The sequence below is a fragment of the Charadrius vociferus genome, unplaced genomic scaffold (genome assembly GCF_000708025.1).
Source record: "Charadrius vociferus isolate BGI_N301 unplaced genomic scaffold, ASM70802v2 scaffold321, whole genome shotgun sequence".
Lineage (NCBI taxonomy): Eukaryota > Metazoa > Chordata > Aves > Charadriiformes > Charadriidae > Charadrius > Charadrius vociferus.
The window spans coordinates 1,073,212-1,135,722 of record NW_009646934.1 but is presented as its reverse complement, the minus strand read 5'-3'; the positions used below and the strand labels follow the sequence as shown (position 1 = coordinate 1,135,722).

At 46.0% G+C, this 62,511-nt stretch overlaps 2 protein-coding genes across 2 annotated transcripts; both read right to left on the bottom strand.

The window, feature by feature from the left end:
• Positions 1–1,876: 1,876 nt before the first annotated feature.
• Positions 1,877–29,832, bottom strand: LOC104295090 (ATP-binding cassette sub-family A member 9-like). Its single transcript, XM_009894795.1, is given in 40 exon segments — positions 1,877–1,966; positions 2,092–2,147; positions 2,240–2,319; positions 2,491–2,631; positions 2,936–3,055; positions 3,664–3,758; positions 4,499–4,574; positions 5,316–5,494; positions 6,225–6,316; positions 6,578–6,695; positions 7,031–7,151; positions 8,142–8,233; positions 8,800–8,868; positions 9,474–9,584; positions 9,756–9,869; positions 10,032–10,202; positions 10,623–10,727; positions 11,264–11,407; positions 11,837–11,964; positions 12,378–12,544; positions 12,845–13,004; positions 13,552–13,671; positions 14,142–14,281; positions 14,881–14,971; positions 15,520–15,548; positions 15,550–15,650; positions 16,003–16,122; positions 16,441–16,616; positions 17,119–17,229; positions 18,200–18,258; positions 18,977–19,151; positions 19,810–19,942; positions 20,407–20,592; positions 21,101–21,239; positions 22,054–22,280; positions 22,656–22,756; positions 23,722–23,880; positions 24,119–24,329; positions 24,849–24,961; positions 29,739–29,832. Coding segments are annotated over 40 exon segments (4,914 nt in total).
• Positions 29,833–33,637: 3,805 nt separating this feature from the next.
• On the bottom strand, positions 33,638–60,792 carry ABCA5 (ATP-binding cassette, sub-family A (ABC1), member 5). Its single transcript, XM_009894766.1, has 38 exons — positions 60,688–60,792; positions 59,760–59,964; positions 58,384–58,542; positions 58,067–58,164; positions 57,204–57,433; positions 55,557–55,698; positions 54,623–54,811; positions 54,095–54,242; positions 53,081–53,249; positions 51,436–51,494; positions 50,801–50,911; positions 50,403–50,578; positions 49,836–49,955; positions 48,903–49,041; positions 48,628–48,718; positions 48,260–48,399; positions 46,643–46,762; positions 45,444–45,645; positions 45,021–45,190; positions 44,081–44,214; positions 43,000–43,137; positions 42,464–42,577; positions 41,659–41,829; positions 40,502–40,615; positions 40,110–40,247; positions 39,537–39,611; positions 38,909–39,000; positions 38,221–38,347; positions 38,008–38,125; positions 37,808–37,899; positions 37,477–37,652; positions 36,879–36,954; positions 36,701–36,795; positions 36,181–36,300; positions 35,831–35,980; positions 34,764–34,843; positions 34,453–34,508; positions 33,638–33,745 (listed from the first exon to the last, which is right to left on the bottom strand). Exons 1-38 carry the CDS (start codon positions 60,790–60,792, stop codon positions 33,638–33,640), a joined length of 4,947 nt encoding a protein of 1,648 aa, XP_009893068.1.
• Between the last annotated feature and the right edge of the window lie 1,719 nt (positions 60,793–62,511).

Sequence of the window (62,511 nt, the reverse complement as noted above, 5' to 3'; positions counted from 1 at the left end):
CAAATGTTTTATAAACATGAAAATAAACTTCTCTTGACTATCTCTGTGCTTCTAAAGGGAATGGGTTTGATTTCATCCCCAGGCTGAGAGCACGGCTGTAGAGCACGCCCGCCCGTCCATCACCCACCGCAGCATCCCTTACCTCAGCAAGGATGAGGAACCGACGGTGCAAGGAACCATCTGTGACAGAGGCTGGGCTTGCGAATGCGGAGGAGCTGGTTCTGCTTCCCTTTGCTCTGCCTAGTGGAAAAAACCCCACCCCTAATATTTAAATAAAATTCAGATGTTTTAGAGCCAGGCAGACTCCAGAGGAGTAGTAAGTCAGGACACAGAATGAAGTTAAGACCTGTCCTCAGTACACCTCCCAGGTGTACAAACCTTCTCCTCCCCTTTCAGTCCCTCCTCACAAAGGGAAAAGGACCCCAAACCCAAGCTGAAGCAGAGAAGTGGACATGCCAGGTCCCAGCCAGTGAATCTCAAGCAAAGACACCTCACTGCCGACCTCCATGACAGAGGCGCTGCTGTTTGGAGATGCATACAGAAAGCAGCTCTCTGGGTGTGGGGGGTGGCTGTTTTGAGAGCTTTTCCTGGCAGGAGCAGCCCATCACTGACCCACGGCAGCCACCTGCTGGTACCTGCCTGCCCGCATCCCTGCCTGCATTGCCCACACACACATCTGCGCCTGCATCATCCACCTGCATCATCCCTGCCTGCATTGCCCATACGTGCACCTTCTGCACCTGCATGGCCACCACCATCCACATGAACCGGGGGAGATGGTGGCATGGGTGAGGGTCTTGCTGCTGTGTCTGTCCCACGGGATGGCACTGCGCCTGTACTCTGGCCTTTCCCAGAGACTGGGGGTGCTGGGGGACAGGGTGGTGGGGCACCAGGTGAAACATCTGGCTGCCTGAATGTAAAGAGTTTCTGGTTTTATTTTTTTTATTTATTTATCATTTAAAGCTGGCCCTGGCAGGTGGATGTCTAAGAAGAGTAGGTTATCTGCTCAGACAGGGTCAGGGTGCTGGTGCTTGCCCCCACCTCCCCACCAGTGCCCCCATCCCTCCCAAGCACCCACAGAGAGTGGGCGTTAGCAAGGAGCCCACCCCGTCTTCCTGACCACCAAAGCAAGTCAGACACACGTCCTGTGGCCAGAAGACCTTTTCAGCCTACTGTTCTGCTCCAGCTTTACTGTGCATCAAAACACATCTTATTGTGACTCCAGGTAATACTTTTTTTTTTAAAGATGCTGATCTAAGAGCTGCTAGTTTTCATTACACTTTTCCAGGGACTGCTGAGTCCTTTCTCTGTCTCCCCAGTGGTAGGGAAAAGAGACAGGCCAAGGTGACCAAAGCTGGAACACACAGCAATAGAAGCTTTTTGGGTCAAAACACAGCCCCATGCCCATCCACCAGAAATCACCACCTTTGTTGGCCACCTTATGCCAGCCAGAAGGATGCTTCCCAGGACTGAGCAAGCCAAAGCCCTGCTGTCCTCCTGCCATGGATGAGTGAGGGTTTCAGATCCTCCTCTGAGTTTGCACATGATTCTCTCCAACAACCGAGTCCCTGTGCACAGCCACGGTGCCCACCTTGCTGCCTTGGGACCACCAATTCATCCCGGCAGGGTTATTCCTCAGCACAGCAAATCTTTGTAAGTCAGTCTGAGCAGAGGTACAGAATGGCAGGCATCAATTTGTCAACGGATAAAGGCTTTATTTATTAAAATAATACTTTTTTTTTCTTTGTGAGGCAGAAAACCTGCTAAGTGGTATGTGTTGTGACATGGGTAACCAAGTCCCAGGGCTGCATCCCATCACACATATCAGTAACACTGATGAAATATGTTGAATATTTTCCTTTGTGGCTCCAAGGGCTCAGAGGTGAAGCGGTCTCCGCTCCACAGCCCCGTCGGATGCCGCATCCAGGTCGTGCTCCTCCAGGTCCCGGGTGAGGTCTACAAACACCTGCAAGGCACCACAGCAGAAACGACCCTGTTATTGCCAAGGTCTGATGGTACCTACACTGGTCACAGGCTATTTCTTCTTTTTATACAGGCAGTTTCTAACCTGTAACTTCTACATCAACATACCTGTTGCAAAGTGTGCAATGACAAGCTGTACTCCTCGAACCTGAAATTCTGTTTAGCTGCGGAGGGATGGAGAAGACATCCTTAAAACACAAATCCATGTGAACAATTTGAAAGCAGTCTTCACATTTAATTGATTGTTTCCTTTTACCTGCTTCTAGCTTGGAGAAAGACTGGGACAGAGGTAGTGCATCTTCCATTGGTATCTTGTAGGTGAGCAAAGAAGTCGTCCTGCAAAAATAATAAAAAAAATGAATTCATCATTTCGTGACTCAGCACCAAGATTTGGGGGTGCTTGTGGGGTTATTGTACTCCCAGGTGAATTATTGAGCAAGGTCAGTAGGAGCAACGGAGCATTCCAGCACGAGCCCGGGCTGGGTGTGTAGCCCACAGGGTAGTGACCTTTCTTGACGAGCCGCATGGGGGAAGAGGCGTAGAATTTCAGCGTGGAGAGCATCGCTTTGCCCCGTGTCCGTCATTTTGACTTCTAAGTGGTAACTTGTGCCAAACTTACTTTTCACATCCTCAAGGGAACCGATGTACCTGCAGAGGGGGGAAAACAGTGCTCAAACCATCACAATCAGCAAATACAGCAATTGCTGGATATGAGCAGCAGATATACATACATCCTCTTATTCATCAACTGTTTATATTGTGCTGCTAAAACAACCTACCTCCTCACAAAACCGTATTCATTACACACTTGGGATAAACCAAACACACATTTTCTATTAGATGAAGAAGAAAAAAAAAAAAGAACAAAACACACCCAACAAAAAAAACCACCACCCCACCCAGACTAAAAATCTGGTGGCATCCTGGAGAGCGATGCAACCCCGGTGCCCACCGTAGCTGCCCCGACACCAGGATGGCCACCCGGTCACACATCGCCGCCACCTCCTCCAGGTACTGCGTGCTGAGGATGGCTGCCCGCTCCTTGCCTTTCACGGCGGTCTGAATCACTTTCCTGGGAACAGAGGGATGGAAGTTACTCCCAGAAACAGCCAAAGAAAATCTCCTGTTTTGTGTCTCCCTCCCCAAAAAAACAACTGAAGTTATAAAACCATTAAAAAATGGATGGTTATTTAAAAGATGAGTTGTCTTGCTTGAAGATAACATGTGGATGTGAATACTACATTGCAGTTTGTCATGTCAGCATCCCTCCAAATTTTACACTTTCTGTGTAAACCATTGATGAAAAGCTGGAGCGAGCACTAGGGCTGAGCGATGAGAGGAAGAACTACCTATAGTTTTTTCTCATGCTCTGAAGAAACTGGAATTTGTGTCTTTTGTACCAAATGCATGGGTTCTGCTGGAATCTACTCATATTTTTTTGGTGCACTACCATTAAGATTACATCTGATGGTTTGCAAGGGTTTACTGCCTGCTGTGTAAGGAGTTTAGTGAGTGGTACCTCATCCCCTGTGCATCAGGAAAAAGAGAAAACACAGATATACTCTGCTGCCGAGCCAGAGCCTCTTTGCCTGCCCGACAGCTACCACAAGACAGAGGGTAAGACTCATCCTCTTAAATCTGTTATACGCTTCTCAGTTCTGCTAAAACAGGGCTGCTCACCACATACAGCGCTGCCCTTTCAGGTCCATGCTCACCGACGGCTCATCCCAAAGCATCACCGTCGGATCTCCCAGGACGCTCAGCACAAAACACAGCTGGAATGGGAAACACACCCAGGTCAGGTCGGGTCTGCTTTTACTTTACCTGCAAAACTGGTGAGTTGTCATGCTATACCTTAATCCCCGCGAATCTTTCAGAAGCTGAAGCTCTTGATTCCAAAATGCAGGAGGAACAGGGAGGTGAAAAAACCCACCTCAGGTGTTCTCATTTAACATTTTAATCTTTCCAAATCAGCCTTCCCCCAAACTCCCAAGCCTGGCAAAGATCTAAAGGTGTTTTCCATCCCATTTACTGGCAGATGCACATGGTGGGGCACAAGGTGATTACCTTGTAAATCCAATTTGTGCTGAGCATTTATTAAACACACAATGGAGGAGAGTGGGGAAAGAGGAGGCAGTGAGGGGATCCTGCCAGGCTGGATTCAAAAGCTATTGATGAAATCAAATCATGCCAGGGACCCACTCTGCTGTTTGTGCTTCTGTGTTAGGAGGAAGTAACTCCCTTTGAAACCATAAGGTTCTTTCATAACAACATCAAATTTGCAGAAATTTTTATTTGACTTGAATTTCAGGCTTTGCTCCAAGAAGAAAATTTCTGCTTTGTGAGAGAAAAAAATTGAAACTTTTACAACAACAAGGACCATATTCTGCTCTCACTGACACCAGGGCAAGGAGCCCAACACATCCTCAAGCTTGAATGAAGGTTTTCTGTGCACCACGTTCAAGGACGAAAGAGCAGGATTTGCTCAAGTACCAAACACAAACACAACACGTACCTTTCTGGCTTCTCCAGCAGATAACCTCCTAGCTGGGGTTTTTAAAAGCTTCTGGAGATCCATGGCCTTTGCTATGCTGTGGGGAATGGAAAGGAAAAATACTGAAAGGACCATCTCTGTGTGCTAACGCTGCGGTCAGGGGTATGAGGAACCAGAGACAGTTCTGGCATCGCTTTGCGTTACTTGGTGACTTTACTTCTAGCTCAGACAGTACATTAAGGAATTTTGACAGAAATTCAAGATTGTAAGCACAGCTAGTGAGAGGAGTTATGTATGTAATACTGATAGGATGAGGGGCAATGGCTTCAAACTGGAAGAGGGGAGGTTTAGATTAGATATCAGGAAGAAATTTTTCACTCTGAGGGTGGTGAGACATCGGTCCAGGTTGCCCCGAGAAGCTGTGGCTGCCCCATCCCTGGAGGGGTTCAAGGCCAGGTTGGACGGGACTTGGAGCAACCTGGGCTGGGGGGAGGTGGCCCTGCCCAGAGCAGGGGGTGGCACTGGATGGTCTTTAAGGTCCCTTCCAACCTAAGCCATTCTACGATTCTATGTAACTGGCCATGAAATGGAGCAAGTTTAATGTTTTTTCTGAGGTTTTCTAGATGAACTAGGGTTAAAATCTTCACAGACAAGGGATTGAGAACAGTGTAAGGTAGCAGATCTCATCTGAAGGAGATCCAGTTTCTCCAATGTGAAGACGCACCGAAGGTGCTGTCTCTCATTCGCACTACCCAGGTTTGTTAGCAGAAAAACCTTCCCCTCTCCTATACCTCTGGAGAAAGGAAGACCTGACAGCTAGAACCATTTGGCTTTGTACCGGCTGATGGTAACAGCTGCGTCTTCTTTCCTCATCCCCCTGATGGCGGTGTAGGTCTCCAGATGCTGGTGCACCGTGAGGTCCGGCCAGAGCGGGTCCTGCTGCGGGCAGCAGCCCAGGCACCCCGGGCTGCCCAGCCCCGGCGGGGAGGCAGCTGCATCGCGGCCCTTGAGCAGCACCTGCACAAACACACACGCCTCCCTCGCTGTAGCGTGTTATTCTGGGGTGAATCAGTGAAAACCTTGGAAAGGCAGTAATGTTTTCTCCCCGTGTTGTGAGGAACCTCAATAGCGCATGGGAAAGGAAGTCCAGCATCACTGGAGCCATCATCTCCACCTACCGCAACTTCTGCTCGCCTGAAACCCAGACAGTGTTTTCACAAAACCAAACAGGATTTTCTACCATAAAACCAACATAGTACCAACATGAGGCTATCTTTTCCTAGTAATACTTTTCTATTTCAAACATTCAGTCCCAAATCTGTAACAGCAATGGTATTTCCCCTCCCCCAGCACATGTCATTAATCATCCTGCGCATAATTAAGTGATGGATTGTTACTGGCCCAACCCTGTTCACATTCGTTTTTAATTTCCTGGTTTTGCAAGGCTGTTTATGAAGAGTGTTAATTTTTTCTTAGATGTCAACACTTCTTACAGGTCTGGTGACATTTCACGGTGGGTTTCAAATGCACACCAAAGATTTTGCGTAGCTCAAACCCTTAAATCTGTACCATTGACTTTGATGAAAACTAGAATGTGCTTTGAGTAAAATCAACACTTTCTTCTTACTTCTGTAACTACCCAGGGTTGCATGTATGTAGATTCCCTGACTGAAGGGCCGCATTGCCACATCCTTCATTTATAAAGGTACCAAGATCAACCTCCAAACGCTCCAAAGGAATCACCTACCTCCCCAGCAGTCACCGCTATGTCTCCAGAAATCATGTTTATAGTTGTGCTTTTTCCAGCTCCGTTGGGTCCTATCAGACCTAATACTTCTCCTAGAACAAATATGCAAGAGCTGTTAATACTAATTATTTTTAACAAGACCTTCTTCCTTGTGTGGTTGGCAATATCTAAAAGTACTGTAGGAGAAAGGGCTGTTCATTAACTTATCCCCATAAATCAAAAGTGCGAATGCAGGAGCACAGGGGTGTTGGGTCTGGTTGCACACAAGAAAGTTCTAACAAAAACATGGTCTCCAAATGTGACCTTCACATTAATTTTCAGAGACTTATGGGGGTGCAGCAAAATACTTGAACCTTTTTTAACACTAAAAGAGAGGTTTTTGACAGCGATTTTCTTCTTTTTCTTAAAGATGGAACTGGCTTTCTTGTCTTCATATTCCTTGCGCAAACTGTTGACAATGATAACCGAGTCCTGTGAAGAGATGAAGCGGGAAATAAAAACTCTTCGTCTATCCCCATGAGACAGGTCATCTGTTCTTACCATTAAGTATGACTCTTTAAAAAGAAAATTTCTAAATTAAAAGTCCAGGAAACAGAGCAACAGGAAAAAAAAAAAAAAAAGCAGAATGGGAATAAAAATCCAGTGCCAGCTAAACTCCTTCCAGTGCCAGGGCGACCGCGGGCTGGATGGCAAGATGTGCACTTGGACATCAGATCCGTAAATAATACATGCATGAGCTGAGAAAGCAGAGCCAGAGCCCGAAGGTGGAGAGTGAAAAAGAAAACAAGGCAGAAGGCTGCCTTCACCTCCTCCTGCTGCAGCGAGGCCATCGCGCTCCTCACCCTCTCCCTCTCCGCCTGCACCTCTGGGGACTCCTCCCCGGGGGGATCCCTGTTCTGGTGGGCGACCACTCTCCTCTGCTGGATCCTACGAGCGGAGGAGGAGAGATGGTGTCACCGGGAATCACTTCCAAAAAGGCTCAGGTTTACGAGTTCGTTCCCAAGGCAGAGCCAATGCAGCACCCCACACAATTTGTTTGAATTCAGGGAGCTGTTCCACAGGCAGCGTTTGCTCAAATATTTATTTGAGGGAGAAAGAAAAAAAGAAATATCCCACTGGCATGCATGAGAAAATGAAGGCCAGCTATAGCTTTTCTTTCATCACTAAGTATTGACTGGTCCCCAGCTCGATACACGCCAACGATCTGTTCAAGGAGAGTTAAAATACACGGGGCGGGTTTTCAAAGCTATTTGGGCACCTAACTCCTAGCTGAGACACATTTGTTGATGTTTGACAATTTACTACTTTTTACAAATCTTCTCCCACTTGACTTCGGCGGTCAGTGACATGCTGTGGGACACAGATAAGCAGAGAGCAGGTAGCAGACGACCTCAGCCTGATGAAGCTTTAGGGGAAGTCTCCGTCCTGCAGAGAGCAATACTGACACATTTGAAAGGGAGTTAAAATGTTGGAGTTCACTTTGTAGCTATTAATTTAGCCAGTTGTAGTGAAATTTCCTGAAACCTCAGCTATGAAGATTCGTAAAAAAAAAAAAAGCTTAAATCACACGTATTATTCTCTCTAGGACATTGTAGTTCAACTGACCTTCTATTGCAACACACTGGGTGGGAATTTGCCTCCAGACACATTCAGGAAAACTCCAGTAAGTAAAGTTGGAAACTGCAATGACCCAAAGGAATAAAAAAAATCCCTCCCTTTGTTCTCAGTTTCCTCCTCTCCAGATAAGCTGGTTAAAACTAAAAATATGGAATTATCCACACTTTGCAGCATGTTTTTCAGCTCCCTCAGGGGTGAGCCAGGAGGGTCCTGCTTGGCCCCGCAGCCCCGAGCGCCCCCCGCAGCCCGGGATCACCGTGGCTGGCAGGGCCCCCCGGCCCCCGCCTGCCCGGGACACACCTGAAGATGGGATCAAGTCTCGTAACTGCTTCTCCGTATCTCATCTCCAAACAGCGCAGGAGGAAAGCAAGTATCACACAATGGATGTAAGGCTAAAAAGCAATAATGAATTAGGTTTGTAAGGAGACAAGGTAACAACACGCAGTTAATTTTAATTATAAGGGGATGCAGGGATCTGTCTCATTTACTTCAGCTATTGAAAAGACAGTCATGTAGCTCCAAAAGGGGAAGAAATTAAATTGCTCCTTCACATACATTTCCATCTTAAATGCAGATCATTTGCAAAAGCCTTGACTTCATGCTGCAGCTTTAGCTCAGACAATCTGCACCCCAACAGACATCCCACAGGTTCAGAGATGACACCGTTCTCTTGTAGAAGCATCATTAGACTGATTAGTCGATTAATAATATCTCTGCCTTATACACGAGCCCCACTTAATCCCCCACCATTTTCCCACATATGGTACAGCAGCCAGGGGTCACATGAGACATGGGTCTGTGATTACTGGGATGACCCTCCCCTGCCAACATTTAACGGGAAATTTTGGCCACATAACCCACGCTTTATTTATAGGGAGAGTTACACAAGCCCAGTGCAAGTCCATCTCATTAGAGCAGTCATCCTTTCCAAAACGAACATCATCAAATTGCTCCTTACTGCAAAGACAGCTACAAAGATGTGATTCCATGACTCAAGAAGACCTATATTGTGAAACGTTGAAAAATGCTACAAGAAAAAAAAAAAAAACAAAAACAGTTGATTAGAAAAATTCTGCAGCACAGTGCAGGGTTGGAGCAAGTGTAGGATCTAGAGATGCTTAGCTTTTCTTCAGGATGCGATAAAGGAGCTTTGATCTGTACTTATTTTTCAGGGTTCATACTGCCTCAAAGAGCTGCAGCTTCCTTGGCTGCAGCTGATTCAGTGGTGCCTCAAATCAGCCAGGTTAGATCGACCTTTTCCATTGCAGCTTCTCTCTTCCCAGTCCTTTCACCTCCTTCTGCCAAGCTCCCTTCATCCCTCCAGGTCTTCCCACTCCACCGCCTTCCCCTCCCATCCTACCCTGGCTGCCAAGACACAGTCATCGTAACAGCTTTTTGAAACTAAATAAACAAAAAACCAAAAAATTTCCCAATCAAACAATGGATTAACAAGTCAAATCTTAGTCCTTTCTCTCACTCCACAGCCTGGACCTTTTCTTCTCCCGTTGTCTTTTCTCACTCTGTCTTTTTTACAGTTAGCACTTCGAGACAGGGACTTTGGAAAGCGCTTCTTGCTTTTCCAGTTTGCACCATTAGGACCGTTATTGAATTTAGTAGGACACGTTCACTTACTGGTATAGTAAAGATCAACCAGCCCAGCAGTGGAAACACGGGAATCAAAGTAGAGAAGGTGAAGTAAAGTGCTTTGTGCAGGTTACTGAGCATATAGAGAGTGAAATTCACCTGGAATAAAGCAGAGAAAGTATTTCCATTATTAATGCATTGTTGCTGAAAAACAGGCTATTTGTTACTGATTTGGGTATATTCTGCTGAATATCAATATATTTGAAGGGAAACCTCCAGTGGCGGGATGTGTAAATCAAACACTTCAGAGTGAAGATTCACTTCACTTACCAGAATGAAGGTGAAAGACCAAAGGTAACGATTGCTTCGTCCCGTGCGAAATTTAAAAGCAATTAAATAGATGAGGAGGAAAAGAGATACTCCATAACCAATGACACAAATGATCTAGAAAGAGAGACTGATGTCAGTGAGTAGGAGATGGATGTGCGCATATGAAAACCTGCCTAGAGCAGTCCGTTCTGATTAAAATATTTAATGCAAAACCTCACTGCGAGAGGAAGGAGGGGGATTTGTGCATGTCCATTTTCCCGCACGCAGAGAGCTCACCAGCAGCAGCACCGCGCTGGCCTGCAAGGGGAAGATGTGGTTGAAGAGCAGCATTATCCCAAACATGAGGCACACCAGGGCCCAGAAAAGTGGGACGTCCACCAGCGCCTGCCCGCACCAATACGCCGAGGGGAAGAGCCCCGCGAGCCGCAGCTGAGCACGAGCCTGCAGCTGTGAAAGCAAATGGGAAAGGGGAGATGATCCAGCAGAGCCCAAAACATCGTTCCTGCTCCTCCTCCTTCACCATTACCTTCGCTCCTTCCTTCCCTGGCTGGGCCTTCCTCTCCCTTCCAAACACTTTCAAATCTTTCTTTGGTTTACTGTTGTTTGAAAACGCATAATTCTTAAAAATAAAAATAAATAAACAAGTGTCCTGACCCCAAAATCTTTATTTACACCCAAATTGTTCATAACCCAAGCTGATTCCTTGGGATGAAGGTAATGCACTTTGGTACGATGTTGTGCAGCTGTATTTCTTCTAGCATCCTACCTAGAAATGCCACCACCCCACGGGCACACCAAATGCTGTCCAGAGACATCGCATTTGCATTCATTTCTTGTGTAAGACCGCTTTCAGCGCATGCTTTTTACCTTGTAATCCTCCATGCTGCTTACTGCAAAGAGAGGAGGTAAACCAGCAGCCAAAACCAGCAAGTAGCTGATACAGATGAAAAAAAGGTCACTCTTAATTTCTGTCTTTAGTATCTGCGGAACAGAAATTCAGAAGTCATCAGTAATCAACCACTGCCCAAGGAAAATCTGGCTAGGTCAATGCTCATAGGATGACTAAACATGCAAGTGAGCAATAACACTCATGGTAAATAATTCGTGCTTAAGAACACAAAATAAAACAATAAACAAAAGCACTTAGGGAAAAAATATTCGAATTACTGTAAATTGTTGAGGATAGAGACCGTCTTTTTGATGCTGATTCTCACCAAATGGATGCCAAAGCAAGGTAGGGCTTGCAAGTATTAGTGCTGTATTCCTACATATTGCCACATAACTCATACTTAAGCGTCTTTGGCACTGGAACCCTATAGAGCTCTTAAACACTGCAGAAGAAATTCTCAATAAATATCCCTGGTATTGACTGCTGAGAAATGCCCCCAATAGTTGGACCACTGACTCCAGGCCTTGGAGGTTGCTCATCCAACCTCATTTCCAGCCCATCCAGTCCTTATCACGTCAGCACAGCTGTTTCAATTAATTTTCACCAAGTAAGGCAGGACACTCACGCCGTAAAAGGGTTCGCTCCAGATGCGGATACGCGCGGTGGAATTGAAGAGCCTCAGGAAGGTGTTGCTGAGGATATTCACAAACATGGGGAAACAGTTGATGGGTTCTGCACTGCACATGACGGTGAATCGGTAGCTCTGAAGACGTAAGAGCAAAAGAGGTCACCTCCGTGCTCGTGAGAGGTGTGAGGAGGAGTTGGCTGCAAAGAGGGGTTTGGAGAAAAGCACTGAGAAATGCAATCAGACACTTTTACTGAGGAGCAGGAACACGGAGACCTGGAAGTGTGCTAAGAGGTCCCACGAGCAAAACGATCGATAAAGACAGTAATTTCTGGAGAAAAGCCCAAAAGACTTACATTAGTGCTTTTCTGTAAAGCTCAGGCTAGAAAATCGTACGGAGGAAAGAAGCAAATACAATCCCGGTTTCCCACAAATGGGGTTACTGATAATGTGTCAAATAAATATTCTCCCTTTTGCTGGTGTCTGTATTTCTCTGTGCCTCATTTAAACACATTTCGGAAAATCCCATTGACACATAGGATGAAAGAAGAAAAAAAAATCCTTCACCTTGCCTTCCAGGGATATTTTTATAGCTCCATTGTGTAGTGGAATGCTTGTGATGTTTTTCTCAAGAGCTATTTCTGGGTTTATGTTTTGAGTCTTCAAAGCAGCAATGAAATCCTCAATTTCTGATCCTGAAATCAAGTCAAGAACTTTTTTTTTTCCTTTAAATATAAACAGTTTCTTATAGAGATGTTCCCACTTGCGAAGCAGAGGTACGTTAAAAAAAAATAATTTAGAATCCAAGCAAACTTATATTGTCTCTATTTTTTTTTTTCTATTTTAATTAAGCTGGTTCAACACAATGTACGTTTTCATAGTTTGTTTATTGCTTTTTTTTGAAATTTGCCTGGTTGATTACTCTTAAAATTTGGCTACACAGTTTTCACCACCAAAATTGGATTTGCTTTTGCTCAAGAGAAAACACTTCCCAAATCCACAAATATATAAAGGAACATACAGAAAGAGTAAGGCAAAGTTGGTCTATCAACTCTAAGTGACCCAGAATGGTGCAGAAAGCAAATCAACATCACATGTCCTTCTTCACCTGTATCATTGAAGACGAGAAGATTTGTTGACTTATTTTGAATTTTCTCTGCGGTGGGAAGAAAATACGAGCTAGCCGTGATTTCCCAGAAGCTGGAGCTGTCCCACAGTTGAAATCCAATGAAAATCATAAGCATTGGAAGGATAAATATTCCAAAGAACAGCAATCTAGATGGAAAAAACAGACCATGAGCAGGTCCAGGGGATCTCCACCTTTAATGAATTGTGTGATTCATGTTGAGGAAGGCAAGGGGAAATTTAAAACTTAAGCAATTCAGAGCTCTACCAGTAAATTCTAACTGTCCTTATGACTGCAGCATTTAAACATTTCCCACCTAATTCTTAGCTTCCAAACATCTCCACTAGTATTTAAGCCTTCTCTCAGGCACTCAAGGGAATGATCAAGTCCTTTGGAAAGCACCAAGACTGCACAAGGGCTGCAGATTGGGCGAGAGCTCCCGTACTTACATGGACCTGAGAAACTTTCCTTCATGCTTCAGTTTTAAGAAGCGAACTCTCATCACGGCACACACTTGCTGCCTCCAGAGTGCCATCCCGCTCACTGTCATGCTCCCCTGCTCGGAAAACACCCGGAGGCTTTGGTCCCTCTCCTCCAGGTCTCCGTCTTCTGCATGTTCACCACGAGAAACATCATTATCCACAAAGAGCGTTCAAAGGACACGTTTAAGCACAACCAACCAACAAGGATCTTCTGTTCTGAATAGAGGAACACTTTCATTTTTAGCCAGAAAAGAAATAAGGGCAGAGAAGAAGGATGATAATTTATCCAGAACATAATTTACATTGGTGAATTCAGACTAGCTGGACCTGGGCTCGTATGGCAACACATCCAGTATCTTCACTGGCCTTATGAAATGCCTTCTGGCTAGTTTATCTCTTCTCACCTCCTGATCTGGGCAGGATACTCTTCAAAAGCAAATACCCTTCCAACGTCAGTCTTAATTTCTGTGCTTAAAAGTTTGTGCGAAGTCGAGAATGAATCATCTAGACTTCTTCAAGAAGATATCCTTCTCTAAAGGAGAGCTGAATACAACTGAAACTCTTAACCTCTCAAAATTCACATATAAATGAAACTCATGAGATATTCAGTTAAAACATATGTATATATGGAACTGTAATTGTGCCACACTTGCAAATGGGAGTCAATGTTTTACCTTCTTGACCGACAGCTTCCTCACCCTCCAGCCGCAGGAAAACATCTTCCAGGGTTGTCCTGCTAACCTCATAACTAAGAACCCCCTGCAGAAGACTGCTCTCGAGATGGCTGAACAGATCTGCAACGCAGAAACAGCCAGATTCAGCCCAGTGACCAAGGTTAGTGTTGAGCAGAAATTCAGACTGGCATGATCAATGTTTTGCTTTCTAGCGTTCACATCACTAATCTCCGTAACTTAAAAGCCATGGCAAAATTATTGTGCCTTTAGAGGTAAGCAGAAAATTCAGAGCTCTTGATTACCATGGTGTTCCTGGTGGGAGAAATCTCATCCTCAAACCAGAGGAGGCTCAGTGGATTTTAGTTTGTGGATTAGTTGTTGGATTTTCTTTTGTTCATCTGCAGTATTGATATTAATATGTCCATAAGAGGCTTTCTTTAAGGCTGATGTTTATGCAGCTCTGACTTTCCTAATCCCATGCAGTATGGACCAGTGGGTATAGTTATTCCCTTCTCAGCAACTTTGTTTTCTGCTGTTCCCACCACTTGGTTTCCCTTTACAACCCTGGCACGACAACAGGTTTTTCTTACCCGGGAAGCTGTCAGTGTTCTCCAGAGGTAGCGTATACCCCAACTCCCCCCACTTCTGTCCCGTGAGCGCGGCACCGGGGATGTACTGTCTGACCAGGGATGAGGTAAGCTCAGGGTCACACACGTCATTTATGCGCATCCTGTTTGTATTAAAAAGCAATTGCTAGTATAGTAAATGAGAAAAAAAAATGCAGGCATCATCCATTTAAAACACAAAGCCAGTGGTCGTCCTTCAAGCTCTAGGGAAAACTCCAAAACTGGGCAGCATTTCAGGGGGATTTTTTATGGATGTCTGCAGTGCCCCCGGTTTTGCCATGCATGCGGGAAATAGTTGAGGTTAAGAATAATGATCCTGGCCAATACTGCTAAACCAAGAACACAGACATTCAAATCCGAAGGAAAACAACTTTACATTAAAGCCATCGTACGTCACTCTGGCACCACAGAGTGTGTGGAAATTGCAATTCATCTTACTCTGGTCCCCTTTCAGCTGCGAAGGAGGTTGCAAAGTCATTTTAGCTGCATGCTCAGAGCTTTCAAGATTGAGTTCCAAAGAAAAGCAACTTGCTATCCAAAGCAAGATACTTTTGGCAGCCTCAAAAGTCTTCTAAAATGAATTGTCAAGATTTCTATTACTCTATATAGAAACTCTGTGGAGACACGGACTCTACAAGACAATGCTCACATCAACTAGAAGCTTTTCATAAAAAGAGTGATGTCCAAAAAGAAAAGGATTTACCTTAAGTGATAGCCAGTTCCCCATTTTCTCTTCAAGTACAGAGATGAGCCAACACACTGTAATCTCCCATTTGAGAGAAAAGCTTTCCGATCTAAGGAGGTATGAATACGAAGGATTTAGGGGGGATTTACAGCAGTGCAGCAGACTGACCTCACTCTGCTCCTTCTGAACTTAACAGACATTTTTATTATGAAGTCAAGAAGAGTAAAACCAGACCAGAGCTGATGGTGGTTTTTTTTTTTCTTTTTGAACCACTGCCTTTCTCCTAAGCACCAAAGTTAATCTTTTAATTATGTATTCTTGTAGGCTGGTGGAAAATTTCCCATGCAGCCCAGAAGCAGTAAGGAAATATGAAAGGTATTAATTCAAACGATATCACTACTTTGTGTGGCAGCTGCTAGTGGCACATCCAGATAATATGGAATTGCTTCATCCTGAAGCAGAGCATGAGCAAAGTCTTGGAAGGGCGCGTCAGCCCAGTTTTAGCCTCTGCCCAGCCTGGGTTGGGTGGTCACTATCAGACAAGACGTGTCCAGTGAGCACAGAGTGCATTGTGGCAGGACCCATACGTGGGGTCTGCAATGGGAAACCCTCATTTTCAAACCGTTGGTCAACCACAGTGTGAAAATCTGGGCTCACCAGCATGAACATCGGCCTCCTCCATGGACTAAGAGCGTCACGCGGCCGGCCTGGCGCTCCTTCAGAAGGCTCCACACGTGGTGCCTGGAGCAGGGATCCAACCCAGCTGTTGGCTCGTCTAAAAGCAACACCTGCAAAGGTGAACAAGTTCAGACCTCCACGCGTCCAAGCCAGCGTTTCCATGCTTACATCATTTCATTTCATTTCATCCTTTTTATGATCTCATTCTAAGAATGAAATGCATCCTCAAATATCAGCCATTTTTATTGCTCTTTCTCCTATTGCAATATTATTACTGTTTTTATTTAAAATACAGTTCTCATTGACCCAGATTCCTCATTCCTTCCAGCAGCCAAGTGAATTAGTAGGTCAGGAGACTTGGAGTGCCAGGGGAAGAATACAGATGTCTGCGTGCCAAGTCAAAATGCAAAACTATATGCTAAAGCAGTAAGCAGTGTGTGTGTAAATATGACAGGTCCCTACCTGGGGATTCCCTAAAATTGCAATTCCAAGAGACAATTTTCTTTTTTGTCCGCCACTCAGAGTATTGGCGCAGACATCCTGAACGTCGGTGAGGTCCAGCATGGCGAGAACTTTCTGCACCTTGGCAATATACAAAGACAAGAGCCAGATTTCCAAAGCGCTGCTTGCATTTTAATTCATACGTGGCTATGCACAGTACAGGGGAGTATAACTTCAAGATTTTAAAATTATCTACTTTAAAAGGATTTGCTTAAGTACTGCAAATCTGAATTATAACTCTTATGATAGGAGGATAAGAAAGAATTGAAAAAACACTTCTCCCCTAAATTAGGGTTGTTCTCATCTCCACAGAACATGATGCTGGTGATGATCTTCTATAAAGAAAGCTCAAAGTGTCCAAGATGCTGTAAAACAGAGGTCGGACAAGCACATACCAACCTCTTGCTCTACTTCCTTCTGCTGAATCCCCTTGACGTGAGCAAAAGTTCTCAGGTTTTCCTTCACCGTTAAGGCTTCAAAATGCAAATTAAACTGCGGGCAAATCCCAACCATTGCCTGAATCCCTTCCATATCCTGTACTTCAGACACTTTGTAGTTGTATATCATTGCAGAACCTGCACGCAGGAATGAATGAAACAAATTTCGTATTGTACGGTATTTCCCAGTAATAAGAGGAAAGCAGACTGCTGTGTGTTCATACCTTTGACATTAATTCCAGCATTGTGGGTGTTTCTCAAGTGTTTGGTTTGTTTGGTTGGGTTTTTTTTAAAGGCAAAATAACTTTGTGTTGTCCAAAGCTTTAACACCATTCCCAAATATTTCAGAGCACCAAATCTCTCCCTTAAGAACTAAGACATATTTCCTATAGGTATGCAGCTCACGGAAAACATCAGGCCATCCAGATGGAGAAATAACCATCTGGTTTTGCTTGCACACATGAGCGTATCCGCAAGGGATGCATTAGCCCTGAAGCTCTGGTTGAAGGAGCAATCTGCACTGACAACAAGCCAGACTGAATAACTGAGGGAAAACTTGGGGGTTTTTGCGTCTTTAACCCCTTACACTTGAGAAAAACAAACAGCTTGTCCTCTTCAGCATTCAGGTCAATCATCATACCTGCTGAAGGCTTGGAAAACCCACTGAGCACATCTAAGAGAGCAGTTTTTCCAGATCCACTATGACCGAGTAATGCAGTGATCTGACCTTCATAAACACTTAGAGACAAACCTAGAATAGAAATAGGATAACATTAGGATGGACGCTTGTGAGAAACAGGCTTGTACCTGTAGCTTGCTGCCAGATACAGCAGAGTGACATTTCTTTTGGAGCCAAGAGGGAAAAACAGAGATCTAAACCCCCGGGTGGCATCTTCAGAAGTTTGGACTAAACTTAGTAAGGAACTTGCAGTCACGTCTTGATTGAACTGAGGGAACAAGTGTATTAGCCTCAATATTAAAAGAATTTTGACGTCTGTTTTCTACGAGGTTCATAACCTTTTATTTTAGCGTGGCCAAGAGAGAGTCCACAGCAAGAGAAGAGCCCATAGCCTTTCCAACGCGCGAGATATCAAGAGATTTCAGAGCAGCCAGACTTTCCTACCCCATTTCTTTTTTAAAAAAGAACTTATTTTGCGGTTTTGTGCGTTGTTTGTGTTGGGGTTTTTTTACTCAATATAAACCTTTGAGGCAATACCCATATTTACACTGTCACTTGGAGTTCTTGTCAAACAAAGACGTTTACCAAATATCCCACAACTATGCTGTGACTACACCAACCACTTGTCTACCCGTGGTGGGCAGATGTGGACGTGCTTGGAGAACACTGCCGAGCCAGCGGCAGCAGATTCGGCTATAGCCAGGGACCAAAAAACCAAGTTCTGTTTGCCCAAAAGAGTTTACATTTTCAGAGGGCGGCTTTGAGAGGTGATTTTTATAGTGGTCCATGGCTGCAAAACCCACTGCTTTTAAGGAGACGACCGCTGTTGCAAAAAATAATAAATAGTAATTTTCCTGGAGTGAAGAGGAAGATAACAACCTGGTAGAAATTTGCCAGTAATTTACCCCAGCAGAAACGATCGTTGCATAATGCATTTTAACAGTGCTGGAGGCAGAATTAAATACACCTAGTACATTTCAAAATAGTTTAAGTTCATATCTAGGGAAAAATGAAATTAAAAGAATGCCAAAACCTCTCTTACCCCTTAAAGCTTCAGTTCTCTTGTCCTTCTTCTTGTATAATTTTTTAATATTGTTTAATCTAAAGGAAAAGTAAGCAAGCCATTACTATTGAATCTCACAATTTTGGCATGTTTTCTCTGCCTCGAAGTAACCTTTGAAAACCACTGGAAGAATATTTCTCAACCTCCTGCTGGAACTGCTCCTGCTCATTACCATCAGGGGTTAGTGTAATTCCATCTGAAGGGATTGCTTTATATAATTCATTTCTTATACACTTAAAAGCAGAATTAACTAATGTACTTTTCTGAAAGATGTTTAAATGGTTTTAAAGTCAAACTTGAAAACATGTGGTTATACAATTAAAAGCGATGACCTAGCTATTACTTTAGCAATTTATGTTTGCTTTCTAGTAATAAGCAATGGGCAGCAACAGCAACGGGCCAAACTAGCCCCGTAGGGTGTAAATAACAGTGTCTTATGCAGCACAGTCCAGCAGCAGTGTTCCTAAAGGCGATGGTGAAGGGGAGCAGACTCTCCGCTGCCCTGCAGAGAGGAAATTTCTGGGCAGTAAGTCGGTCCCTGGCACAGAAGATACCCCACGTCCAATAAATGTTCAAATCCAGCTCCGGAGCAGAAAGAAACACTGAACAAACCCTCTGCTTCAAGTATTTGCCATTAGCCTTACCTGTATACGTTAGGTGGTTCAGTCTAACATTCACCGGTACAATACGGCTGCACTCTCTAGAGTCAAATATAGTGTGTAGTGTTATATTTTTCATGCCTACAAGAGTCTTTACCTGATCGCTTCCTTTCCATCAAAGCCTGGAGGCATCGGCTCAGTGTTGTTGCTGAGGATGGGATCGTGGCTGCTCTCGCCGCCAGCTCGCACCCCCACGTACCCGCTGCTCCTGGGCTTGAACCAGTACGACCGTCTCAGGAAGAATGCAGGTGGATACGGTACTCCGTACTTGCCTAACTCAGGAACAAAGAAGGTGAAATATCAACCAAAATCTGCTACTTTGATAAATGTCATGTGCAGCCACCTCTTCCTCTGCAGCTGCAGAATAAACGCAGCCTTCCCGCACAATAAAAGGATTGATATGTTCTGCAAAGTTCTCCACTCGTCCATATCTGCAAATGCAGGTGGGGAACAATCACAGCAAAGACCTCACTGATCACCTCTTTGGCCCAGAAGTTATAGGAAAATCATGTCAAATCCTACAACATCCTTTTAAATGGGTGGTTAGGGCTGCTGGAGTGGATGTAAAGGATCTCAATGCCTCGCTGCAAGATGTAACGTTCCTTTTGGAGCCTGTTTTTGAGGCAGGACCCAAAGAGGCAGCCTCGTGCACCCAGCTTCTGGGAAAACAGGATTCTTCCCAACCATTTTTTCCTGAGCAATACAGCAAATGCCGTTTTCAGCCCCTCACGTAATGTGGCATGGCTCGTTGTTGTTAAGATGCCATCCCACAACCTGACCGACTTGCTACCAGGACACCTTTTTTGTTGCTCCACATAGATTACAGCCCTATCCCACCACTTCTTCGGCACCTTTCTCCTTCTGAGGGGAGAGGATTATAGAAAAAAAATACCAGGAAATTTGTATTCTTTCCTTCACGGTTCTACTTACCAGGCAAAACCTTATCAAAGTAGATGGCCAACAGCAAATACAAGACACCATCAAGGGTCAGTATGATGTATAGGTTAAATAAAGGGTACAATTTTGGTGTAAAGGCTCGTCCATATTTTTCTAATTTTACCATCTAGGAGGGAAAAAAGCACAAGTCACATGCGACACTTCCTTTAGGATCAGAAGTGCTTCAGTAAGCTGATTTCAAAATTGTGCAGAAGAAGTTTCTACACCAGAAGGATGATGCACACAGCATTTGCTGGGGCAGCACTTCAAGACCTCGCGGTTCTTGCAGATCTTGGTACCCACCAGACACATCCCACCGCTGCAAAAATTTTCCAGAGATGGAAATTTATTTTATACACAGAGCTGGTAAAATTCATGATGCAATTGAGAGTCTAATAATATTTGTTATGAACTAGCATGTACTTTTTGGAGTCAAATTTTCTTTCTACAAAACATCTAGGGCACAGGGGTATGATTGGGTCATCATACAACACAAATCGTGTGCCGCAGCTACTGTTGTTTGGCAGAAGTCTGCAGCGTGTTTGCTGAGGGCTGAACTTTTATGAAGTGCCGGCTTTATTTTGAACGTACCTTTGAGATGCCAGCTGTAAAGGCAAAAGGACTGAAGAGATTAAAAATCCATTCCAAAGACGGTGGTAGTTTTTCAAACAATGTCAAAAAGCCCAGCAATCCAAAGATGATGTGAAGGACAAATCCCACGAAACTGGCAATATTTGGCTGCTTTAACAACGAGCTGAGCATGAAAGAGAAGTGAATCTGCAGCAGAGGAAACCAGTAGTTAGCAGGATGCATTTCTGCCGACGATTAAAAAACAACATGTAAATCCAACAAGCAACATCAGAGACCCAGCTGAGTTTCAGTTGTCCCCCTACAGATGCGCTTGGGGCTGGCATCTTGTAGCAGACAGCTCTGATGTTTAGGGCTGGTCTATAGGGGCACACAAATGAGACCCTCTCGGCCTCCCGAGGCGGCGGGATGGAAGGAGAAAGCCCTGGTCCCAGGGGCACGCAACATCAGCCATCCCACCAATGCTGGTGCTAGCACCTCGCTCTACTCCAATTTCAAGCCAGAATCTCCCAAAATGTAACAGGAGTGATATATTAGCCTACAAATTATAACAATTAATCCCAATAGTGGAGAAGGTTGTGTTACTTTCTCATACAATGCCCAGCCCCAGAGTGCTCTGCAGTCTTTGAGTTTTAGATGTTTTGATTAGGAAATGGAAAAAATGGTGCATTGTTTAAGAGCACAAAAGTGGACTTACGGATGCTATGCCATAAAAGAGATAAAAAAAAAATATTTCAAAAAAGTTGTGATCATGGATGACTGCTCGAATGGTGATCAGTGTCAGCAGACTTGCCGTTATTGAAACGTAAACGGTGTACAGCAAACTCCACGATAACCTACAAATGAAGGCACAGTTATTTTTGCCTCTGTACATGAGAGCACTTGCCATGACACAGCCAATACAACACTCACTCTTTTTAATTCAAATACTTTGTCATCCCAAATACGCTTCCATTGAGAGTTTCCAGACTGGAAAGCTGCAAATATCCATGTCTTGCACCTACCCAAGTCTCTGCAGATACAGCGATGCCCACAAAGAGCCATGGGGCATCTAAGCACGGGCTCTGCAGCCAGGAACACTTATTCTTATGCTTTTCCTAACGATGTGAAATACTCGTGCTCAGAAGGCTCTAGAAACCCATTTTGATAGACCCTATGTCCCCCTGTGCTTCACCATTTGCAGTTTTCTCCAAAATTTGTTTTTTCTTCCCTTTTTGTGTTCTCCGTGCTGGAGACAAGCAACACCTCAAACCCAGAACCTTGCTACGCGCCTCTCTGCTAAGCGAAGAGTGCGCTCTCTCTTTTTTGGGGGAGAGGAGAGCAGAGCTGAGTGTCAAAACCAACAACAACTACAACAACAAAATCCCGTATCAGAACAATGTGCCTGGAAACTGAGGTCCTTCAGCAAATGGTACATCACAGATAAAAGCAGCAAAGGTTTTGCTTCAATAACATGCAAATCTTGGCTTCAGAGAGCCCAGAGGGATGGTGAGGTGACTGCAAACCGCTGCTGCGGGGCGCTGGGGAATCACTGCTTCTCTGCTGAGCACTGGTACCAGACCCGCATCCATCCTGCACGCTAGTATATGTCTGATATGCATAAGACAATATAATTTCTGTAACTGCACAGTTTATTTCTGTGAGACTTACCAGAATGCGATATCTTGCAAACCCATTGCTCTCATTAACACCTTGAGCTTCTTTTTCTCTCTTATAACTTTCACTGATAAAAAGTACATATATGGGGAGAAGCACAATATGATGTAAATAATGAACCAGATATAATCTATCTTATACACAAGTTTGATCGGGGGCGATTTCAGGCGAACGCCGCTAATTGACTTCATCTCTTCCCAAACAGAATGGTTTGTTTTCATCTAAAGAAAAGAAATTAGCCGTTAATTTGATTTTCTGTAATGAAACAGCCAACATCAGAATAACCAGGTTTTCATAAGCATTAAAATTATTAGTTAATCAATAACAATGTTACATTGTAAGTGGCGAATAACCTCAATATTTAGTACCTGTTTGCATTGCCTTGTAATAAACACTAACGCTGCCTTGAGCCATGAGAATGATCTATTACTCTTTTAACTCTTGCATCACACTATGTATTTAAAAAGTTAATGATGACAAAAAATGAACTGGTGGTGGTTTTTTTTTTAATTATTATTGTGGTTGGTTGTTTTTCTAAATTTACAAATAATTCTGGAAAGAACAGAAAACATACTTTCCATCAGGATCGTACTTACCTGTATGATTGCGGCATCAATGCTGGACTGCACTGATAGGAAACCCGCATACCAGTACGATGGGACTTTGCAGTCACTGGACGAAAAATTGAAGCAGGTATCTGTGAGAAAGAAAAAAAAAAAAGGATTTGATCTATATTTTCCATAGATATGTGTATATGTGTGCTTATGTACATGTGAGGGGTTGAAAATGTATTTGAGTTAAGAGAGGAAATCCAGATTTAGTTTTACTTGTCCTTTTTGCTGGGGCGGCCGTTTGTCTCCAAGAATAATGTGGTGTGGGGCGTTGGTGGCTTTGGCTCCATGGGCTGTCTGGTGTGGCATCAACCCTGTCACCAACCCTGTCACCACCGTGCAGAAGAGCCGGCCATACTCAGCTCTCCCGTTTTGGCAGGAGCCCGAGCTCAAAGCACAGCGCCGGCACCGGTGCCCAGCGCCGAGGGCAGGAGAGGAACACCTCCAGGAAACCCAGAGAGCACTGGAGCTGGGGGCGCGTCTGCCAGGGGCGACCGGCTGGGGTAGGCAGAATGCATATCCTCTCCACCATTTCCATTTTCCAAGAGCCATTCTTAGCAAAATACCTTTTCCCCGCCCTCCCAGCAGCTGAACTCCTTTGACTTTTTATCTGATAAGTTTATTTTTTGTTTCTGTTAGGTTACTACTTTTAGTTAGTAAATAGGGGTGTATTCGGCCAAAGAAGTAGCAATATGGACAAACGTGTGTGGAGGTTTATGTTTTAATGTATTAAACAGATGTCCATGCACTATACATTAGAAGCACATTAGTGCACACACAATGTTCATTTTCAGGGCATGATTTGACATGATAAGACATAGAAGGGAGAGGGACTACAAGGACTGCGGATAATGCGTATTATTTCTTAATTTCTCCTCAGACATTTGATTCCTTCTAAGTGAAAAAACCCTCAAACTCTAATTAATATCTTTCTTGAACCATTTAACACATACAGCCTTGTTGCCTTCTGAGTGGCACGGGAGCAGAGAGATCCATCTAAGTATTTTTTTAAATGTAAAATCAAGCTCTCTGGTTTCATTTATTTTGTTACCGATGTGTTCAAAGGCATCATTTGGAGGCACCACTTTGTAGTTTTGAAATCGGAGATGATAGGAGAAGTCATCCTTAAAAACAACACCAATAAGGTCTTCCTCCAAATTTCCTCTTCTTTCCATTTTTTCCTCATTTTCTACCCCTTCTAGTATTATACCTGCCATTAAAAAAAAAGGCGAAAAAAATAGGAGAAAGAAAAAAGAATAAAAACCATGACAGCTGAAACTTCGATTAGTCGTGCAACAACATGAAAATGTGCACCAGCCACAAATTGTACCCTCAACATTTGTATTGTCCAAAGCCTTTTCTCCCCCCACCACAATGCAGACCGCGGTGCCCACAGCGCAGAGGTGGGTTCAGGCACTGCAGCCACCGGGGGTTAAGAGCAGCGTTACCCATCATTGCCGACTCCGAAGCCACTTTGCTCATGATTCGCCTGGTGGTGTTTGTTACAGGTGTGTACGCCAGCGTAACTCCCGTAGCGTTAAAGGCAGGATCGTCTAATCGTCCAAGGAAGTCGTAAGGGATTTCTTGCCGCGGGGAGTGAAATATCATACCCGATGCCGTTTGTATTATTAAGAGAAAAAACACTGATGTAATCCATTCCTAGACGAAAGGAAGGAAATGCAAATGTGAGTGGCAGCACAGCGACGTGGAGGTTGGGTGGTACGGAAAGTGTCTTTGTCATCCAGTGCTGCTCTGGCCTCGCAGTCCGGCTCCTCCAGCCGTGAATGACTTCCTTCTGTAAATGAGGAAGAGCTATTTCACAGGTGTAATAATGTGAAAACATGAGGAATGTCCCAAGTGAAAAACATGTTTTCTTAGTACCAGAGCCAACGAGGTCTGCTGATAATTTTATACCCGCAATGGTGAATTGGACATTGTGTTCCTCTGCACAGCGCAGAAATGGGATCAACAACCAAAAGCAACAAACCAGCTTTGTAACAAGCCCGTATTATGCCGTGGTATTGTAGTGTCACGGGAAGAAGTGTAACTGCTGACATTTTCCAGAGACCCACATCACCAGCTGAGTCTTCTCATATATCACGCGGTATAAAGACAATGCAATGTAAAAACACTTCATAGTAGAAATCTTTGCTTCCCTTTGGAAGAACCAATACTCGCCTGAAAACTTTCTGTCTTCATCCTCCACACCAAAAGAATATTTTTCCACAGGAGAGCACGGGTTTGCTGAAATGTTTTTGAGGCTTTCTTGAACATCCCCTGCATTTTCCCTGCTAGGATGAGAAAGATAATATCATTTAGAATAAAACAGATCACTGGAAGTTAATGTATTTAGTCGAGTAAACACCACTTCAGAGGAAGCCAATAACATGCCAAAGGTTAAGAGCTTTTCTCAATTTTACAGTTTGGACAACCAAGGAGAAGTTCAAAGGAAGTAGTCCAAGATCATGCAAGGGGACAGAGACATGGGCTGGACTCAGCTGCCTCTTCCCTGTGCAGGGATTCGTCCTTCTTCATCCCGAAGAGGCTTTGTAGAAAAAGGCATTCAACTGGCTATAGTTTGATTCTTCACCTACATAAAATTAAGAACAGAAAGCCAGTCTGCCCTGTACTAAAAATGTGAGAAGACTGAATGGCATATGGAAGAAAGAAGACATAAATTTTAGTTTTCTTTTTGTTACATAGTTATGCAAAACGCTTAAAACGTACACGATCTGCAGCAGCCGCGCCAAGTCCAGCTCCTGAGTGCAGTAGCTCTGCTTTATGTGGCGCATCTGAGCTGAGCCTCAGGTCCTGTGTTTCTTGCCGTGAATTTACATCTCGCCTTAGACACGCGGTAACGGGACCCTAAAACATCCCCATTACACACATGCCTTCTCCCCACATCATCGTTTGGGGGTTGGACTAGATGATCTCCAGAGGTCCCTTCCAACCCTAACCATTCTGTGATTCTGTGATTCTGTGAAGGCAGCTGCCAGCCAGGAGGCGGTTAGATGCTAGAAGTAGCCTATAATAGATGCTGTCAATGTCTCCCTTAAGCAGGCTGGTGAGAGACTAATTTTTCATGTTTTCACCCAAATGCTAATATAATGAATTATATCTCTAGTACAGCCAAAGCAGGGAAGCATTAAAATGCCAGTGCGGTTCTTTATGTCCTCCTAGATACGAGCAGGGAGTATTTATCGGGGCATATTTTTATGGGGAATGTGTTTTTTTCAGCTCCAGTTTGGATCATGTGGCCAAGCAGCAAATCTCCTCTGCAAGAACAACAGTGATTTCAGAGTGAGTGGTTTCACGACCTTCCCAGAAGCAAAACAGGGGAGGGAACCTCAGAACATATTTTTGTATTTTAATCCTTTAAAAATGGCTGAAACCAAAAATCAAAGCAACCTCAAACGCATTGTGCTCTTTTCCCCTTGGACATGGTTTCCTGATTTCGTGGATTGGGCAGCTGGAGTTAATAAATGCTTCTACTACTCTGTTCCCTTCATTGTTTGTTTTTGGAAGAATTAAATATTTGCGTACTCCAGGGGCGATGGATCCAGACTCCCTGTTTACCTTCTGACTGTTAGCACACAGCTTATCTCCCCGGCCCTCTGCTTTCCCTGCCCGGAGCTTTCTCCCGTGCTTCCCCACCGCAGCCCGCAAGGAGGGTTAAAGGCAATTAGGAAGGGATTTCTAGGAAGCGCTACTCTTTTTTTTTGCCCAGGTCTGGATTTCAGTCGTTGTGAACTGACTGCAGCAGTCCAGCCTGGGACATTGGGGCAGTAAACAAAGGTTCACGCTGGAGTATTTGGATAACGTGGAAAATATGATGGTTTTGTAAAAACAGCACTGAATCTCTACAGAGGTAACAAATACTTCATTAAAAAAAAAAAAAAAGGACCAAATCTAAGACTTTTTAAAGCATTCCAATTAAATGTCTGTTGGTTTTAATCTTATTTTTGCCTTTGGAGCAAGAAGCAAACGTCCCTGGAAGCTGAAATGTGAAGTCTGAAAGTCAAACAAATGCTGCCGCCTACAAACGCTGCACAAACTTCTTCAGGAAGAATTCAATTTGAATTAGATATCAAGAGACGCAAAACGAAAGCAGGAGAGATGCCTCTACAAGACCTGAGGTTCAAAACTGCAGATTCAGAAAACAAAACCAAACATCAGAAATGTATTTGGAGGCAATGCTGTTTGAGAAGCCTTAAACCAGCAAGAGCATCCCTTGTAAAACCAGGTGTCTCTGGAAGAATTTCACTCCTGAGGACTCAGTAAATGCACCCAAACTTTTTGCTCCCCAGCAACACATTCCCTAGGCACTGTGATAACTGTTACTGGGATCCTGTGCCTAACTCTGCTCTACCAAAGGTTGTCCCAGGAAGGTCCATATAACCGCTTCGTTGATTTACCATCTCAGGGATTTCCTATATTTGACACCTCCTCGGACGTTTTTTTTTTTCTCCCCTCTAATAAAAACCTAACAGAGCGTATTGTGACTAACTCCGATGAGCAATTTGCTCTTCAGGAGTACTGGCAGGAACCTCTCGACGCTGGCTACGAAGAGAGCACTGTGCGCTGCCTCTCGCGCGTCCCAGAGGAGCCGCCGGCGTTCCCGGAGCCAATGATTAATCCCTGCACACAGGCAGCGCAGAGGTGAATGCACTCTCTCCATACTCTCCTCTTCGCCAGTTATTGCAAGCACAAAAAACTGCATCTGGCCCCTACGCAGCCCCGTCTTTAACTTCTGATGAACACGAGCCACATTTGTCCTGACCACTCTTTAACATAAAGTTTTTGAAACAGGGTTGGGTTTCTTTTCCTACTCTCAACCCGAAAAAAGTAGCTCTGAGCCCACCCTGTATCAAAGTTCAACACTTCACTTCGTACAGAGAAGCGAAATTTAAGGGGGTCTGTGGTTTTGGGTGCCTCTCTTGGTGCCAGCAAGGCTGGAGGAGGGGGAGCGAAGGGAGGGATGATGAGCTGGGAGGACCCAGCGCTCAACTTGTGGCTCTTTGCCTACAGCCAAACACCACCAGCAGCAAGAATCAGAACCCACGCGCACCCAGAAAAGCGGAGTATTTTGGCTCCTTTGCCTCTTAGATGCTTTGATGCGAAGCTCAACGCCTGTCAGAGAACAGAGCTGGAAAGTACAGCTGTTATGCATCCAGCAAAACACTGTATTAACACAATTAGGAAAAAATTAATCACCAAACACAACCCCTGCATGAAAACGCCCCGGGTATAATGTTTCTCGTAACAAGAGACATGTGAAACTCCTTACCTGACACTGTGTTTTCCATTAGAAACGGGTCTCCTTCGGCTCTGAGATGCCTGGGCTCTCCGCCTCGTCGCAGGGCTGGAGTGGGTTCGCCGCTGCAACGCAGCCCGATGGCCGTGCCCCTCTCCAGCCTGACGTCAGAGCCCGCTCCCGCCGCCGCGAACGCTCTCCGCGCTCCTGGAGCAACGACCCCAGCGGGGACCGATACCTACAGCCAGCTGGCCCAGAGCTTAGACACACCAACCTGAGGGGTTTGCGGTATTTAACATCACACGTGCGTCACGTGCAGTATAAAAACCATGTTTCTGTTGGGTTTACAAGCGCTGGGGAGAGCTGCAGCGGGAGAGCCGCTGCGCCCGTGCCCTGAGCCAGGGCGAGCGCGAGGTCCCAAGCGATGGCCAAGCAACCTCGTCCCTGCCTGAGCTTCTCCGCAGGGAAATCTTCGCTGCCTTCTCCCCTCCTTGCTCCGAGCCTGAGTCGGAGAGCACTCCTTCCTCTGCGGAGGCGAACCCTGCATCCGAGGACCGACGGGATTTTTAGTTCTTGTTTCTCTTTTCCCCTTTGTTTTTAACAATTTTTCACTAGTTCCACTCCTTTTAATTGCTTTTCCAGCAGCTGTCAGACAGCTGGAATCAGGATGGGGTTTGTTGGGGTGTTTTTTTATGGTTTTTTTTTTTTTTTCTTTCAAAAAAAATAGCTTTCCAGTGGATCTGCATTCAAAACAGGGAGGTGAGGAAATCAGATAAGCCAGGAAATCCAAATGAGTTGGAAGGGCGTACAGCCACACGACGATGCAAGTAGTTAAAGGAATTTGACTGTCCTGGAACTTCAACAGCTTGAGGACTCTGCATCTCATTTGCAGAGCTGACTAAAACCACAAAAGCCGCTTGCTTGTTGCTTAACAAAAGGCCGTAGCTCTTCTGCAGCTGCTGATTTACGCATTTTCGAGGAATGAGCTCATTTCGGAGAGGAGCAGAGCGTTTTCCTCCATCACTTCCCATTGAGCAACAAGCGAGAAACGGGGAAAGCGACTCGTAACGGTGAAAGTGCATCCCAGCTGCACTTCGCTAAAAAAAACCCTGTTTCTGACACCCGCCCTGTGCCATGGAGTGCTGGCAGTACCTGGTGCAGCGCGGAGCCCCGGCACGCCTGCACGGGATCCACAGAAAATGCATTTTAACACAAAAATGACACCTGCTCCTTGGGGTTTCCCATCCCGTGTACCGGCTGCTGCTCCCGGTTCTGCCGCTCCAGTGGGACCCCGGTCCAAAGCGACCCCTTGGGGCTTCACTGGCAAGCAGCTAGAGAGCACGTGGCATCCCAAAATATCATTCGTTAAATCCCCAAGCAGTTGCTCCCCAGGATTTCCAAGGAGGGGAACTCGGGACCAGCCTCGGACCATGTCCCAGGAGGAGGAGAGGGGCTGGGGATGGAGCAGCATCCTCCGAGGGGGACACTCCAAGCAACGCCTTTCAGGAAAAAGGAGAACTGAAAGCTCCGGGAAACTCGTTTTATCAGGGAGAAATTCAGCACGCTAAATTAGGGATTTTATGAAGATCTCTTAAAGGAAGCATGACAAGGGAACGGATTAATCTTACAGCTTAAAAAAAAAAATATAAATGGCACACTGCCCTTAACACACCATTAAAGAAAAACTAATATGAAAACCTGGGAACTTTCGCCAAGTTCAGATTAAATTTCTGTGGGGTTATTTTCCTCCCCAGTGAGGGGTCCGGGAAGACCAAGGCAAAACCCCCTTTCCTTTTTTGAGGTCCTTAGCTGACCCGCAGGGCTGGAGGTGGACCTCCTCCTCGGCAGCGGGTCCCGCCGGAGCTGGCCGTCCCCCGCGGCGGTAGCAGAGCGGGCAGCGTTCGCCATCCCCACCGAGCGGGCGTCTCACGTTCCACCTTCAGCCAAACCTCTCAGCAGCATCATTTCGCCGCCCCTCGCGCCGGAGCGAGCACCCACCTGGCCCCCGCAGCGAGTTGGTCTCGGGCAATGGATCCAACCAGAAAAATGAATATTTTTTTTTTTCTTTTTTTTCCGGTGGAGTTAATTTTTCAAGTGGGTGAAGGCGGTGCATCCCGGCAGATGCCCGCCGCGGGGTCACTTCTAACCACAGCCCCCAAGTCGGGGTTCAATTAATCCAGCTGTGAAACGGGGCCTGACCGCGGGCGGCCACATCCGAAGTGTTGCAACACTGCGATTCCCCAAATTCAATTAAAAAAAAAAATACGCAATTCCTGCAGCCTGACTCTCCCCGCCATGCCAAGAGCTGTGTCCCCCCCCGGCTCTGCCCAAGCCCTCTCCCCTGCACACCCCGCTGCGCTCCAGGGAACAGCAAAGGCTTTTGAAAAGAGTCCCCCCAATTTCCAGCACGGCAAAACACACGCGTGATAGAAACACGAGCATTTAACCATCCCATCCATCTTTATTTTGGTAGTACTTTCTGCTGGAAAAGGAAAAACCTCGACTTTACAAACACAGCAAAGCGGTAAAAGAAAGATGGGTGTACGAAATCAAACTGCAAATGATTCAAAGCGCCTGACGGCAACGTGAGGAGCGTTACAAACATGTCACCTTTAGACTCCATACCTTCTGTTTCCTGCTACTGGATGTCGGCTACGCCATAGGCTTCACTCACTATACAGAGGCGTTTTTAAAATAAGGGCTTTTCTTGGTAATGTAAACAAAATCAGACACATTAAATGCCTCCATAGAAAAATACAAACTTATAATAACACCACAAAGTAAATGCATCTTCCACATTTTGGATATATTAGCTAACCATTTCTCATAATCACCCTGCAAGGTAACAAAAACCATTACACCTGGGAACGGTGGGACAAAATGAACTGATTTGCCCCAAACCCCACAGCCAGCCCGAATCCAGCTGCCTCGGCTCCGGTTCCTCTCGCAGAGCGCACACTGGGGGTGTGCGTGGCATGGCTGGGATTCGGCATTCACTGGTATCAGCTGAACAAAGGGACTTAAAATTGCAGGAATAAAGCTCTGGAGCTTCCAGGGCGTTCTCTGGTTTAATTTTGCATGTGTTTTTTCCCTCTCTTCTGGCAATTATAGACATCATATGACACTCTGAAAGACTTCTGACACAATCCACTGCGATCCCAGTGATGTTTCGGGGCGGCGTCTTACACCCCATTGACATGCGATGTCACTGCGCCAAAAAGATCCCACCCAAACATTGCAACTCGCTTGACGAGCCAAATTCTTTGTACGTGTAACTGCAGAAACACAGTGCCACTGTCAACTGGGTTACTCCGGGGTAAACAAGAACAGTACCGCGACGAACAAATCCAGATGCCAATGAAAGTTTTCACACAATCCATTCAAAACGTTAAGAAACTATCTGAAATACGGTGATATCACCCAGACAGTACTGAACTACTTTACAGACTATTAACTCTGAGTATAAGTTAAAGAATAACATTAAGATGTCAAAGTTAACAGGTCACAAGTGGACTTTCCTACGTCCAGACGGACGTGCGTTGCCGGACAGACGTGCAGATGACACTCAGCTGAAAAACCATTTACAAAAAGAGATGGAAGTAAGAAATGTGGAATTTGGAGAAGACGCACTTAGCTTGTAGGTACAGACACGGGAAGGTATCACGAGACAAAATTGTGGGTCCCACCTTTCCTCCACATATTGGAAAATGCCAAGATAACGGCGGGCAGCTGGGATGCGGCTGGGAGCAACGGGCTGGGGGTTGCCAGGGGCTACATAAAAGGCTGCATAAAGAAAAAAAGAGCTGAATTTGGGTAATTTTTCATTTCTTACAGGGAAGCTTCAGCCCTAGAAAGGTCACTACTGGAGCTGCAGTTTAGAGGCGGGTGCTGTAACCCTGTTTTTCACCTCTGTTTCGGTCCCAGCCCAGGCGAGGGGGGGACATGCCACGTCCCACGGCTCAGGGCTCACCGACACCTGCAGATTCACGCGCTGCGCTCCTGAAGGGAAGGGACCTTTCCCCGGGGAAGCAAACGGGATGTCTGGGTGTTTCTGCAGTTCTTGGGCTCAAGATTTTAACTACAAAACAAAATCTGTACGTTTATATGCAATCTTCGGGCACAAAAGAGGAAGAAAAAGTTGTACACAGAGTTCACATCTCCCCATAGTACAGTAAGAAACTAAGGAAAACAGATTTGGGCTCAACGCGATGACAAACCATTATCAGACATATAACATACATTACTGCCTGATAATCACAAACAGTTGGGACACAGAACTCCACCTTAAGCCACAGGTTTTTGAGTTTTTGCAGGAAAAACAAAGGCCTTTTCTAACTTTAATGCGAAGATATATAATTGATGTGACTTACGAAGCCAATGTTTCAATATAAATGCATCTGTGTATTTGTTCACTGTCGGACACAATGAACTGTTAGCAATCATTAATTTCAGCTTATAAAACTAAAAAAGTGATGATAGCTTTGTGTAGAAAAAACAACCAAAAAAAAAATATTTTCAACATACATCTGTCATATCTTAAGATAAAGGATCACGTATTCTGCTCTTCTTAGTGCTTCTATGCAAAGCAAAGGCACCATTCCTACTGGTGAGGCTGTGAATTTGGATGTGCTTTTTTGGGGTTTACGAAGGTGGATGAAAAATTGCCAGGGCAGGACAAAGCAAACGTTCCTGTGCTGAGCACACTACTGCATCACTCACTGCTATCACAACAAAGACGGACTGGGAAATGCTGCTGCACGTACTTAGGAAATTCACTGTCAAGAGAAACGAAAAACATCTAGAAAGGACTGTCTCTAAAAACAGCTGGCAGGAGACACGTCGTTACACCCAACAAAAGAATCAGACTGGTTTTAATGAAGACGAGAAATACTCACATCTCCGCAAATCCCGTAACTACACAGTTATGTCTTTGTACTTTTACCAAGCGGGGGCGGGGGGGAGGAAAGAAACAGCATCCACTTCTGTACACCCCCTTTCACCCGCAGCGCATGCATCACAAGCACCAACGCCACCCCAACGGCAGCAGGACTCAGCCCCAGCTGCCAACCTGCAGAACAAAGGAGTACAAGTGCCGACAAGTGCCATATTGTATCGGTAAATGAACCTTTTCGCCTTGGCTGGAGACCAAGCTCAGCTCGCAGTGTAATTCAGGGCCCTCTTTGCAGTGAATACGATTACTTCGGAGTGGTTTTTTCCCCCCTCTCTTCTAAGCAGGGGCATCTTCTAAGCGTAAGCAGGGACGGATCAGCCGGCGGGGGAGCAGGACCTTGCAGGGGACACGTGTCGGGCAGGAGGCACGGCACGGCCCCGCGAACCAGCGACACGCCAGCAACAACTGGTTTTGCTCAAATGCGCGACTTCCAGCAAGGAGAGCGCCACCCCAGGCAGGCGGCGGGGACTGACTGTCGTGACAGCATCTTCTCGCTCAACGCAAACCGGGAAACAGCGAGAGGCGAAGGAATTTCAGATGAGCCAGAATAACGGCGGGGATGCTCACCGCTATCGGGGCGTTATCCCTAAGGCCAGCACGGTGCAACACGCTCAGTGCTTCCAAATACCATTTTCCGCGACCGTGCCAGCTCTGATTTTTTTTTTTTTTTTTTTTCCCCACGCACATGCCCCCAAGGTGTGCGCAGAGGTTCGTCGCCGGCACAAAAACAGAGCTGCCGAGCAGATCTGGCCCGTAAGGAGCTCAGAAAACGACCCGGTCCTCCTGCGTCCTCTCCCACCACAGCGTGCTGTTCAGCGTGCCGAAGCTGCTGTCCTCCTCCTCCTGCTCCTTAGCAAGCTCCACAAACACCTGCAACGGACAGAAACAGGAATACGCCATCCTCCTCGCAAGAACTTTCTTGGTCCCAAATAGAAATCACGCTAAAAATCTCATGAGTATTGAACGTATCCCCTCATCTCCGAGTATTTAGTATTTTGGGTTTTTTCGCCTTGCTCCTACCCTCCCGCCTCATTTCTTCGAGAGCGCAATGAAAAGGAAGTTGAACCAAATACACGTTGAAGGACGCTTCTCATCAGCAATAACTGATCCGGAATAAGCGATAATAAGCCTCAGCTTTACCCTCCTTTCAGGAACGAGCAGCAATGCCCGCCTTTCGAATAAATCAGAGCAATATTTCCACTAACGCCACAAATTTATTACGCTCCAGTCCCTGCAGTCGGCATCTTATTTTTAAAGGAGGATATTTTGAAAGGAGAAAACAGGAGTAAAGAGGAGCAGGGGAACTGTCAGGCCCGATTCGCTTCAGAAAAAGGCATTTCAGTTCCCCAAAAATACCCCAACAGGCATCAGCACAGCAGCCTGGAAGCCGGGCATCGAGGACACGCTGCCCGCGCGGCGCTCACCATCCTCTCCCTCCCTCCACTGCCACTCGCCCGGACTGGACGCACGGCTCCTGCACAGCAGTGGCAAAGCCAATGCAGCCCGGACGACGGCCAAAACTCCGTGAAAAAACCTGCAGGGTTTACTTCCACCAAACATCACCTTCTTTAACATACCTGTTCCAGCGTTGCCTGAGAAAAGCTGTACTCCTCGATGTTAAAGGCGTGTTTCACTGTGAAAAGAATTAACGGGAGAGTGTATTTAAGGATACTTCACCATCTGACCCAATTGGATTTAACGCATTTTAAGCTGGTACAAGCGCTTACTCTTCATTTCACAATAACCAGTTGGGGACACCGATCACAATAGAAAAAATAAATTCAATTAATTTGGCACAGAAATGCAAAAGTGCCACCGCATGGCAAACGTGTCGGTTATGGGAGACAAAAGGCTCTCTGTATGTGATGCGTGGCAAGCGCTTAATTACCTTCTTCCAGCTTGGAAAAAGAATGTGAGAGCGACTGTACATCTTCTTTAGGAATTTTATACGCCAAAATAGAAGCAAAACTGGAACAAAGAAACAAAGCAAATTTAGCTTCAGGTAAAACTAGTCAAAGCAAAAATATTAATATCCAAGTGAATGGATTTAAACTCATTTTCTGAAGGTTACTCCAGACATCGTCATCATAGAAAAGGAATGACACAGCTCCTCCCGGACCAGCTGGTTTATAACCCGTCTCAGAGATCCAGGTCCAGGTGCATCAGCTGAGACCCCCCGGGGACCGCTCTACGATTTAGATGCTCTTTAGTCAAGATTTAACCATTTATATTCTGCCTATAAACTCATGAAAGAAAAATCACTGCCCGGAACTCCCAAAGTTACGGGGTTTTGCCTTTCAAACGAACTCAGATGGAGGTCACAGGATCTCTTGGGACTCTGCATCACGCAGCGGTTCCCGCAACCCAGACTGCGCAACAGGGAACTGCTCTACCCCACATGTTCGCTTCTGAAAAATGAACTCTCCTCCACATCTCCTGCATTTGAGGAATGCTCCTCACACGACACCCGCAGTGCCCTTTTTTGGAGAGCCTCGGCAGCAGCGACCAAGCCAGACCCGCGAGTTCATACCGCAGAAACTCAAAGCTGTTGGGGGAAAACCAACCAACCCACCCTCAAACTTTGCGGTACCCCCAGAAAACGTCTAAACATTTCTAGATAAGGGCCCGTGACTCAGTGACTCAGATTTTACCGCTGTGTCCCGGGGGCCCCGACCGAGGAGGAAGCCGTCAGGCACCAGCTATGCAGAAATCGAGTTTTGCTTCCTCCGTGCCAAACATCTGCAGGCAAGGCTCACGGCCACCACCGCCCTGGCAGCGGCTCCTGGCCTGCAAAATCCTTCCTCTTTTATTTTATTTTATTTTTTTTTAAGCCACATGTAAATCTTTTCCGGTAAATTTTAGTACCACGGCATTCCCTACTCGGTGCCAAGGAGCTGCGGAGAAATCAGGGGATGTCTTAACACCAACGTGTTCTGCGGATTTGTTGAAATTCACCTTTCCTGACGATTCGCGTTGGGGAAGATGTGCAAAATCTGGCTCTGCAGATACTCCACCTGCTGTACGTCCGCTGTTTCTTTTAATTTCATTTCTAAGAAGTATCCTCTGCCAAACTTACTCTTCAGGTGTTGCACAGTACCTATACATCTACCAAGCGCAGAGAGAAAACGAGAGTTGTACGTGTCACACTGCACTCAAAAAGCAGCCTAATTTCCTAACAGACCCTTTTTGCAGTTTAAGTTCAATTTTGCCCCAAGTTTAAGGTGTAAAAAAGTTGTCTACCTGTATTTTCAAAGAAATATATTCTAGTCAACACCTCCCACAACACGGGAGAGCTCCAGCGGTACCTGAGCTGCCCGGACACCAGGATGGCCACACGGTCACAAACAGCATCTGCCTCTTCCATGTAGTGAGTGGTCAGGATAGCTGCTCTCTCCTTATTCTTAAAAGCTGCTCGAATTGCTCGCCTAAAAAACATAATAAAAAACCCCCAACACTCCTGAATAAAACATTTGGCACATAACGGTAAAACCTGGGTCAGCAGGACAAGAGGACTGTGATGGATCAAACACAAACCCTTTATTTTATGGACCAATACTACTCCCACAGCAACAGTTAATGCCTGATTTTTTTTCCACAAAGATGACTCAAATCTCATACTCCTTATATATTAAGATTTCTTTCTACTTTCAAGCTTTTACTCTTCAAACTATTCTGGGAGAGGACACAGAGGCAGCGCACCTGAGGCAGCGTTGACTCCCCGTCTATGGCTCTCCCTAGTGGCAAGAGGGATATCGCGCACGTAAAAACGGGCAAATTCCCAACGAGAAACGAGCCTGTGGCCAGCGTGGCCCTGGTGGCACTCACCACATGTGCTGCTTGGCTTTTGGATCCATCCCAGTTGACGGTTCATCCAAGAGCGTGACCCGCGGGTTGCCCAGCATGCTCAGGGCAAAGCACAGCTGGGGGAAGGCAAAGGGAAAGGGTAAGGACACGACGGCTGCGGGAGACACCCAACACGGCAGCTCCAGAAACTCCCCCGTACCTTGCGTTTCAGCCCCACGCCCAGCTTCTTCGTCGTCTTCTGCAGGTGGTCTTTTAAATCCAGGGCACTCGCGATGCTGCGGAAAAGGGGGAGGACCAGACGTGAAAAGCTGCGGGAGCGATGGTTTGGCGTCCCCCTCGTCGCATAGGATGCAAACAGTCTCATTTGAAGAACTCGCTTACAAATATTTGTACGTAAAGTATGAAAAAAGCAGAGGAATAAGAGCTGGGTGCTTCCGTACGAAAGCTCCTGCCCCAGGGCCTCAAGGAGGTGACACCCCAGAAATGGTTCCCAGCCCCTGCAGCCCCTGCAAGGTCATCGTTAGCACATCCTCCTGAAGGAGGCGACAACCCAGAAACGGCCCCAAACCCCTGCATACAAAGGATACCTTGCAAATAACTTATATACAATACCAGTTTAATTTTCTGTGGCTGAATCTGTATCTCCTAACGTACAAATTCACACTCGCTGAATTCACTGAAAAGATGCAATCAAACTTAAATGAACAAAAATGTTGCCTTAGGAGTTATGGAGAAAAAAAAAACCCACAAGAAAAATATAGCTAAAACCTTAAACATCTCTACAATAAACTACTTACCGTTTTATGACTTCTTTAACGTCAGTCTGACTCATCCCTTTGATAGCGCCATAAATTTCAAAGTGTTCCTGCAGTGTAATATCTGGCCAAAGCGGATTTGTTTGAGGACAGTATCCCACAAATTTCACTGAGTCATCTTCGCTGTTCAGTCCAAAAGAATAATCTCCCATCAGAACCTTCAAGGAAAATATATAGACTTTACTTAATAATATTGTAAGTTTCATAACTGATTTTGTCAAGTTGTAGCAAAAACAACTCGGGAATGCTTGCAATACTAAAAAAAGATTAAATACAGGTTCATTTTCTATTTAGTTTGTAGCATGTAACATACCTGCCCACTGGTTGGCTCAATCTCTCCAACAAGCATATTAATTAACGTGCTTTTCCCAGCTCCGTTGGGTCCTAACAGCCCCAGTATTTCTCCTAGAGGATGGACGACACACAAAACATCGCCCATGAGGTCGGATAAATGGATTCAAGAGTTCTTTTGGCAAATAAAAACACCTGAACAGCAAGTAATTTAACTCCAACCTTTTTTCACACAGAGAGACACATGTTTCGTTGCCACTTTCTTTATTTTTCTCCCCAGAAGAAATTCCTTTCTTTCATCGAACTCCTTGTGCAAGCGGCTGACCAGGATCGCTGGCATCTGCTGGAGAAGAGGGAAGGGGCTGCAGATCCCAACAGCTCCGGGAAACCTCCGAATTGGGGGTCCGGGCAGCGCCCGCAGGCGCGCAGCGTTACCTCCTCGCTTTTGGGGCTGCTCAGTATTTCTTGGACTCGCAGCCTCTCCGCCTTCACGTCTTCATCTTCGCTCTCGTCATGCGGGACGTCGGGGAACTTCCAGCTTTTGGCTTTGGTGAAACATTTTCTAAGGGGAAGAAAATAACAGGCGGCCTCTGCTCAGCGTTCAGGTGGAACAAAGCGCTGATGATGGAGAAGTCAGTCGGGATTCACTCGCTGCTCTGATGCGGAAAGCAATTTGCGTTTGCTGAACCCGGGAGTAACAAATCTACGCGGTGCATCGGAGAAACCCCAAAAGAGCAGAAAGAGCCGTCAATGATTACAACTATGTCATCTTTGTCCTGAGCTCTTTGCCGGGGTACGGCACCTCCAGCCATGTGATGGGAAAGGAAGTTCCCCTATTTTTATAGGGGGGAAATCCTTACAAAATTCCCGATTTTGCACTGATATAACTTAAAAGGAAGTAAAAACCCTATTTATGCATTTTAATGACTGAATTTCAGAAAACTGAAGTTAGGAGAACAAATTCTTTAGACACTTGGGATGGGCTACAACTGCAGGTATTTTATTTTCTGCAGTATCCCCCCCAGCTACGCACTGCACGTTCCGCTTCAATCACCGCCATCGTTTTTAAAAAACGGCTTCTTTGGACTACTACTTTTCAAAAGTCTGTTCACCAGAGACACACCTGAAAAAGGGATCCTCTCTAACTGTCCTCCCTCCGTTCTTCAGCTCGAAACACCGCAGTAGGAAGAGCCACACGACACACTGCAAATAGGGCTAAAACACACAGATACGGTTCTGGTTACTCGGAGCGCTGCCAGCCCCGCGAGGCCGGTCATCCTATAGGGGATCCTATAGGGGACCCTATAGGTGACCCCACCGGTGCAATGAGAAGCTCCAGCTCTTCCCCACCACACAACTGCTGATGTTTCCAAGAAGATGAAACGTATCATTAGACACCGCAACCAGCGTCTGCTTAGATTTAACGGCAATTATTTGGGGTCTTCGGAGAGAGAAAGGACTATCCCCCGCTCTGGAGCTCTTGCTCCATCAGCACAGGCTCCCGTAATAATCAGGATTAATATCAGCATCGTTAATAAGACCGGTGAAGCAGCAGATGTTGAGCTGGTGGGGACGGCAGCTTTTACTGATACAGTTCGTTCTGCAACAGGTTGCAAAGCTGCAGGCTCCAGCGATGCTCAGCGTCACAGCGAGTCGGTATTAATAAAGATGCCCGAACAGAAGGGGGCTCCCAGCAGGAGTCAGCAATTCTCTACAGCAAATATGGCAAATAATCAAACAATCGTGCTTACAGCTATAACTGCTACCAGGAGCCGGTCCCACGGGTCGTAGTATCCTCCATTCTTTCGCTTCCCTTTCCATGAGACCTGACAACGCAAAAAACCTACGTTCAGGTAAATAGCCACTTACCAGAGACCACATATTCTACAGCACGCTTTAATCTCAAGTCAGTCATTTAAGTTATGCTGCTCAAGCGCTTTCTGAGCTCTGCAGAGACTCTGCTCGCACGAGTTTGACGCCAATAAAGCTCCATCAAAGCTCCTGGGGCTGCTCCCAGTTTAAAGCCTCCGACTCCCAATTAACCCATCCTCCCACCACTGTGTTCGCCCAGTCCACAGGCCGAGAAACCCATGCTTTTCCTTTAAGTATTTCATGGAAGACTTGCTTATTTCCTCATTTTAAAACTGCAACATTCTGCTTACAGGAAAAGAAAGGCGCCTTTTCAGCAATTCTTCATGTGTTAAGTGGCTACGGATGATGTTACAGCACCAGACAGGTATCTGCTCTCTCGTCATCATTAAAGACACCCACCCGGTCCCAGCCACCTACAAGCGCTCTGGAAAGGATTTCTTGTGTCCCCTTACCTTTATAAAACAAATCAGACAGCCAATGAGGGGATAAATAGGAATGAAGATGGAGAAGACGTAATGCAGGACGGTGGTTACCAGGTAATAGTCCAGGAAAAAGGCCACTTCAGTGACTACCGTACAGAGCAAGGCTGTCTGTAGAAAAGAAAAGGGGGAAAAAAAGTCCATTTTCATCCAGTTCAGACTCTCTAAGCACAAGTTACCTAACCTGAGGCACATTTTTTAAAGCTTTTATCATTTAGGATATGGCAGTGATAAAGAGACATTGGTAAATGTTTCAAATTTCTTGTGCATTAAGGACACACGGTTAAATAAAGTAACTGGGAAACCTGTTTGGCTTTGGAGATAACCAATCCTCCCAGCTAACAACTCCAGGTAAAGTTACTCACCACCGAAAATATAAATGACCAAAACTCTTTTGTATTCTGGACTTTTTTAAACGTGAAGGAGACGACGTAAGTGAAGAGCACGACTGAGGGGACATAACCGATGAGGCAAAAAATCTGCAAAGACAGGAAAGGTGTCTCAGGAATGGTACAGCAAGAAACCAGGGGGGGAGTTTTTGTGTAAGTATCAGCTGGAATCACTTCAGTGTGCCACATAACTCTGGATTCATCTTTGTCACTTAAATTGATACATTTTTCCTCTTTGGTACATACAGTATATACTGTTAAAGACACAAATAAAAAAGTACACGGATCAGAAAATGTGTTAAAAATAAAACTACTTTCACGATGATTATTGCTTTTGTGAATGGAATTAATTGTATTCAAGTAATCTATGGAAACACTTCTTATACTTAAAAACTCAGTTTCCTTTAAACTATTCCCCATTTGTTTTTATAACACAGGTTCCCATCAATGTCAACCCGAAGATTTTGGCAAATACTAGGAATTCCACCCTCCAGCCTTAGCATTTTTGCAGAAATTAAAGCAAGGGTAGATGTGCTGGTAGAAAAACAGCCCTGCAACACAACAGTCACATCCCAAACCTGAATAACTCAGGGCTTCTGGGAAAGCGGCTCGGAAAACGGGGTTCCTCTCCGCTACAGCCGGTAGCAGAGGGAAACCCGCTCTGAATATAAAAGACATGAAGATTTCTAGTCTCTTCCATTTAATCATACGCTGCAATTCACTGCGGAGTTGGTCTGTGCTCAAAGTCACTGTAACCTCGTCATTAGCTGCACGCCGATGCAAATGGAGCAATTACCAACCGGCAGCGAAGAGGGCAAAGCAGACTCCGCAAGCAGGGCAAAAAAGGACCAAGCCTTTCCTTGGAAGATCCTGGTATTGTAAAACTCCATTTTATTCCAGTTCTGAATTAAACTCCAAAATATTAGTATCTGTCCCCACGAGAAGCAGTACTATTCTGCCTTTGGTGCAGCCTGACTGGTGCCACAGCAGCAGCTGTAATTTGGCATTTTCCCCATATATTGGTTGAAAAAAAACCAGTCTGCTGATCCACCTAATAAAAATAAACACTCGTGGAAAAGAACCTAAGCATGCTCTCGCATCCCCACGTGCGCTCCGGTCCCCGCCGCACTCACCACAGCGAGGAACTTGCCCACGTAGAAATAAACGCCGTAGTGAAAAGCGAAGAGGCTGCCTATCATCAGGACAAGGATGGAGAAAAACAGCGGGAGGTCGATGATGGCTTGCCCAGTCCAGTAAGCGGAGGGATAAAGCCCCGCTATCTTCAGCTGCGTGTACGCCTTGATCTGCAGCAGGAAAAGAAAATACGAAGTTAATTAAATATTAATCACGGAATCACAGAATGGTTTGGGTTGGAAGGGACCTTGAAGACCATCCAGTGCCACCCCCTGCCCCGGGCAGGGCCACCTCCCCCCAGCCCAGGTTGCCCCAAGCCCCGTCCAACCTGGCCTTGAACACCTCCAGGGATGGGGCAGCCACAGCTTCTCGGGGCAACCTGCCCCAGGGGATCACCGCCCTCACAGGAGAGAATTTCCTCCTAATATCTCATCTAAATTTCCCCTCTTCCAGTCTGAAGCCATTCCCCCTCATCCTATCGATTAAAATTAACACTATGTTAACGTGCCCCGGTGTGTGAGCAGGATCTTGTTTTTCCCTCTAACACACTGCTTTTACACCGATGTCGCATCGGGGCGTTACCCAGTTACTGCTGATTTTAGCTGCCAAAGAAGCAAAAAGAGTTTCCAGGGAAAGCAAAAGGGCTTTCCCTGAACCTGCTCCAGCCCAGGCAGCGACCAGCAGTCCCATCCACACCGCTGCTCACAGCTAAAGGCGCTGTTTCAAACACCTCTTAAGACATTCCCCAAATCCCAAGGTTTTTAAGTTCTTGTGCAGTCTCTGAATCAACACCGGGGCGTTTACCTTATGGTTTTCCGCATTGTCCATGGCAAAATAGGGTGGCATTCCGGTAATAATGATTCCCAGTAACACAGCTTCAAAATAGATCTCCAGTCGGAAAATGGTGTCTGGAAGATTCTGAAATATAAATCAGATTTCTTCAATACCAGCCTGTGCGCGAGCGAAAGGAAAAACAAAAAAAGCATTTTGAATTGGAAGGCGACTGCAAACGCTAAAACAGCCGTTCTGCGTATCTCAAGACCATCTGAGCCGCAGCATGAAGAAAAAAACCTATGGAAGTTTTTGGAGTATTTATAAGAGCGCCTAATGAAGTCCTAGAGCATTCACCTCCCGCAGCAGGTCCTCTCCTCTCCTGAAGGCCCCCCCAGCTCAGCGCCGGAGGCAGCAGACCCGCAGCATCCCCGCGTTCAGCCCGCCAGAACTTCTCCCGCTGTTTATGGCACGCGGTTTCGCACTCCCCCTCTCGCCCCGGGGATGCTCTGCCGCCCGCCCCGTGTCGGAGGGGGGATTTTTGCCATCCAGCCCCAGGCGCTGCCCACCTGCACGAAGGGGTTGCTCCAGATCTGAATGCTCTCCGTCACGTTTAAATTGCGCAGAAGTAAATTGCTGACGATATTCATCAAAACCGGGAGGGAATGCACCATGGTACTGTTGAATACGACCGTGAAAACATAGTTCTGGAAAGGAAACTGTTTGCTGTATTAATTCTTCTGCACAAAGGGTAGTACCCTCACGGGGGTCTCCTGTGGGCTTAATTAAACCTGAACGTCGGGAAAAATCTTTGCATAATAGAGTAGGCTTTGCAGGAAGCTCGGGGCTGCTCAGGGTGGTTATAACACATAACCTAACGCAGGAAAACAGTCACGCTCGTAGAGAGCAAATTATTTGGAATAAATTCCCAGAATGTTTTATGCAACTGTGACGCTATGACAAACGAGGCTCCAGACAATTACAGGCTGAAAAACAAAACACACAACGACCCACACTCATATGTTCTTGTTAATGCACTTAAAAACCAGACGGGCAAAAATTTCCATTAGCTAAGGGCTGCGCTGCCGCACTAATATTAACAGTTTGCAATGAATAAAAAGGGGAACAAGAGGCAGAGTTGGCATATTGCAAAGTAGTTCCGTTGTTGGAGATTAAATACGACCCCAATGTTCAAATCTTTCTGATGCTCCTACTGAAATGAACGCTTACAATCCAAGACACTCATTTTTCTTTACACACGAGAGCACCATGGAATTATACTTCTGTCAAATTGTATAATTCAGCCAGTATAACTAAAAAAAACCAAAACACCAGTAATAAATTCCTATGCCAGGTCTCCTGTGAAGTAAAATATTTCCTTTGGCTTTTTGTATGCTTGAGGGGAAGAAAGGGGGATGGAATTTTTATTCATCTATCATAATGATCATTATGGAAGAACGTTTACTTTGATAATAGTTCCATTCTGTTAATATAAGTCCTCTTGCGGGCCTCTTGTATAAGCAATATTATATGAAATTATTGGATTCTATGACTCTCTATGTGCCTTTCAGGCAGGAGCAGAGCAAACCCAGCCCTGACCAGCTCTTGTCTGCTCTCCGGGAGACGGCCGGGCCGGTCGGTGCCGCTCACCTGCCTGGACTCAAGGTCAAACACGTTTAAAGCTGCGCTGTGAGGTGCGGCTGAGACATAATCACTGTCGTTGAACATCTCCAAGAGTACGTTCATGCTCCCGAGAGAGCGGACAATGCCATCGATATCCGACTCTGGTGTAAGACAGAGAAAACAACGTGATTACTCATCCCCCGCTTGGAGCACTTTACGCAGAATTATCGATGCTTTTCCCACTGATATAACCCTATGATGAGAGATCACCGTTCCCTTACGTGTGCCCACCAAAAAGAACCTTCTGCTATTCTGAACAACAGGAATGCTTTTATTTCGGCTTCCCACTCCAAAGCATTCCAGAAAATTTTTTGGTTATATTGTGCAATTGATTTGTGCGAGTCAAACGCAGCCGTGAAGGAGCGGAGCTGCCGACGAGCATCGGCAGGATACTCCACGCTCCAGTGAAGAGAGAGCAGGGCACCAGCGGCACGCTGATACGGTGTCCGCAGAAACGAAGTTGTATTAAGCCCAAATTCCCGACAGCTCAAACAGACGCTCGGTTCTATTGCCCAGATCGCTGCTGCACACTTTTTAAACATCCTAAGTCAAAACAAAAAGGAATTTTCCACAATGCTTTGTAGCAGGATTTTAACGTTGAAGTACCCAAGTGTCTCCCTACCCAGTTCCTTCACACAGATCATCTCTCCATCTCAAGAGCGAGCACCGGGCTACCAGAGACGGGTGGAGGAGGAAAATCTCCAAACCAAACCCTAATGGCACAAAGGATGCTCACTCTCTGCCATCAGCGGGTACTTGGAAACTCTTCGTTTGGGTAAATTTCAAGGAACAAGTCTGTCCCCAACCCCAAAAGTAGCACGCACCATCCTTCCCCACCACGTGAAATGCTACGTTAGAGCGTGGTGGACACAGGAGCTCCTCCCACAGAGCGCCTCTGCTCTCCTACCTGTGGAGTTCTGCAGCAGAAGACGGCTCCTGTACTTGTGATAGTCCTCTCCGGGCTTCAGCAAGTACAGGTCTGGGGAAAGCTTGATAGCAGCTACAGAATTTTTGATGATGTGGTGTATGAAAAACAATAAAATCTGAACGACAAGAAAAATCAGAAAAAGCAACAACCTGAAAGAAAGAAAAAGTTTTGTTTTTATTAAAAGCTAGCGAAAGCCAACCCAGTTTATGTGCGTGCTATTAAAGCACTTCCCTCACCCCCCAAAAAGCATGTATTCAACAGTAATGCGTAGCTTCATACTTATTATTTTTTAAACGTAACTACGGGGAAAAAAAAAATTAATGGCATCCTGCCGTTTCTCTAGTGTCATTCAAACCGCTTTTGAGAATTTTGTATACAAAATGGGAAGGCCCCAATACTTACATAACTCTCACGCATTTATTTTCCCGCTTGAGACTAAGGAAATGAACTTTCGCTATGGTGGAAACCTGTTTCTTCCAGAGGGCCGTATTGCTCATCGCTGGCGCCTTCGTCTCCGAGAGCATCAGGAGGCTCTGCTCCATATCGTCAAAGGACTTTGTATCCATTTCATCCTGCACTTGCTGGGAATTGAACACGCTATAATCTGGAAAAGGAAAGAGTAAAACCTGACAAATCTGATGCTCTGTCAAAGCTACGGGGTTTGAAATGGCAGGGCTGGGGAAAGCTGGGTGGCCACCGGTTCCTTCCCCTCGCTATCGCAGAGCCATCTCATCTCCTCCTCAACGACACCGATCTACCCCAAAGCCCTGAATCACCCGCACAGCGGACGCTTAAGGCAGACGATACAAACTTCTGCCGCTCAAAAGGTGCAACTTGTCCCAGTTCCACACCATTAGCCTATGTACCACCTGTGTAACTCAGTACCAGCACATTCGGCTGTTAAACCCTCTTACACCCACCCAAAAGCTCTGCAGAGCGGGACAGGTTACTAGTCTGTATCACAACGAAAGCGCTAGAATGATTAAGATAGTCTAAACCATTCAAAGTTGACATCAAAAGAAGAACTGATTCATTCTGGGGTCATATCAAGTGGTCCCAACTTCTCATTTGAATTGGAAGATAATTTAAAGGAGAGGAAGAAAGACAAGTTCAGCTCCTTCAGCCTTAAGTGCAGGCTACTAATATTAATGTTCACGCAGAAGATTGGAAACAAATTTTATGCTGTGCATTTACAATTCCTTGAAAGTAAGCTCCATTAGAAAAATAAAGCACATTTTAAAAAGCTAGCCATAAAAAGGGCAATTGTAAAGCAAAGCAATCAGAGGTAAGTACACTGGATGAAAAATTAATTACTGCAGAGACAGATAGTACAAAGCTTTTCCCCCGCATCCTCTCAGAATCACTCCCCACCCAACTCGTTGCTTTTGTGTGTTTTTCATGTTAAATATTTCAAAAGCCCAGAGTGCGGTGAGACCGAAGGAGCCCCCCGCTGCTGGACGCAGCACTCTGCGAGAGGACTTTTTAGTCTTACCTCCATAACAAAACTCCTTCTAGCAGTGACGTGGCACAGACAATTCCACGCTAATTAAGACTAAATCAAATACGAGGGAAACCAAGAAAACAGCCACGGTCCATCCCACCTGCTTGATCGATCTCTGCCTCAACTTCCAGCTTCAGATAGACATCCTCCAGTGTCGTCATGGAAACGCCGTAGGTGATAACGCCCAAATGGGAATGAGTGTCCAGGTCGGAAAACAAGCCTAGAGACAGAAGGGAAACCTACTGGTTGCTCTGAAACAGGGTTACATCGTCTTCCTCAGAGATCTTCAAGCACATCAGAGGCATCCCTAAAGCCTTCTGCAGGGTCGAAAAAGCAGCTAATGTGCAAATAGGGTTGATTAATTATGAAGACACAGGTCATGGCTTGAGGACCAAGGTTGGGATAAGCTCCTTCTAGCACAAAACTTTTCAACCTTTGTGGTCAGGTGTGGGAAATGTGGTGTGTTTTCCCGAAGCTGTAGCATTTGTGAAAACCACCTCAGCATCCTAAAGCTCAGAGCTGCCTCCTGGCTGTCTCCGAGAGCCCCTCCCCGGGAAACATCACCCTCAGCGACAGCTCATCCCACCTAGATCCCTGCCCAGGGACACTGAGGTTTTACAAATAAAACCACTGAGTATTTTTTTTTATATATATATCTAGATACACAACTAGATCTGCAAAGGCAGGTTAACTGGGCAGGAGATCCTGCACGGCATGCGTAGCTTGGAGACCAAAATGATGTTCAGAGTGAGAGCGCTCATTGGCACCCTGGAATAAAAATTGCTCCTGGGCTCTTGCCAGTCCTATGAAGTGAAGGACTTGAAAAAACGAGGAGCTTCAGAGCCAAGGTCACACTGAAGGGAAATGCAAACGCGTAAAAAGGGAAGAGCAGTTGGGTACCCAACGATGCTCATCACATCTCTGTGATTTCTTCTGCCCCAGCAGCTGAGGCATGTTCCTAACCTCCGCTTCTCCTTAAAATAGTTTGGGGGAATCGGTCCAGTCTTGCATAGAGGCTCCCGTTTTTCAAAAGTACACACAGCGGCTGCTAAAGGAAAAGCTCATAAATTATTAACTGGTTAAAGGCAATGGGGGAAAAAAGCATTTATGAAAGATGAGCCGTGTTTGCATCAGTATTGATTCTGCCTTTAGCTTTCTACATAGCGCAAAGGACACACCGTTTCTTCCATTTTCTCCTGGGAGATGAACAAGGAGTGCGGTGTCGGACTGATCAGATAATTGCTGCCATCTAGTGAAACCAACACATCTGCTCCGCGCTCCCTCTCACCAGTGAATTGTAAGGCAGTGACACAATGCTCTTCGCGGCTCTCAACAAGGGGGATTGATTATTATCGGAAGCCAGCCCCACTCATTAAAACACCCTGCAATCAGACGATGCTTCTGCAGGACGAGGGGATTCTCGGGCAGAAGGGTCTCTTCACCCTCCTGCCAAAGGCATCTCCCAACACTCGCTGCCGGGTACCCACATCCCTCCTAACCTACCGCAACCCCCGTGGAGGAGGCGACGAGGTCCTCGCTCGCCTGAGAAAGACCTTACCGACCGATCACCAGCCAAATCACAGCCAAACAATGGATACGTCTAAAACCACGTAAGTGCAGAAGTGACCATTTAACAAGAATTGCGGGCTACAGCCACGCTCGACGGCTTTCTCTCCCGTGGCCATTCCACTCCGCAGCACCACCAAACCATCCATACCTGCAAACTTGTCCATGTCCTTGAGCGGCAGCGTGTACACGAGCTGCTCATCGTTCTCCTGGATCAGGCTGGCTGCGGGTATGTGCTGTCTTATCAGCGAGGTCGTAGCTTCCGTGTTGCAATAGGCGTCGATGTGCATGCTGAGAAAACGCGCGGGGAAAAAATTGGGATTGCAAAGCTTGTTTCTCCCCGTACGCCCGCATGGGAACTAGCAGGCAGCAGAGCATCAAACGTGCAGTACAAAGGTGATAAAAGGATCTTTTTTGCGGGGGGGGGGGGGGGGGGGGGGGATGCCGTCTTACAGATTTCAACAGAAAACAATAAAAAAAGATACGTGATGTCATGTAACAGGTATCACACAAGAATACCTCAAGCGGTAGCCAATTCCCCATTTGCTTTTGAGAAAGAGAGAAGATCCAAGGCATTTTAACATCCCTTGAGAAATCACAGCTTTACGGTCTAGAAACAACAACACAAAAAAAAAAAAAAAAGAAAAAAAAGAGGACTGTCAATTTACTCCCCCAAACCAACTATACATTTCAAATAAAGGCATATACCATGGTCAGAGAAGCGTCACTTTTTGCTCTGTCACTCGGGGACTGGGTACCCGCGGCGGTACCCAGAGGGTCGCGGCAGGACTCACCGGCGAGGATATCCGCCTCGTCCATGAAGTGGGTACTGAAAACGGTCACGCGATTCGCTTTTCTGTTTTTCAGGAGGTTCCAGACGATGTGCCGCGAACACGGATCCATACCCGCCGTCGGCTCATCCAGCAGCAAAACCTTTGGGCAAAACCAAGCAGCGTTTGCAAAGCCGTATCCACGTGCAAGGTACTGCCCGCAGGAAATCCCACCTACGTAACAGACACCGGGCTTTTTGTTTAAGCCTGCTCGTTAGGCCTCTAAAACAAATCGGAAACATCCTAGGGGAAGCAAGGCAGTTGCCTTCACTACGCTTTGAATAAATTCATCTCCTGTTGTGACAAATGGAAAAGTCATGTAGTGAGTTAATGCCATAGTCTGTTTTATTCTGTTTCTAATACAATTACACTTAGCTATGTATTCACTCCCTTCAGTAAGGGATGGTTAAATATACACACACGCTTTTAAAATCCCACTGAACTGTCACGCACATCATTTTTAAATACAGATCTAAAAGCACTTTCCATTCTTACAGGGCAGAAATACAAGATCTGTAACACAAAAGAGCTCTCTGGCTCCGTCCCTGCTCCGAGCGCCTGGATGGCTTTGCAAGGAAAGTCCCTGACAGTTTCACTGTTGGGAGCTAGAAGTCACCTGCCGGAGACAATATCAAACTTGTCACACTATTTATTTCAAAAAGAGATCAAATCCAGAGCTGCTGCTGTTACCAAAGCCACTAACATCCTCCAGCACCGAGTCACTGAAGTGGTTTTAATTGTTTAAACCATAAATGAAGAAAAAGAGAGCAACAGATGCTCCCAGGGACAATTTCTGCATCTTACACCTTATTATACGTGTCAGTGGGTTGTGACAAGAGACATCACACCTCAGGTGTATCGGTGAGGGCAAATGGGGATCGCCTCCGGCACACTCACCTTCGGGTTCCCCAGAACAGCAACTCCCACCGACAGCCGCCTTTTCTGCCCCCCGCTTAATTTTTTAGCTTGGTTGTCTCTGATAGGCTGCATATCCAAATCCAACAACACTTTCTGCACCTTTAAAACACAAGAAACACATTTACTGTTAAAAAACAAACAAAAAAAAAGATGTAATTTTTTTTTACCGGATTATTAACAATTCCCATTCAAATTAACTGTTCCTAATTCACAGCGTATTCTGCACGTCACCTGCGCACCCTCCTCCCAAATGTGTCCGTGCAGAGCGAGGTCCTAAGCTCCAGCAAACCTGAAGAATTGAAGGGTGTCTCTGCTTGAATACAAATGTCAGGATTTAAAACGTTTCATTTTCGCCTCCTAGGAAAAATCAGCAGTTTATCTGTGTAAAAACATCTGTCTGTACTCCGCCTCCTCTTCTCTTACGCTGTCAAGCAACATTCCCCTGCAAACCTGTCTTGAGGAACTACCTGTGCAGTGTCGGGGTATTTTCGCCCTACAAGTTAAAAACGACCACGTCAGACAATATTTGGGCCCGGCTCCACTGACCTCTTGTATCAAATCATTCTGCGGGATTCCTTTAATTGCAGCAAATATGGAGAGGTTCTCCTCCACGGTTAATATATCGAAGTGTATGTCGGACTGGGGGCACACCCCCGCTATCTGTCGCACTTCAAGCATTTCATCGATTTCGGAGACTTTGTGCCCATAGACAGAGGCAAACCCTAAAAAAAAAAATTAAAAAAAAAATTAAAAAAGCCAGGAGCAATCAACCGAGAGGTTTTTTACAGCCAGAGAGCAGGTTAACAGGGACATGAATCTAAAGTGGACTCTTCTAGATGTTATCCAGAGAAAAATTTGGTGCATCCCCAAATAACCATGAGGGTGAGCAGCTTTGGTTCTCCGCAGCAGGGTACCCCACACCTCCCACCAGCGGAGACGCTCACCGTCCGTCGGCGGACACAGCCCGCAAAGGATGTTCATCAGCGTCGTCTTCCCTGTCCCGCTGTGCCCGAGCAGAGCCGTGATCTGACCTTCGTAGATGTCGAAGGATAAATCTGGTCCCCGAAGCAGAGGAGAAAGAGGAGATGTCAGCGACGCGCTCGCGGCACCCGCAGCCGGCTCCTACCGCAGCGGTAAATTCAAATACTGACATATGGGGTATGCATTTACGCTCTGCTCCGGGGGACACCTTACCTCCTCGCCCCGGCACGGCACGGCACCGCCGTGGTGGCCGCATTTAAAAGCCACGTGGGGAAACGAGATGAAAAGATCAGGGAGATGGGGGAGGGAAGAGCATATCGCTAACGACACGGGCAGAGGAGGAATAAGGAGGACGATGCCAGCAGGCTTTCTTTTAGTGATGGAAGGGCTCCTCTTTTTCAGGGTACCATTTTAAAAGGAGATCCCTGCCAAAGCAGTGAGAGAAGACACGCACAAGCCCATCTGGCGTTCATGCTCCAAGGTCCCACCCCGTTAAAAGAAACCAAAAAGCCCAAACTGAAACACAAAAGATCACTCGACAGTTCAGCTATTGCTCCTCTGCATCTGGTAAGCAGCTAAAAAGCTAAAATGTTCTTACTTCTGAGAGCCTCCACAGTTTCCCCCTTTTTCCTGAATGTTTTCTGAACACAGCTGATTCTGAAAAAAGACATGTCATTTTATAAACTATTTTAGGATCTGTATATGTCATTTTGAATGATCACCACTCGGCAACAGTCACAACACGACGACCATGCTAAAGTGACACTAGACACGTTAATGACCCATAGAGGCAAGTCAAGAGCCAGCGCTTCTTGTCCCACACCTTAGTCCATCTCCAGGCTGGTATCAGAAAGCTTTTTCTGGTCACCTTCTAAAGTATTTCCTATGACGACAAACCAAATTATTTCAAATCTGTGTTTCTTTCACACGGTAGAACGATGCACTAGAGGTTTCCCACGCTAGAAAAGGGCACGGCTACTCCCCAGTGATTTCACAATACAACAGAAGACTCAACAGACACGAGATGGAAAAGAGGTATTAGTACACCAGATGCCAAAGATGGGATTACTGACAGCGCTTTGGCAAAAGGGAGCAGGTATCTTTCTCTCCAAGAAAGGTAAAAACCTTCCTTCCAGCCCTGCTATTTTTCAAAATGAAAATCCCAACCATTTTATCTGCAGGCACCATGGGAAGGACGGGGTTTGGAAGCCCGGCCACCCTGAAAACCAGGATGAGGAGTGGATTCCAGGTGTGAATAGTAGAGAGGAGAACTGGGTATGAAACAAAACCAAACCTGTATGTGTAAAGATGACAAGATAGCGCAAAAATGACGGAGAGTTGGTGGAAGGATGCTATAGGAAGAGTCCAGGGTGGATGAAGGATACAAAAACGGGCACAATGGTCTCATGTGAACATCAGGATTAAAACTGGACCCTTCAACCTATGGCAGATGCCCAAAGAGAGATGGGTAGCGTGGACAACACAAGACTCGTTCTGGTCACTAAGCTCAAATAATTATTTGAGACTGGTGGAGCCAACCTGGAGGAGCGAAGACACAGAGTTCCTCAACTCGCACCAGGCTGCACCGTTGGAAAGGATGGAAACCAGGGCGAAAAGGAACATACCGAACATAATATCTGGGACACACTAAAAAAACACAACAGTCCAGACACAAGACAGCAGGTGACACGAAATGCAACGCGAAAGATGACAGCATGGCCATCTATTTTGCAGTTTTGTTTCACCCTCTTAGATACAGCGGCTGGGGAAAACCACCACAAAGTTCTCCTCTGGTCTACGGAGAACAAAACAGCCTTCACACGAACCTAGAATTGAGCTTTTTCTCCTCAAATGTGTGTTACCAGAAAACTAAACCCTCCCAGAAGAGTAGGCGGTTCAACATCTGCAACCGCTTACGCCTCTCGTGGCCTCAGTGAAACTGAGGGAATGGAAAAGCGGTCGGTTTTGAGAGGACTCCAACTGGAGGAACACAATCCCCAACCAAACCCTTCCTTTCAGCCCAGTGATTTATCCTTGGAGAACATCCACCTCATTGACGATGGGGCTTCACTGCAAGCGGAAACTGGCCGCGCCGTGCGCGCGGAGGACTCTCTGCAATGCATACCATATGCTATTTGAATGCGACCATTGGAGAAACGAGAGCGATTGTCAAATTACACATGAAAAGGTCAGGGACGCGGGTGAACTGCTAATCTGCGCGCGAGGCAGGGCAGGAATCGTACCTGATGGCTTCTTTCCCCTGAAATTCGGAAGGCACGGGTTCAACTATCTCACTGAAGCTTAAACTGCCGTTGACGCTGCTCTCGTATAACTCCTTGTAATTTTTTCTGTGCTTTGACCAAAACGAGGGCTTCATAAAGAAAAACGGCGTGCGGCGGAGTCCGAACTCCCCTGGGTAATAAAGGGAAAAAAGACAATTTGGGTAATATAGGGAAAAAAAAGACAACTTGTTTTTTGTTGTTGTACCTGCAACATTACAAAGTGTTGTAAAAGTACATAACTGCAGGTATCCCTCAGCCTTTGGGTTTCAGCTGGAAAAGCCATGAGCTATTGCCCCAAAGGTCTGGGACCAGCCCCCACCCCCGTCCCGGAGGGATTCCATCAGCCAAGTTTACATTATCTGCGATTAAGCCATGGTTCCCACCAACACTGCGAGCAGGTTCCAGCTTTGCTAAGTATTTAAATACATGTGCAAATCTCTTCCTATGCGAGAGAAATCCCCAGCGCCGAAAGACCAGAGACCAAAACGCCGGCGATAGAACGCCGCAGAGATCAGAGGGAAAGGGAACCGAAGGGCTCAACCAGGCGTCAGTCGCGAGATTAACAACTTCATTCTACGTTTCATGTTAAACCACTGCTGTCACGAGGACAGGTCTGGAACAGGCAGAGCAGTCGTTAATTTTCAACCCTACAAGAACAAATTGCCAAGGCTGAGGCACGGCTGAACCCAGCAAAGAAGCTTTTCCTTTAGAAAGAGGGAAACAAAGTTTAGCTCAGGCGTACCTAAAGGCCATCGACTCTAAACATGCCAACACCCCTCCTCACATCCCTCAGCTTTAATACAACGTACATTATTTCAGCTAAAAGTATTGCGAGTCACAGCATAAAATGTAGTTGCCAACAGCATCGTCTCCCTTCCCCACAGCTGGAATTAAGTCCAAAATGCCACCAGGCTCAGGACTTCAGGAATTGGGCGACGCCGGGACAGTTCTGCTCAGTTTTTCTCGTGAACATACCTGGGATAACCTGATCAAGGTAGACAGCCACAAGCAGGTAAAATACGCTATCCAGCACCAATAAAATAAGAGAGATAAAGAGCGGGTAAGGACCGCGATTTAGATTGGAAAACGTCGCGCCGTCTTCATAATCTTCCAGATGCATGACCTGCCAACAAACACGGCACAGGGGGGTGTTACGCACCGGCACCGGCCCAGCCCCGCACAGACACGGCCACACGGTGCAGAACTCGGTAACAGAAAATAAAATAAAAAAAAAAGAATGAAAAAGTGACCGAGATCAAACACAAAGAATAATTTTGTGAGACAAACACAAAGAATAATCGCTTGATGGTGCATTGTGTTTTACTTGATATTAAATTGCCACGGGAAGCGATTAAAATTGGCTTTTCCCCCCACTATCATCAGTTTATTAAAAAAATTAATAATATATATATTTAAGAATATGTACATCGCTACCTATCTGAAAATGATGTGAGACAAATGAGCGCGACGAGGTCGCCATCGGAGGAGGAGAAGGTTATTTACCTGCGCGACACCGATCAAGAAGCTGCACTGACACAAAGGGCTGCAAATCCACACGAAGGACTTGGGGAAATCTTCCAGCAGGACAATGTTAAGGCCCACAAAACCAAAAGCCAACGTCGCCAAGAACTCCACTATACCCACGTGCTTTGACTTTTTAAATAGAGGTGTCAGCATAAGCGCAAAGAAAACCTAAGGGCAGATTAAAAAATATAAGAAGGTACTATATTATAGTATACAGGGGTATAGAAAAACTAAAGGAAAAAGACCACAGTTTCAATTTTGCCTCCGATAATTGTATAATTTTCTTGGTATAGTCCCTACAGCATTCACCCAAGTCCCACCCTTACAATCAGCGCCAGGAGGGACAGTTTCCCAAAGATGCCAAGGGACAGAGCACAGAGAAATAACCTATAGAAGAAAAATAAGGAGCGGTAGGGCCGAGCGTGCACGTCCGCCCCGGCTACTGCACCTTCTGTACATGAGAGACAGTAAACAACTAACTATATCTGCACTGGCTGCTTATGGACTCAGACAAGCAATTTTCTGTATAAATTAATTCTCTGACTCTTAATTAGGGTTTTAACATTACAGTATATAGCAAGAGCAAACGTTTAGAAGAGGGCATGGGTTCCAAATTCAAAACAGTGCTGTCCACACAGCGCTCCCAGTTCAAAGACAGGTGATTACAAACTCCGATACGTCGGTAAGGAGAGCTATTCCTCATAGTGACGGTCCAGACCTGTACAATCCCCCAAATCCCAGGGACGGGGATGGGGATGGGACAGGTAAGACACGCACCGCCGTTCGGTCCTACGGAACCTGTGGCTGTTCCAAACGCTTTGGTAGAGAGAAGACGACCAGATGGGGAGGAAAAAAACAACCAACCGACCCCAGGGATGGGATGGCCGAATTCAACAAGAGCAGGAATACTTACTGAAGAGATTCCATACAGGAAAAACAGGAGAAATATGACGAAGGCACTGCTCTGGGGAAAGAGGGAAGAGGCCGTTGCAATCACCGCCATAAGAATGGACATGACAAAAATCAGGCTCATGTAGAGCAGCACCCAAGAAAGCCTAGGAGCAAAGGGGAGGGGGGGGAGAAAGAACAGAAAGCAGGTGATATAAACCCCCAGCCTCAATCATTCACACACAACAATAGCTAAAACTCCCATTCTTTAATATTCCAGACAGCTGCACCAAAGGACGGGCTTGCAACAAAACAAGAGCTCCCAAATAAAAAGAGCTCTTGTAAACATCCCTGTAATTGTTCGAGGCATTAGAGCACACGCATCAATACCCACAGCATCAAAGATACACAATTAGATGATTCATGATTTTTTATTTTTTGTTGTTGAACTTGCATAATTAATTCCCTGGCATAACCGAAAGAGGGTAACTGAGTAGTAAGTTTCAATAATTAAAGAAATTCTATTTAAAATTTAATACACTAGTCATCCCAGTAGCTGGGCAGGGTAATAAAATCCTTGTCTTTTTAAAAACAGCGCTGCCAGCCTGTGAGCAATGCCGACCTCCGGAAACAAAGGCCGTCTGTGTACAGGTAGTAAAAAAATGACGTATTTTCCTCAGAAGCAAGTTTCTGAGTTATATTCAGTGGCCCATCAAAGCTGCACTACAGCTTTGCAGATCACTCCCATTTCACACTGGGAAAAATGAAATGCTTTTCTCCAGAGCAGAGATGCTCAATGGTGATGTGCCAGTAGGGACAGCGGAGCAGCGCTGCCGGTGAAGGACTCCGCTAAATAAGATTTGCCACCGAGGACAAACGGAACTGACTGCCAGAAAAGAGCTCGGGTGCAGAAATACAACAAAACAAAACAAAAAAACAGAAAAAAAAAAATACCCCCAACAAGCCCAGCTGCCTGTTACGGCGCAGCAGGGAAAGATGCTAAAACGCTGTCGGCTGCTGCGGCGAAGGGCAAAGCCAAACCCATTTTTCTCTCTGCGACTATCAATGGTTTCAAATTAGTACATCCTCTCACTTGGAAAAAAAGCCCATCATTATATTGCACAGGACAATTTCCATCACGGTAAGGAAATAAATTAAAACCTGTTGCTTAGACTGCTCTGTCATGTTAAAATTATAGAGTGAGATTCGTTTAATTACGTGGGGGGGAAACGGCCGCTAAACTCTGGGGAGAGACTGCAGGTTACCTGCGGAGCCTCCAGGGAAGGGGTATGGAGCCAAAAATGCTTAAAAACAATAAAAACAAACTACATCAATATCCCACGCATCATCACATTTAATCCCTCCAAGTCTGGTGTAACTTTCCATGCATAAGTGCAACAGTATAACTCTGGTATTTACCTATTAAAATATTCCTATTGTCACGACACCGCAAATACCTCTGCGTTAGATTTTACAGAGTGTCTCACTTTTAGGCTGCTTTCAGCTAATCAGAATGAAAACAATTACAAAACTGGAGGATGGGACAGAGGAGTTTTCCTAGAAAATGTTATTTTTTCATATTTCTTTTAGAAAGTGTTATATTTTTTTTTTACATTTCTTAATATATTTTATACTTTTTTTTAATAAAGAATGGGTTATACCACTGACATACCAAAAGGCAGTGTCGTGAAGTCCCAATATTTTTAGGAATTCCTTCAACTTCCTCTCCTTTTCCGCCACAATATGAATTGCCAGGTAGTACCCAAACGGCGAGAAAGCGATCACGAGGTAAATCAAAATGATCGCGCGAGGGAAATTATCTATTTCCACCACCGCGGCCTCTCCCATAACCATTGCTCTCGTCAGCTGAAGCTGTTCCCAAACCGACTGGTTAGTCTTCAGCTAGAGGGAAGAGAAGGAAGAGTTATTTTTGCATCGTTCCCGATTTTCAGCCCATCCCACCCAGCGGCAGCGGCCCCGGCTCAGCCCCAGCTCCATCCCCTCTGACGGGGAGAGACCTGGAGCCCCCGAAACCTCGCTGTCCCCAAACCCCCGTCCAAAAACACGGGAACTGGAGAACACCTGGAAATGAAATGAACAATTTTGGAATTCCCGTCACCTAAATAGATGAGACACGCTCTCACCGTGAGCGGCACAACAAGAGAGAAAGAGGGACAAATACTGACAATAAAATAGTAAATCAAATTCCGCAGCCCCTTTTGGTACCGCATCTTAAACAGCATTTTGGGGGGGGCACTGTCGAGGCTTCGCGTTGTCATGACTGCCGCCACGTATGGTTCAGGCTCGTTTGGACACAAATGATGACGAATGTCCGCATTATTCAACAGGACAAGAACACTTTTGTGCGAAATACGGCAAAACGCATATGAAATATTCTGCCTTCTCGTCGGACGCACGCTAATTTTTGATAAGGCATTATAGACAATTAACAGACACCACAAAACCACTCGGAGCCAAGGCAGCGCACAGCTTTGAACCGCCTTGGTTTTATTTCGTTATTTTTCCCAGATTTACCTGTATAATTGCGGCATCGATGCAGGCTTGCAGAGCCGTAAATCCCGAGCTCCAGTACGTTACCGACTCACACCCCTTCCGCAAGTTGGAGCAACTGGCTGCGGAATAAAGCGAGGCACTGTAAAATGCAAAACGCCAGAGGTGCAGCCCTCCCGTCCCTCGCGGAAAGACGGAGCAGCTTCAGGCCATCCCTTAGAAACAGCGGGAAAAACTTCCCAAACCCCATATACGCAACATCAGGCCAAAAAAGGAGAAAAAGAGGGTCTGATTTTTCAGTTTATCCCTTTACGGATACACGGCGGAGCGCGCACACTTACCTCGGGATTCCATATAAATGGAAGACATAGCGATGGTGTCGGGAAACCTCAGCTGGTAGGACAGGGCGTCGCTGAACACTACGCCCACAAAGTTGGAGGGTTTGAAAGCACTGGCCTCCTGCAGCTCCTCCTCGCTTAAATACTCCTCTGTGATGATGCCTGCGAGGCAGAAGAAATCATCGCCTTGATTTCGGCATCGGCACAGCAGGAAAAAAAAAAACCCCGTGCGACAGTTTGAAAGAAGCATCGTGTTAATCATTGAGGATTTATTCGGTTTTGGAGATAGATGGGTGTGTGTATATATATATAAAATAATAATAATGAGGAGGAGGAGGATGATAATAACAGTAATAATAATAATAGTAAATAATAGTAAATAATAGTAAATAATAATAAATAATAATAAATAATAATAAATAATAATTAATAAAAAGCAGGGTGGGTATTTCAAATTTACCCCCGAGTCTTCCTCTCTTTCCCCCCATTTTTTGCTGCTCCAACAGCTTCCATGCCCCAACCCGCTGCCAGTCTACCCCAGAGTTCATTCTCCAGCACCAGCACTTTTCAAGGAGGGCAGATTAACTGGGGCAGAGGGTAAAATATACGAAAAAGTGGTACTTTGCCATCGACTTTGGCAGAGGGCGGGAGGAAAACGGGCTGCAAAGGCAGAAAGTGGCATCGTTTGCTCAAAGCAGCCGAGGGCACCCGAAAGGAAAACGCAGATATCGGGTTGGGCTGTTTCGCCGCAGTACCTTTGAAGTACACATAGCACAGGGAAGAGAGACAGATACCAAACTAAAAATACATCAGAGTGGTTCTGGAGAGATAAATTCCCGCTAGATGTGTCAGCTGTGCAGGCATGGCACTTTAAAAAAAAAAAAAAAAAAAAAAGCTTTCAAAAGGTGACACGATGTTAATGGGAATCAGCATTAAAAAAAAAAATATTAAAAAATGTTGTTTTGATAGTAATAGCAGGAGAGAAAATGCAACCTAATTTATGTGCAGGACAGCATCGTCTCCTGACCTCGCCCCAGGATGTCACAGCACAAGTGTTGATTACCCCCAGAGCTGTTCAGGGCCTTTTCATACTTTGCATTTGGGTCCCCCCAAAACCTTTCCTGCAGCCACATGACATGTGTCGGCCGCAACAGGAGAACGGGAACCACTTTGAGATGGCAGTGCCAGAACATTTGCCAACGAAGCAAAAGAAAAAAAAAAAACAACAAAAACAACGCCTTCACAGTCTGTTCTCTATCTGTGATGGAGAAGAAATGTTTTTTTTCCTCTCTCGGTGCAGCGACAGCGAGTGCCCTCCCCAAACACAACCCACAGCGCGAGATACGCGCAGAAAAACCAAACGCTCGGGTTCTGAATACCATCTTCGAAGTTATCGAAAGCCACTTTCTTCATGATTTCTCGGGCCATTGGGGTTGGCGGTGTGTACCCGATGACAAAGTTCACCAGCATGGAGGTGTCCAGAGTGCCCAGGTTGGTGTTGGCCACCTCTCCGTATTTCCTGTGCGGGTGCATCATGCTCATCAGAATCAGCCAAAACAAGAAAAAGAGTGGGAAAAGGACCTCCTGTGCAAAGAAAGAATACAGAAATTTCATAACAATACAAAAACATCACAGAGCAGTTGGGGAAACAACAATTCCCCAATGTTGACACGCAGCTTAAAAGGAGGGACCGCGAGTTCCACCGCTTGGCTGTAAAGTTCCGTGAACGTTTGCAACGCGACAGTAATTTTAATGCCAAATCCTTCTCTGGCACTGAGGCAGGATTTGAATCGCACACATTGGTTACCTAAGAAGCCATTTTAAGGTACAAACGGATAATTCTACACACTTCAAACACCGTCAAACTTACTCTGTTTGGAAAGCAGCAAAACACAAACCCTGAACCGTTCAACAAGTCTCGCTGAGCACTCCACTGCCTCTCCTTCACCTCAAAATTCACCTTAAAGTACCACACACATCGCCTACGCACAGGGCTAAACCATCAGAAAAGAGAAAAATCTCTCGGAGAGGTCTGATCCCGCTATCCTGCTCAGTTATGGGCGCAAATGGTTTGAAAAGCGCACTAAGACCGCACTATTAATTCAAGGATGTTCTCTGGATAAAGCCTTACACATGAGGATGTATTTTCAACCAAAGGATCACACTGTCTGAAACAGCCTATTACAACCCAAAATCCAGAGCAGACCTTGAAGCTTCAGAAACATTATAATAAAACTGAGCGTTGCCTCCGACTCGGGATACACTCCAGTGCAGAATACGGCAGCAGTAAACACGCGCTCCGCTTACCTGAACGCTGCTTTTTTTAGTCCTACACTTAATAAGACAGTTCTTGAACAAGAGAGCTCTGGTTTGCCTCCATACTCCTGCTTCTCTTGGAGCTGCCGGTGCCATTTTTCAAGACTAGTTTGTTTAAGAAAAATAAAGAAAACAAAAAGAAATCTGTACTGGATGAAAAAAAGAATTGAAAAAGCAGAAGCCAGGCAGCATTCAGCATGTCATATTGATATGATTTCATATAGGTTTTCATATTTTATTTTTTTTTTCATTTTCAGTTTTGCATATTTTTAATGCCTTGCGGTATACCTGCTAGACGGCCGCTACACGAAGAAATCGGCAGTACTCATTTCCAAGGAGAGTGGGGGGGGACGCCGGCGGGGAAAGCCCTCAGGATGCCACCGCAGCGATCCGTCACCCAAAGGCGGGCTGAGCCCTCCGCCGCCCCCCGGGACTCGGGCTAACCTGGCCTTATTTTCATTTTGCTACGCAGAAATTACAAACTCCGGTATTTATATCTCAGAGCAGAATCCCCGTGCCCATCGCCGGAGCTCCGGGCAGCCAGCGCGCCCCACGCACCCGACACCAAGAGCCACCTCACCCCTGGCAAAGCGTTCAATTTACCGCCAGTAAACCCTTTCCCGCTCTGGAGCGGATCCAACACTACTTATTTTTCTCAATTTACCTTCTCGTGAGGGCAGCCTGAACACCTGAACATAAGCTTTTTGGGGAAAAAAAAATAATTAAAATTGAAAAGGCTCTTCCAGGAGGCAGCATCCCGTTCCACCAAGACGTACCTGGTGAGGGACAGCAGGTTGGGGACCCGCCAGGTTCTTCTCCCCGGTTTTGCCACCACCTCGCTGTCGGAGTTTCGGAGTCACTGGTCAACGTCCATCCCGCTGCATCTCCTCACCTGGGAAGGTGAAGTACCACTGTGAGCATCTCCGCAGAGACAGCGGGAGACGCAGCGCAGGTCCGCGTGCCACCACCCCTTCCAGCTCCCCCACCGCTCCGGCCGCCTCCAGCGATGCCCACGTCCCACGAGTGAACAACCGAGTCATTTCTCAATGTTTCAGCCAAAACACGGTGCAGATTTTGAGAATTTATCCATATCTCAGGCTTTACAGCTCCCAACACTTATCCCAAAAGCAGACTAATGGTTTTGGTGGCTGTATATTCTGAGCAGCTCCGCGGCAGGACCTGGTTTCTCCGTTATCTGTTAGACAGCACATGGCTCCAGCTTCCTTCCCCAGCTGCATTTTAATATGGAAATCTATTTTTGGAGTACAGACATCATTTAACTACAGAAACACACGAGGCTGCTCAGATGTCAGCACCGCTGCTGTAAGCCGAGCTCCAAGAACTTCAAACGCCCTGAGTGCTTCTGGAGAGCTGGTGCGATCAGATCCCGCGTTTCTCGGGGCGTAGGAGAGCTGAGAGAGGGGACAGGCGCCCACTGCCCCCCCCCGCCTTCGCCGGCCACTGGGGTCCCCCAGGGACAGGGACGCCCGGCAGGCACAGGCAGCACGGCGCGGGGGACAGGGCTGCATGTCACTGCGAGCGAAGCCTTGGGAAGAGATCCCACCCACAGCCTGGAGGGCTTCCGATAAAAGCTACTCCAAAATAAAGCAATTTTTTTTTCCTTTGCTTAAAAAAAAAAACAAACCCACAAAATGCTTAATAACTAATCCTTGCAGGAAAAACATGTGCAACTCCTCTGGATATTTTCAAGCAAGGACTGCTTCAGCATCATAGAATGGTTTGGGTTGGAAGGGACCTTGAAGACCATCCAGTGCCACCCCCTGCCCTGGGCAGGGCCACCTCCCCCCAGCCCAG

Coding starts and splice junctions, on each gene's coding strand:
- ABCA5 (XM_009894766.1), bottom strand. CDS start 60,792: ATGGCACCGGCAGCTCCAAGAGAAGCAGGAGTATGGAGGCAAACCAGA. Junction 50,579..50,800: donor GCTGTGTCCGCCGACGGACG/GTGAGCGTCTCC, acceptor TTTTTTTTTTAG/GGTTTGCCTCTGTCTATGGG. Junction 34,844..35,830: donor AACGCGAATCGTCAGGAAAG/GTGAATTTCAAC, acceptor TCTTTGTTCCAG/TTTTGCTTCTATTTTGGCGT.